Genomic DNA, 70,926 nt, shown 5'->3' on the forward strand with positions numbered 1-70,926 from the left:
CCAGCGGGTTACAGCAGTGTGAGTCCACAGTGTGTCTCTGTCTCCACCTTGTTACGGCCTGTTCATGAAAGGCACCGTGACTCTACACGCTTGCTGCTGTCATGTGTAGCCTTGGCTGGTCAGGCGGGGCGGAGGAGAAGCCACGACCGACTTGGTGGAGACGCTCTCCATGACATTACGGCTCCATCCTCTGAAGACAGGTGCTGCTCCCTCAGGTGAATGGGCGTCCGTGTTTGATTCTGAGCGAGGTCACGTGACTCTGGGACTTGGTTTGGATTTGTTTCTGAAGCTTTGAATGGTCTGGCTTTCACCGGTGGTACACTTAAGGTCAGCTGACCCGCTGAGAAGACGGGGCTGACTCAGCCTGTGGAAGCCTCCTCCCCAATAAAAACACTTCTTCTTCTTCTTTGGCTTGTATCCTGGCTCGCAGCTGATCTTGTTAGTCATTTGATCTGGGCGGCTTTCAAGTCGCTGCAGCCGAGTGTGAAGCGGCCGGCGTGAGGATCAGCACCTCCAAGTCTGAGGCCATGGTTCTCGACCGGAACAAGGTGGTTTGCTCTCTCTGGGTCGGTGGAGAGTTCTTGCCCCAAGTGGTGGAGTTTAAGTATCTCGGGGTCTTGTTCTCGAGTGAGGGAAAAGGGCAGCGTGAGATTGATAGACGGGTTGGTGCAGCGGCAGCAGTGATGCGGTCGCTGTATCGGAAGCTCTGGATTTACTGATGGATCTACGTTCCCACCCTCACCTGTGGTCACCAGCTTTGGGTCATGACCGAAAGGATGAGATCGCGGATACAAGCGGCTGAGATGAGTTTCCTCCGCAGGGTGGCTGGGCGCACCCTTAGAGATAGGGTGAGGAGTTGGGTCATCCGGGAGGAGCTCGGGGTGGAGCTGCTGCTCCTCCACATCCAGAGGAACCAGCTGAGGTGGCTCGGGCATCTGATCCGGATGCCCCCTGGACGCCTCCCTGGGGAGGTGTTCCGGGCATGTCCTCCCGGGAGGAGACCCCGGGGAAGACCCAGGACTGGCTGGAGAGATGATGTCTCCGCTCTGGCCTGGGAACACCTCGGGATCCCCCGGGAGGAGCTGGAGGAGGTTTGTGTGGACCGGGAAGTTTGGGCTTCCCTGCTCTGAATGCTGCCTCCACGACCCGACCCCGGATAAGTGGCAGAAGAAGGTGAAGGTGAGGGGAGGAGTCACCGTCGTCAATGTGCAGAAGAAAGTAAAAAAATCACGACAACCGGCAGGACACACAATAATAAAGGTCTAATAAAGGTTCTTGACAGGGAACATTTATCAGCCTGATTCAGCTCCTTATGTCCGTTCGCAGCGTACTGACCTGTACATCATCATTACAGAGCATTGGCTAGTGTCCTGCGAAGACTGACTGGATTTGACCTTGGGAGAGTCAGCGAGAGGTCACTCGAAACAACACCATAATTACCCCGTAATAACAGTAAATAAGCGTGTTATTAGTCATTATTGGGTTATGTTTCCCCCAATCTGAATCTTGAACTGTTGAAGTGAAGTGGGTGAATAATTCACGTTTTTATGTCTTAAATGTCTTTGATGTCATGTTGTTTTAAAATGGCAAATGTTGGCGATACAGTTCTTCCATGTTTCAGCTGTGTTTTACGTCACCACAGTTATTCTTTTCTCAGCTCTCGAAAATCAGCTGTAGCAATAAAAGCAGTTGGCAGATGCCTGAACAGGTTCATTTGAATGTGTCCATCCCTGTCCCCCTCCCCTCTCGTGCATTGGTGAATTCTATTTGGTTTTACTTAATTCCATTTCAAGCTATGTGGCTGACTATGGATTTTGTACATTACACTAGAAAGTCTATTTGTGCTTTGTTTGTTGCTATAATAATAATAATAATAATAATAATAATCAATATTCCGGGTGTTTTTGTTCATTCACACGGAGTGGTTGTTGAGCGCCCTCTTTTGGCTGGAACTGAATATTGTGACTTGACTCGACTCATCCGGCACAAAAATTTGGTTTGAATAAAAGCAATGAAGGAATAGACGAGCAATCAATGGCGGGAGTGTCTCCTGTTGTTACGTCAAGAAAGTCAAATATACTGAAGACGTTCGGCTCACCGGCCTGATGGATGGAGGTACAACAGGGTCAAGAGTTCTGAGTCTGAAAAGGCTTTGAGTCCTAGTGTTTGAAATTGGAAATAAATGCATAATAATAATGTTTTGAAAGCGGAAAAATGTGAAGTGGAATTGAATGAGTCATGGATTTTAGTTTTAAATCTAAAAAATATAGACAAAGGAAAACAGAAAAGAAGTTTCAAATGGAGAGAAAAAAATGTTTTTTTATTAAATAAGGTTTCCTGTATTTTTATGTCTAAATATAATCTTTTTTTTCAGTCATGATCAAACCAGCATTTGTCTTTTGTTGCAGTTATTTTATTGACATGGAAGAAACATTTGTGAGACAAAAGCTTTGACTTCAATCCTCTTCATACTCTCATGTGACAGTTGTAAACAAACAGCAGATACTGTGTCCAGACGTGTTTGAGTCACATGAAAATGCATAAATATGTGAAGGGCCACATCAATGTTTCAAGAAAAGCAGAGCAAGTCAGTCAAATCACATGTGAACCTGTCACAGGGACCTGGCAGAACTTCATTCTCAGAGCTCAGCAGGGGGCGCCCATCCCGGCTCTGTGGTCCAGAGTTCAGTAGAAGCGCAGGATCTGCGGGCCCCTCAAGCACCTGAAGGCCCGGGAGTCCAGCCGGCCCATGTGGCTGAGGTTGTGCTCCAGCCGGACCTGGAGCAGGCCGCTCAGAGCCACCTGGCCCCAGCAGAAGGCGTCGGGGGACACGCTGTGGATCCGGTTGTGGGTGAGCGCCAGTGAGCGCAGGCCGGGAGGCAGCTGCCGAGGAACCTGCCGCAGGTGGTTGTGGCACAGCTCCAGCTGATGCAGGGCGGAGAGAGACCTGAAGGCGCCCGGCGCAACCTTCACCATCCTGTTCCTCGACAGACTCAAGTGCTCCAGCTGCGTCAGGCGGCTGAGAGACCTTCTGCCCACGGACCAGATGAGGTTTCCCTCCAGGTTCAGGCTCTCCAGGTGGGTGGCGTTGAGGAGCGCCTCCCTTGGCAGACCTTTGTTGGTCAGCCTGTTGGAGCTCAGGTCCAGCAAGACCAGCTGGGAAACCCCCCCGAAGACGCCGTCCCGGAACTCCCGTATCAGGTTTGAATTTTACAAAATAGTAAACAAAAAGAGAGCTACAGGTTTTAGTTTTATTTTAGTTTTATTTACAAGTTTTATTTTCAAAGAAACTTTAAATCTGAAAATAAATTCATATTTAAATGTAAATAAATATGTAAATGTAGAAAAGTTTAAAATCTGAAAAAACATCAACAACAACAAAAAAAATCAAAACTAAAACTAAGATTTAATGCTGTTGTAGATGTTTATCTACAACAGCATTAAATCTTACTTTAAGTTACCAGCACAAAAAAAATGAATCTGAAGAAAAAAAACCTTAAATCATTCAGCGTCAAGGATGAAACGTGAGTGATGGTGCTTTCAGTGTCTGAGACAGCGGTGGGAATTTCAGCATGCAGTTTGTGGCTCACACACCGTGAGATCATGGAGTTCTTTTCTACCCTGGTGGATCCAGGACGGAGGGTTCATGTGAGCAGAGTGAGGTGCAGGAGCAACATCCCGTCTTACCGTCCGTAGCAGGAGCAGTCGGGGGGGCAGTCGTCGTCTGAGAAGAAGGGGAAAGGGGCCTCTGTGGTCCGCTGGATGCTGTGGTCCGTCTGGGGCCTGCTGACCTGGACCTTCTGCCTCTGACTCCCGTCTTCTGCTCCGGTTGAGGAAGGTCGACCGACCGAGTGGTTGGAGCGCTGGGCTGCCGTTGGCTCCTCAGCCTCAGGTTGAGCCACAGTTTCAGAGGTCTGAGGTGCTGCTGTGGTCCAGGGGGCGTGTCCCGTCTGCTTCTCCACTCCCGGGTCTTCCAGGTGCTCCGGCCTGAGGAGCAGCTCTGGAAGCAGATCTTCAATGGGCTTTAATTCGGTGACTGGTGGAGTGACCTTGGCAGAGCGAGAGGTCGAGCCTCCAGGGAGGGGCGTGGCCATCACTCTCCCGGGTGCTGACAGGTCCTGCAGGTGAAGTCCAGCCACCAGCCTCCTCTGCCTCTCCTCCTGCTCTGGAGCTGCCCTCCTCTTCCTCTCCTTCTCAGGATGGACCTCCAAGTAGCTTCTCGCCTCTGGATCCCAGCTGCCCACCTTCCTCTGGAGCGCCCTCTCTGCTCCAGCTGTGGACCACGGTGAGGTCCATCATCTGCTGCCCTCTGAAGCCAGTGGCCTCCACTGCAGCGAAGTCGCTCTCCTTCCGTCCTGGAGGCTGAAGAACAGAGTTCCCTCCCACGTCCCTCACAGCTTCACGTCCTGCTGCGGCGCCTTTCTCTGCTCAGTTGGAGACCAAGGTTGCCATCGGACCAGAACACTGAGGGTCCAGACCCGGGCTGACTCCAGAGGGTTTCATCAAGAGAAGCTCATTTTTGTTCCCCGCAGGAGCAAAAACAGTCCTGAGTATGGAACATCTTCCTGTGTTCCCACAGCTCTAGTGACAGACCGGGTCAGAACCAGGTTGAAGCCGTGTCCAGGTGATGCATCATGGAGGTCAGTGAGGCCAAAACCATCTCACCTGCTGCACCTTCAGTGTCGAATCTACACTGTCTGGCCAAACATGTGGAACATAAAACTGATGCTCTGATCTCAGTCTCGAGCTTTATTTTCACTTACCACAACTCCTGTATAAAAAAAAAAACCTTGAAAATACAACAACAAAAAAAGGATAAATCTGGAGTAAAACAAAGTTTGATGATGTTAAGCAATTTGAATTCACTGTTCAGATATCATTGGATACATTTAATGTAAAAATGGAAATGGTTGATAAAAAAATCGCCACAATAAAAACACATTATTACTATTATTATTATTATTATTAGTAGTAGTAGTAGTAATAGTAGTATTTATTATTGTACTCACTCACTCATAATTATTATTGTTGTTGTTAATAATTAATAAACATTGAGACTGAGAAGGGGGAAATAAAGACTGTTTAAATGTTATTTTATCATATATATATATATTTTTTTAATTTAGTCAAACATTTATTGTGATTATTATTTAGTGCTGTGTTTAAAAAATCGATTTTCCGATTCTGAATCGATTCGTACATCAATTCCATAAGATCGATTCGTAGGTCCAAAGATCGGATTAATTAATTTACGTTTTAACATATTCCCCGGGTGAAGTGCGCATGCGCACACCTTGGACACCAAAGTCAAAACAACATGCCTCCTCACAGTGGCAACACGAGCAACGTTCAGACGCGACCAAACCAAAAATGCGCTCGACAAAAGTATAGCAATTAGCATGTTATGCCTAATGGAGGTACTGGAAGTGTTGCAGTATTGCGGAAATACGACCCACCTCACGAGTCACGTGACGCGACATCACCCAGCGCTCCTGTCCAAGCCATCCACCGGGCCACAACAAATGAAACTCGAGCGAACTTTACCACTAGCGGGTAATTCTGCACGCTCTGTCAAAATAACTGAAGCGATTGCGGGCTTCATTTGCTCGCAAACGTCTGTTATCCCAAACATGCAGCAGTCAGTCAAAGAAAAGGTGAAAAGTAAGCTTCAGTCAGCAGTCAGGGTGGGCATTACAAGTGATGCGTGGACATCTGCGCAATCTTACGCAAGTCTGACAACTCACTATATTGATGAGGAGTGGGACCTCTTCTCACACGTACTACAGACCACATAGAACTGTTCACATACTGAGCAATGACCGTCAGGTTGCTGTGAAGTCAGTAACCAGCACTCTGTTTACATTTTCAGTGGCTGAGAATATCTTTTTTTCATTTTGGTAATAAAATAAAAATGCATTAGTATTAAACGGCAGCATCTTTTGGGTGAATTTTTAATGTCATATTTCTAATAATGCACCAGTCCCATGAGCAGTCACATCTGGATCTTTATTATCATTTACTATCAATCCTTCATTCTTTTCCTGTTGAATGTCAATATGATACTAGTATTAATACGTTGTGTAACTTGTCATGTGATCATGCCAACAGCTCAGAAAATGGTTTAAATACTAACCTGAATCGAGATCGGATCGAATCGAATCGTGATAATCGATTCTAAGTCATGAGAATCGGAATCGAATCGATTCTTGAAATTAGAATCGATACCCAGCCCTACTACAGACATAGAAATTCTGTCAAAGAAACAGTCGAAGAAAGAATCTATTTTTGAACAAAAATCATTGAGATCCAATGTTGCTGTGTGTGTGTGTCCATCGTATCCACGTCTTCTCAAACACCATTATAGCATTGGCCCCATCTATGTCTTATGTTGTTGATGACAATCCCACTGAAAGCTTTGGGGAACTTAAGTTCATGCTTCAACCCCCAGCGCTACAGTTATCTGCGAGACGCTGGGAGAGCGCCGCGGGTTTGCGTCAGCCAAGATGGCGTCACTCCGAGCTGCAGCGTCCTGCCCAGGCTCTGCTGGATCTCCTGCATCCTGACACCGTAGATCAGTTCTACGAATATGTGCGGAGCCCTGTACGTGGCTGGCCAGCAGGCCTGTCTTCGGCGGCTGAGCTCCAAAGAGGCTGAGCAGCGGAAGATGAGGGGTGTCATACACTCTAGGCGCTGCCTTCCTGGGCAGAAGTCTCAGGCCGTTAGAGGGCTCCGCACACATTCATAGAACTGCGGTTACATGAGGTAACCAGGACCTCTACAGCTGCATCCATTCCGTGCTCATATGAAGGATGCGCTTCATGATGGATTTGTGCTACATTCATGTGACGAAGCTGCGCCACGTCATGTCCGGTTTTCACCTGCGTGGAGGAGAACATGGCGCACTTGCTGTTCCTTTAAACCATCGAGTCTCGTGCACAACGGATTCTTTTATTGTCATAGGCCTGATTGATTTTGTTTTTCATGTGTATTTTTGTTGCATGTATCATATCGTGAGTGTTTCTCTCAATGAGTAATGGATGTGTCATCCTCTTATCTGACTTCCTGTTGTGTTCACTTGCTCGCCCTCATCACTGCGCGGATGCCAGAGAGGGACAGTTGCAGCGTCTGGTCTCTGTCAAACATCCCTGTCATTTATTGCTTGAGTTTCCAATGTGGCGTGTGTGTTGTGTGTCCAGCGTGTTGTCAGTGCTGTATCTTGTCGGCGATGTGGAGTGTAATGTGTCAGTGATGTGTGTGTGGGTGCGGTGTCCTGTGTCCGGACTTGACTCGCTTCATTCCCATTGTTGTTACTTTGGCAGGTGACTTTTCACGCCCGACTCTTATTGCTGTCACCTGAAAGGAAGAGTGTGCGACTGAGGACAGGGAAGCACAGCAGCACTTCTGCAGTGGGTTTCCAACCGCCTTGTGTCTGTGCTTGTGACGCAGCAGTCAGCCAGAATGAATGAATGGCCTGTGAACAGCTCCAGCCTGGACCTCTCTCCTCATGACGTGTCAGGGGGAGCTGATGGCTCTTGGCTCTCAGTGAGTCCATTTGATTCATCTGCTTCCAAGTGGGTCACTGTCAGGTCACCTGACCACCCTCCCACTCTCCTTCGGTGTCTGACAGTCAGGCAGCGCCCCCAGAGCATCTTCAGCGTCATCACAACTGTCCAGTGGCTTGTTCTGCCGCAGCCTCCACTGAACCAACAGGACACCGTCCTTTCTTCACCAGACATGGGACGAGGTGCAGTGTGTTCCTGCAGACGTTCACTCTTCTGACAGGCTCTGTTCACTCTTCTGTCCATGAACTCTGACCTGGACAGGACCGTGTGCTGTGAGGCTGCAGTGACCTTGATGTCTGATGTTTTGACCTTGTAGAGCTCAGAACAGGGATCCACCATCCGTCGGTTTCTCCTCCACAAACCTCTGCAAATTCCTGTGGAGTTTCCATCCTGATGCTAAAACTGCTGTGTCATGGGTTTTCTTCTTTTCCTGTGCGTTTTCAGGAAAATGGACAAACCTGTTGGTCTCAGCGTCTGAACTCCGCTCCACCACTGGATGTTGTCATCCTTGATCAAATGTGTCTTTATTGTGTCGTGCTTCAAACCAATCCTCAGCGCTGAATCGTGCGTTTTACACGCTGGAATTGAAATCTTCAGGTTTCCAAATGACGACTTGAGGCTTGTGACGATGACGATGACGACGGCGACCACACACATGATATACAGATATACATGTCAGGAGACAAAGGGACGAGGGAGCTAAAGCCACGTATAGAGGACGTGGTGTAGGACCCAAGTGCGAGTGGTTATAGGCACAGGAGGCAGGAGGGAATTATAAATAACATTTAATAATAAAACAAAACAACTGAAAGCGTCACCGAACCGGGAGAAACAAAACTCAAATCACAGGAAACTAGAGGAGATGAAAAGCACCATGAACCGAGAGTAAATAACAAAAGAAACCAGAGAAGCACACGGAAACAGGGAGAAACTAAACACTAAACTCAGAGCACCAGGGTTTTACAAAGAAAAATCCAAAAAGCTAGCAAACAAAACAGGAGACCGAAACAATGAGAACCAGGAGTTAAATGAGCTAGCTAGCACACAAAAGAAGAAGCTGAACAGAGAGGGAGAGACACAAGAACCAGCTAGTTACCAAGGGAAACGAGAAGTCCAAAAAGCACAGGAGCGAGTGGACACATCACCGGGAGCATGGAAAACAAAGAACAACACTGGGAACAAACCATGGGAATAAATAGAACGGTCTGGCACACGTTGCTGGAGCCCAGGTGTTTTTGAAGTCAAGTCATCAGGTTAATCGGCTCCAGCCGTGTGCCAAAGGAACGGAGGGGAAAAAAGCAAAACCAGGACACTAATCCAGGAAGCGGAGTCATGACACTATATCTATATAACTATATATAGTGTATCTGCCGATATACAGGATCCCAGAGGCCGGAACAAGGGAGCAGCTCATACATCTGTGCTGAGTCAACGTCTGCAATTCACTGAAATCCTTCTTCTGTCAGAGCTTCTGTCTGCAGAGGCCAACAGCTGCTTCGTTCTGGAGGCAATGGCAATTGAATACACATTTATTTACTGTATGACAAAAAGAAATCCCTCCATCTCCTCCTCTCCCTCCTCTTCCTCCCTCCATCTCCCCTCACCATCCCTTCCTCTCTGCTCCACTCCTTCCTACCATCTCTTCCTGTCTTCTAAACCTCCACTCCCTCCTCCTCCTCTCCCTCCTCCTCTCCCTCATCTGCCTCCCTCCTTCTCTCCCTCCCTCTCTCCTCTCCTCTCCTCCTCCTCTCCTTTCCTCATCTCTTCCTTTGTCCTCCTGCTCTCTGTCCTCTCTCCCTCCTCACTCCTCCTACTCCTCCACTCCCTCCCCATCTCTTCCTCTATCCTCCTCTCCCTCACTTCTGCCTCCCTCCATCTCTCCCTCCTCTCTCCTCACTCCTCCTTCTCTCCCTCCCTCTCTCTTCTTCCTCCTCCTCCTCTCCCTTCCTCATCTCTTTCTCTGTCCTCCTGCTCTCTCTCCTCTCTCCCTCCATTTCTTTCTCCTCCTCTGCTTCCCTCATCTCATCCTCTCTCTTCTTCCTCCTCCTCCTCTCCCTCCCTCCATCTCTTCCTCTCTCCTCCTCCATACATGACTGTAAACTGAACAAAAGAAAAGTGACATTTGTAGTTTTGAAAAAAGACCTTGAATGTTCCATGTCAACAACCAACGGTTCACTGAAACCTACAACAATGTAACAGTAAACAGTAGATGTTTGTCATCAACTGAATATATTCAACTCAATCTGAATCTGATCCAAAAAATAAAAACAATGCGCAGCACTTCTTGTTTGGCCAAAGAAAGAGTGAAAATGAATCCAAAGTGCGTCACCGACCTTCAGCTCAAACAAGGTCAACAGTGTGCGCCTCTTACTCTCAGCTCAAAGTGACAACAGAAACAGTGTGTGAGAGTCGTAGTGCACAGGTGAGAAGAATGCAAAACATGCACTAACATGGAGCTCTGACAAACAACTCAAACCACTGAATAAAAGAAAGATTAAAATGTGATTCATTCATTGCAAAAGCCGTCATTATTTTGGTTAAAATCTTGGAGTCTGCAAATGTGTAGTTTGATGCACAGATGTGCGACTGGACTTGCAAGTCAGCAGCTTCACCTCCATGAATGTGAGACATGTGAATAAAGAGTCCGTGTGTTGGTCTGATGCTGCGGTGCTGCCTCCGCTCTTCACACCTGATCAAGCGAACAGGAAGTGTTCCTCTCGTCACATCCTGCTGATGGTGTTGAGATAGAGAGGATGAAGCAGCCGTCGCAGCAGAGTGTCTCACAGACGACACCATGGCTGCACTGCTGCTGCTGCTGCTGCTCTGCTCCAACATCCAGGCTCAGGTCATCACAGAAGCAGGGTGGAAACATCTCTTCCCCCTGGACGGCACCGCTGACTTCTGCTCCGTCTCCAGATGGACCACTGAGGGGACGCAGCTCCTGTTCAACTCTTCAGCCTCCTATTATGAGATACGCCGTGTGTATCCTTCCCACTCGGGTCAGTACCAGGTGCAGTGCTGGACTCGGGGCAGGGTGACCCTGGACAGGAACTCCACGCTCCTCGTGTGTGACACACAGAAGATGATACGTCATGAGACTGTGGTCCTGACTGTTGGAGAGACAGTGGAGCTGAGCTGTGACGGGGTGGGACCAAACCAGAGTGTTCAGTGGGCCTATTGGACACACCATGGATTAGTCTCAGTAGAGGACAGAACACCTCACAGGCACCAACTCCAGCTGCTGCAGAACAAAGCTTCCCTCCTGGTCACTGCTGACAGACCTATTGTTTACGCCATGACCTACTTCTGTCTGGAGAAGCAGCAGCTCAGGTGCCACCTTCACAGTTGTTTCCCTGTTCGAGTCTCACCAGACTATATCCTGCGCTGGGTGGGAGAGAGTCTGGAGCTGAACTGTTCTGATGGCAGCAGGGACCAAACACACAGGTGGATGATGTTAAATTCACTGTGGTCTTGGAGATTCAGTCTCAACTTCACTCTGATGTTTCCATCTCTGACACTGGGCCACACAGGTGAATACACCTGCTTCCTCAGTGATGTTGGTCATGAGAGATATGTCCTGTACGTGTGTCCTGAGCCTGAGCCTCCTGCTGTGCAGCTCTTCACTGAGGGGGAGGAGCTCACTCTCCACTGTGGGAACTGGAGTCAGACTGATGAGGTTCACTGGTTCATGAGGTCCAACAGAACCAGAGGACAGGTCTCTTATGTTCAGGAGGATCATCGACCAGACAACGTGCATCGCTCCGGCAGCAGCCTGGTGATGAGGAACGTCTCTCTGCAGGACAGTGGACAGGTCTGGTGTGTGGTTTGGAGAGACCCTCTCTGTGTGTTCAGCTCTGAGACCCTGGTGAAGCTGAGAGAGCCAGAGGTGGATCACCTCCTGCTGAGGTCCGTGCTGCTCAGTGCTGTGGTGCTGGTGCTGATGCTGTGTGTGGGGGTGGTGGTGGGGGGGCTGGTGTGGAGGGGCAGGAGGAGAGAGCAGCTCCCAGCAGCTGTGGAGGAGATGGAGATGTCCCAGCTGTCTCCAGAGTCAGACGCGCAGGAGGAGACTCCAGTCTGAGCCGCCGCGATGCTTGTAAATAACCGCTGACCTTTGACCTCTCTGATGAGGAAAGTGTGCTCTTGATCAGCTTCAATAAACGTGACATGCTTCTGACACAACCTCTGTCTGTGTGACTCACTCACTCACACTCACACACGCGCACGAGCTCCAGGAAACTCTCCGTCCAGTCGACGTGGCAGGTCACGTGATCAACCCGTGCGTGGTTAAGGTGCGCACTGAGGAGTGGAACGGGAGTTGGTTTTTCCTGTTCTGGAAGAAAAGGACTGCTTGCTTTCCTAATCCTGACCTCTGTGTCGCTACAAGACCAACTTGGTCCAACACCTTCCACGTGTCCTCGGAGCAGGCGCTTCAGGCTTCGGAGTCACGCGCATGAATGAAGCACGCGAGAACGGAAAATAACGATATAAAACATGACAATCAAAACTGCTGAAGCCGAAATATCAGGCCTCACATGGCGACAACCGCTCGTCTGGTCTCCTCACTGCGACTGTAGCTTGATCCCAGCGGGTTACAGCAGTGTGAGTCCACAGTGTGTCTCTGTCTCCACCTTGTTACGGCCTGTTCATGAAAGGCACCGTGACTCTACACGCTTGCTGCTGTCATGTGTAGCCTTGGCTGGTCAGGCGGGGCGGAGGAGAAGCCACGACCGACTTGGTGGAGACGCTCTCCATGACATTACGGCTCCATCCTCTGAAGACAGGTGCTGCTCCCTCAGGTGAATGGGCGTCCGTGTTTGATTCTGAGCGAGGTCACGTGACTCTGGGACTTGGTTTGGATTTGTTTCTGAAGCTTTGAATGGTCTGGCTTTCACCGGTGGTACACTTAAGGTCAGCTGACCCGCTGAGAAGACGGGGCTGACTCAGCCTGTGGAAGCCTCCTCCCCAATAAAAACACTTCTTCTTCTTCTTTGGCTTGTATCCTGGCTCGCAGCTGATCTTGTTAGTCATTTGATCTGGGCGGCTTTCAAGTCGCTGCAGCCGAGTGTGAAGCGGCCGGCGTGAGGATCAGCACCTCCAAGTCTGAGGCCATGGTTCTCGACCGGAACAAGGTGGTTTGCTCTCTCTGGGTCGGTGGAGAGTTCTTGCCCCAAGTGGTGGAGTTTAAGTATCTCGGGGTCTTGTTCTCGAGTGAGGGAAAAGGGCAGCGTGAGATTGATAGACGGGTTGGTGCAGCGGCAGCAGTGATGCGGTCGCTGTATCGGACCGTCGTGATGAAGAGGGAGCTGAGTCACAAGACGAAGCTCTGGATTTACTGATGGATCTACGTTCCCACCCTCACCTGTGGTCACCAGCTTTGGGTCATGACCGAAAGGATGAGATCGCGGATACAAGCGGCTGAGATGAGTTTCCTCCGCAGGGTGGCTGGGCGCACCCTTAGAGATAGGGTGAGGAGTTGGGTCATCCGGGAGGAGCTCGGGGTGGAGCTGCTGCTCCTCCACATCCAGAGGAACCAGCTGAGGTGGCTCGGGCATCTGATCCGGATGCCCCCTGGACGCCTCCCTGGGGAGGTGTTCCGGGCATGTCCTCCCGGGAGGAGACCCCGGGGAAGACCCAGGACTGGCTGGAGAGATGATGTCTCCGCTCTGGCCTGGGAACACCTCGGGATCCCCCGGGAGGAGCTGGAGGAGGTTTGTGTGGACCGGGAAGTTTGGGCTTCCCTGCTCTGAATGCTGCCTCCACGACCCGACCCCGGATAAGTGGCAGAAGAAGGTGAAGGTGAGGGGAGGAGTCACCGTCGTCAATGTGCAGAAGAAAGTAAAAAAATCACGACAACCGGCAGGACACACAATAATAAAGGTCTAATAAAGGTTCTTGACAGGGAACATTTATCAGCCTGATTCAGCTCCTTATGTCCGTTCGCAGCGTACTGACCTGTACATCATCATTACAGAGCATTGGCTAGTGTCCTGCGAAGACTGACTGGATTTGACCTTGGGAGAGTCAGCGAGAGGTCACTCGAAACAACACCATAATTACCCCGTAATAACAGTAAATAAGCGTGTTATTAGTCATTATTGGGTTATGTTTCCCCCAATCTGAATCTTGAACTGTTGAAGTGAAGTGGGTGAATAATTCACGTTTTTATGTCTTAAATGTCTTTGATGTCATGTTGTTTTAAAATGGCAAATGTTGGCGATACAGTTCTTCCATGTTTCAGCTGTGTTTTACGTCACCACAGTTATTCTTTTCTCAGCTCTCGAAAATCAGCTGTAGCAATAAAAGCAGTTGGCAGATGCCTGAACAGGTTCATTTGAATGTGTCCATCCCTGTCCCCCTCCCCTCTCGTGCATTGGTGAATTCTATTTGGTTTTACTTAATTCCATTTCAAGCTATGTGGCTGACTATGGATTTTGTACATTACACTAGAAAGTCTATTTGTGCTTTGTTTGTTGCTATAATAATAATAATAATAATAATAATAATCAATATTCCGGGTGTTTTTGTTCATTCACACGGAGTGGTTGTTGAGCGCTCTTTTGGCTGGAACTGAATATTGTGACTTGACTCGACTCATCCGGCACAAAAATTTGGTTTGAATAAAAGCAATGAAGGAATAGACGAGCAATCAATGGCGGGAGTGTCTCCTGTTGTTACGTCAAGAAAGTCAAATATACTGAAGACGTTCGGCTCACCGGCCTGATGGATGGAGGTACAACAGGGTCAAGAGTTCTGAGTCTGAAAAGGCTTTGAGTCCTAGTGTTTGAAATTGGAAATAAATGCATAATAATAATGTTTTGAAAGCGGAAAAATGTGAAGTGGAATTGAATGAGTCATGGATTTTAGTTTTAAATCTAAAAAATATAGACAAAGGAAAACAGAAAAGAAGTTTCAAATGGAGAGAAAAAAATGTTTTTTTATTAAATAAGGTTTCCTGTATTTTTATGTCTAAATATAATCTTTTTTTTCAGTCATGATCAAACCAGCATTTGTCTTTTGTTGCAGTTATTTTATTGACATGGAAGAAACATTTGTGAGACAAAAGCTTTGACTTCAATCCTCTTCATACTCTCATGTGACAGTTGTAAACAAACAGCAGATACTGTGTCCAGACGTGTTTGAGTCACATGAAAATGCATAAATATGTGAAGGGCCACATCAATGTTTCAAGAAAAGCAGAGCAAGTCAGTCAAATCACATGTGAACCTGTCACAGGGACCTGGCAGAACTTCATTCTCAGAGCTCAGCAGGGGGCGCCCATCCCGGCTCTGTGGTCCAGAGTTCAGTAGAAGCGCAGGATCTGCGGGCCCCTCAAGCACCTGAAGGCCCGGGAGTCCAGCCGGCCCATGTGGCTGAGGTTGTGCTCCAGCCGGACCTGGAGCAGGCCGCTCAGAGCCACCTGGCCCCAGCAGAAGGCGTCGGGGGACACGCTGTGGATCCGGTTGTGGGTGAGCGCCAGTGAGCGCAGGCCGGGAGGCAGCTGCCGAGGAACCTGCCGCAGGTGGTTGTGGCACAGCTCCAGCTGATGCAGGGCGGAGAGAGACCTGAAGGCGCCCGGCGCAACCTTCACCATCCTGTTCCTCGACAGACTCAAGTGCTCCAGCTGCGTCAGGCGGCTGAGAGACCTTCTGCCCACGGACCAGATGAGGTTTCCCTCCAGGTTCAGGCTCTCCAGGTGGGTGGCGTTGAGGAGCGCCTCCCTTGGCAGACCTTTGTTGGTCAGCCTGTTGGAGCTCAGGTCCAGCAAGACCAGCTGGGAAACCCCCCCGAAGACGCCGTCCCGGAACTCCCGTATCAGGTTTGAATTTTACAAAATAGTAAACAAAAAGAGAGCTACAGGTTTTAGTTTTATTTTAGTTTTATTTACAAGTTTTATTTTCAAAGAAACTTTAAATCTGAAAATAAATTCATATTTAAATGTAAATAAATATGTAAATGTAGAAAAGTTTAAAATCTGAAAAAACATCAACAACAACAAAAAAAATCAAAACTAAAACTAAGATTTAATGCTGTTGTAGATGTTTATCTACAACAGCATTAAATCTTACTTTAAGTTACCAGCACAAAAAAAATGAATCTGAAGAAAAAAAACCTTAAATCATTCAGCGTCAAGGATGAAACGTGAGTGATGGTGCTTTCAGTGTCTGAGACAGCGGTGGGAATTTCAGCATGCAGTTTGTGGCTCACACACCGTGAGATCATGGAGTTCTTTTCTACCCTGGTGGATCCAGGACGGAGGGTTCATGTGAGCAGAGTGAGGTGCAGGAGCAACATCCCGTCTTACCGTCCGTAGCAGGAGCAGTCGGGGGGGCAGTCGTCGTCTGAGAAGAAGGGGAAAGGGGCCTCTGTGGTCCGCTGGATGCTGTGGTCCGTCTGGGGCCTGCTGACCTGGACCTTCTGCCTCTGACTCCCGTCTTCTGCTCCGGTTGAGGAAGGTCGACCGACCGAGTGGTTGGAGCGCTGGGCTGCCGTTGGCTCCTCAGCCTCAGGTTGAGCCACAGTTTCAGAGGTCTGAGGTGCTGCTGTGGTCCAGGGGGCGTGTCCCGTCTGCTTCTCCACTCCCGGGTCTTCCAGGTGCTCCGGCCTGAGGAGCAGCTCTGGAAGCAGATCTTCAATGGGCTTTAATTCGGTGACTGGTGGAGTGACCTTGGCAGAGCGAGAGGTCGAGCCTCCAGGGAGGGGCGTGGCCATCACTCTCCCGGGTGCTGACAGGTCCTGCAGGTGAAGTCCAGCCACCAGCCTCCTCTGCCTCTCCTCCTGCTCTGGAGCTGCCCTCCTCTTCCTCTCCTTCTCAGGATGGACCTCCAAGTAGCTTCTCGCCTCTGGATCCCAGCTGCCCACCTTCCTCTGGAGCGCCCTCTCTGCTCCAGCTGTGGACCACGGTGAGGTCCATCATCTGCTGCCCTCTGAAGCCAGTGGCCTCCACTGCAGCGAAGTCGCTCTCCTTCCGTCCTGGAGGCTGAAGAACAGAGTTCCCTCCCACGTCCCTCACAGCTTCACGTCCTGCTGCGGCGCCTTTCTCTGCTCAGTTGGAGACCAAGGTTGCCATCGGACCAGAACACTGAGGGTCCAGACCCGGGCTGACTCCAGAGGGTTTCATCAAGAGAAGCTCATTTTTGTTCCCCGCAGGAGCAAAAACAGTCCTGAGTATGGAACATCTTCCTGTGTTCCCACAGCTCTAGTGACAGACCGGGTCAGAACCAGGTTGAAGCCGTGTCCAGGTGATGCATCATGGAGGTCAGTGAGGCCAAAACCATCTCACCTGCTGCACCTTCAGTGTCGAATCTACACTGTCTGGCCAAACATGTGGAACATAAAACTGATGCTCTGATCTCAGTCTCGAGCTTTATTTTCACTTACCACAACTCCTGTATAAAAAAAAAAACCTTGAAAATACAACAACAAAAAAAGGATAAATCTGGAGTAAAACAAAGTTTGATGATGTTAAGCAATTTGAATTCACTGTTCAGATATCATTGGATACATTTAATGTAAAAATGGAAATGGTTGATAAAAAAATCGCCACAATAAAAACACATTATTACTATTATTATTATTATTATTAGTAGTAGTAGTAGTAATAGTAGTATTTATTATTGTACTCACTCACTCATAATTATTATTGTTGTTGTTAATAATTAATAAACATTGAGACTGAGAAGGGGGAAATAAAGACTGTTTAAATGTTATTTTATCATATATATATATATTTTTTTAATTTAGTCAAACATTTATTGTGATTATTATTTAGTGCTGTGTTTAAAAAATCGATTTTCCGATTCTGAATCGATTCGTACATCAATTCCATAAGATCGATTCGTAGGTCCAAAGATCGGATTAATTAATTTACGTTTTAACATATTCCCCGGGTGAAGTGCGCATGCGCACACCTTGGACACCAAAGTCAAAACAACATGCCTCCTCACAGTGGCAACACGAGCAACGTTCAGACGCGACCAAACCAAAAATGCGCTCGACAAAAGTATAGCAATTAGCATGTTATGCCTAATGGAGGTACTGGAAGTGTTGCAGTATTGCGGAAATACGACCCACCTCACGAGTCACGTGACGCGACATCACCCAGCGCTCCTGTCCAAGCCATCCACCGGGCCGCAACAAATGAAACTCGAGCGAACTTTACCACTAGCGGGTAATTCTGCACGCTCTGTCAAAATAACTGAAGCGATTGCGGGCTTCATTTGCTCGCAAACGTCTGTTATCCCAAACATGCAGCAGTCAGTCAAAGAAAAGGTGAAAAGTAAGCTTCAGTCAGCAGTCAGGGTGGGCATTACAAGTGATGCGTGGACATCTGCGCAATCTTACGCAAGTCTGACAACTCACTATATTGATGAGGAGTGGGACCTCTTCTCACACGTACTACAGACCACATAGAACTGTTCACATACTGAGCAATGACCGTCAGGTTGCTGTGAAGTCAGTAACCAGCACTCTGTTTACATTTTCAGTGGCTGAGAATATCTTTTTTTCATTTTGGTAATAAAATAAAAATGCATTAGTATTAAACGGCAGCATCTTTTGGGTGAATTTTTAATGTCATATTTCTAATAATGCACCAGTCCCATGAGCAGTCACATCTGGATCTTTATTATCATTGACTATCAATCCTTCATTCTTTTCCTGTTGAATGTCAATATGATACTAGTATTAATACGTTGTGTAACTTGTCATGTGATCATGCCAACAGTTCAGAAAATGGTTTAAATACTAACCTGAATCGAGATCGGATCGAATCGAATCGGATCGAATCGTGATAATCGATTCTAAGTCATGAGAATCGGAATCGAATCGATTCTTGAAATTAGAATCGATACCCAGCCCTACTACATATGATAATCAAGTTACTAACCTTCACACACTTAACTTCTGATTAAGCAATATGCCTCCTCATTCAGAATACGTCTTCATTTGAACTGCAGTTTATAATACTCTTTATAATTCTTGTGAAAACACGTTCTATTACAAACTCAATACACACACTATCTACTAATAACAGGACTTAACAGTCAGTTCTTTATCTATTCAACAGTAAAACCTTTGCAAATTGTTCTGAAAAGGATACAGTAGCGATCTTGAAGAGTGGTCTGGGTTCCCCAACTGTTGTCTCACACTGACCGGATAGACCCGCAGAGGCCTCGATGTCGGATGACCAAGACGATCATATGTGTAAACTTGTCTTGGCTTTCTGACTCTCGCTGGTCTATGTCTGGGTGTTTCCAAATCACCATCCTCTTCAGATTCAACCCCACTCTCATCAGCAACAGATCCCACGTCAATGTTCACTTCAGGAGGATCGACTTCCTGGTTTTCTTGATACACAGGTGCCTCTACTTGAGCATCTCCCATTTGATTGCGAGGATGAAACTCTTCTGCTTCTGCATCTAGTAAACTCTCAGCGTGTCTTGGTGAGGTCCACAATGAAAAGTCAGGAACACAAGAACTGTCCGAATCAGAGGAGTTATCACTCATTCTTTCTCGACACTCTCTTATGTTTTGACTTGGCTGTCTTCGTTCTGAATCCTCTTCCCTTCCGCTTCTGTTTTTTCCTTTAGTAGACTCTTTGTCAACCAGATACGGACATGGCAAGAGCAAGTTACGGTGTAAGACTCGTTTTCTTCCTGGACCATGTAGCGGTTCGACAACATAAACAGGGCTATCTGGCCCTCTCCTTTTACTGACTACATATATGGAGTCTTCCCAGTAGCTGCGTAGCTTTCCAGGTCCTCCCCTTGGGGTAAGATTTCTGACCAGTACATGGTCACCTGGTTCAAGTGAGCAACTCCATGTCAGCTGATTATAGTTTCTTTGTCCCCTCTTTGCACATTTTCTCATGTTTTGCATTGCGATTTCGTATGCTTGATGCATTGCGTCTCTCCATTTTTCTGCATAATCTACAGGTGATTGTTTCTGGTCTTCTCTTCTTGGGAAGAGTAAATCAACAGGCAACATTGGCTCGCGTCCAAAAAGTAAAAAGAAGGGGGAGAAACCAGTGGCATCGCTCACAGTTGAGTTGTATGCATGGACGACCTTATTAAGATGTTCCTTCCACCTTGATTTCTGAGTCTCCTCCAGTGTACGTAACATCCCCAAAAGTGTTCGATTGAACCGCTCTGCTGAGTTACCTTGAGGGTGGTATGGTGTTGTTCGAGAGTGCTGGATACCACTGTAACTCTGGAGTTTTCGAAAGAGATGGTTCTCAAACTCTTTTCCCTGATCATGGTGGATTTTTGATGGGAAACCAAAACGTGGAATGTAATCATCAAACAGCTTCTTTGCTGCAGTTTTTCCCGATTTGTCTTTTGTTGCGTACGCCTGGGCATATTTAGTAAAATGATCCACCACTACAAGAATATACTCTTCTCCTCCACTACTCTTTTCAAGGTGTACATAGTCGATGCAGATCATTTCAAACGGTGCAGAAGTCTCAATACTCTGTATAGGTGTCCTTGTGGCTCTGTTAGGTTTTTTCCTCTTCATGCAGCAACAGACTTGTGTTACATGATGTTCTATTTCCTGTCTCATTTTCGGCCAAAAGAAACGTTGTCTGGCAAGAGAAACCACACGATCAGCACCCAAGTGCCCCGTCTCCTCATGAAGCAACTTGTAAATTGTCGGTTTCAGAGAATTTGGGATTACTAATTGTGACCTAGATGTTGTTTCTCTCCTCAGGATTCCATCTTCATTCATTTGTAACCGAGGCCACTCTCTGAGGAGCTGTCGGACTGGTTCATTCTCTGCCATCTTATCCTTGTGTGTTAGATGTGGCTCAGTTCTTTTTAATGTCAAGACTCTGCTGATGGTCGGATCACTGTTCTGTGCAGTCTTAATTTCATCAGCTGTTAGAGCTTTAATCGGACTAGAAATTCTGCTCATTTCTGGGAATGCGTCCACGTTGCAGGTGACAGCCGAGATCCAATTGAGTTGTCCTTTGCTTTCTTTTTCCAGTGCCACTCCAATGGCTTCAACATCTTCCTGTCTGTACTGCTCAGTACACTCATGCATTATTTCCTCCATTGGTTTTGGTCTGCGGGAAAGAAAATCTGCATCTCGGTTCGCTGGTCCTGGTCTATACTTGATGGCAAATCTGTAGTCTGCTAACTCTGCAATCCAGCGATGTCCAGTAGCATTAAGTTTTGCAGACTTGGTGACATAAGTTAATGGGTTGTTATCACTGTACACAGTGAAATGGGGTGCGTGAAACAAGTAATCACGAAAGCGTTCTGTGACGGCCCATTTTAGTGCCAGAAACTCTAATTTCCCAGAGTGCAGTTTATAGTTTTTCTCTGCTGCAGTCAATGTTCTAGAGCCATAGGATATCACTCTGAGAGATCCATCCTGTCGTTGATACAAGACTGCCCCCAAGCCTTGTTCTGATGCATCCACATGGAGAATGAATGGCTTCTCAACTTCCATCACTGTGTTCTTTTCTATTACGACAGGCTGTCTGCTTAACCTTACAACCTGTGGTTCGCTTTGTCAGCACTGATAAAACAGCTCTGGCAGTTTTGTGTCCCACTTCAAGGGCTGAAGAAAGTCTCTGTACCATGTGACGTCGAGGATGACAGCCTTCAGTACTATCATTTGCTGGCGCTAGTTCTTCTATCACATTAAAGCCAATGACAGGGCATGAGAACTCACTGCTGGCCACAAGAATTGGGACTATGACAGGGCTGTCGTGCATTCCTGACATGGCATTTTTAGACAGCGAAAAGTCCAGACACATCCAACCTTCGTATGGAATTATTGTCCCATTTGCTGCAGACAATTCAAGCCCACCTTCTTCAAGCAGCTCCTTCACTGATCTCAACTCAACGTCAGGCAAATGTTCTCTCTTCCAGTCTTTTCCCACAATAGACACTTGTGAGCCTGTGTCCCACAGCACTGTGGTATTGACACCACCTAAAGTAGCTTGAATTAAGCATTTCTTTCCTACCAGCTTGGCAGTTTGCTGTTGTTTACCGCTGACTGGTACTCCACAGTTGAACTGGTTCATTTTCAACACCATGTCTTCAAAGGTTTGCTTATTTTCAATCTTATTCATTGTAACTGTTATGTTTTGGCGACGACAGCCTACAGCCCAATGTTCGGAGCTTCCACATTTATAGCAGTGGTTACACCTTCCGTCTGGATTAGCTGTTTGACACTGTTGACACCTTCTCTGTTCTGACACTCTGGGTCGTCTTGGGTATTTCCCGTCTCCTTGGTTGCGCTTTTTTGTCTGAGAGCCTGTAGTGTCAGGTCAGCACGACTTTCCAGGTAACTTCTTAATTTCAGTGCAGGGACAATTGCTTGAATGACAGCATCAATGACTTCTCCTTCATCATATCCCTTCTTGATTGCTTTTTGGATTTGCCTTTCCAAACTTGCATATCCTAGTTTGTCTTTCTGATGAGGTTCTCCAATTTGTCCAATTATTTTTAGCTCTCTTCTGTACAAATGGTGGACCAAAGTATTTTGAGGGGGGATATTTGAAAATTCCCTTTTATTTGTGTCATTTACTTCCTTTTCGTCTCGAACGCCTCTCGTTGTAGTACCACTCTCAACCACTTGGGGGTGCTCGGATGCCGATTGTTTCGACGTAGAGCCTTGACTCCTTTCGCTCTTTAACACATCGATTCGATCATTAAGTTCCAGCAAAAGAGACATTCCTCCGTCTTCAAGTGACATGACATCATCCCCTTCTAGTTTCTGAATGACTTGTCTCCTTAACTTGCGAGGTTTGTCCTTGTCACCCTCATCCACGATCAGACCGAGTGCATCACATACGTCATTCAGCTGCAACGCCGACAGTGTCGGTAACTTTTCTTCTATTTCTTCAAGAATACATTCCCACGCCGGTGATATTTGACGGGCCTCAGACATCATGGACACGTTTTACACTCTCTGACTGTTGATTGTGTATGGTTTACGGATGACTTACGTGGCTTCGCTGACGTGTGTCTTCGACCGATAGCAGCACAATCCTCGACCATCCGGAAATCCAATCAGTGTAGGACCGGGTGGAAACACCAATTTTATGTTGCCCCCTCGAAACACGAGCCTTAATCCAGTTTCGGCAACTTTATTCGTCCCGGTTCTGTGTTTTATTTCTTTCCGTTGGACAGAGTGAGGCACAAAGTCAGGTTCAACCACATGTATACACCACACCGCTCGCGCGCCTCTTCTCGCCCCTTTGATGACGTCATCCACACTCGACAAACAGAAATACATCACCCCAACACCATACCCGAGACACCACAGCAAGACAAAACAAAACTAGATCAAAAGAAAATACTTCAAATCTCCAGGTCGCTACAATAGCTGACAGAAATGTGACTCCATGTTCATGTGCAGCAGGTCTTCTCCTCCATGTCTGCACAGTTTCATGTCACGTCAGCAGCGCAGCTTGCAGTGAAGCTCTGAGTGTGTGTCAGTGTCATGAGGGCTGTTTTTGCAATGTGATATTACAATTCAGACATAGACTGAGATCCAAAATGGGTACAAGCAACACAAACCGCCTCAGTGTTTGTGGCACCAAAAAATAAAAACAATGCGCAGCACTTCTTGTTTGGCCAAAGAAAGAGTGAAAATGAATCCAAAGTGCGTCACTGACCTTCAGCTCAAACAAGGTCAACAGTGTGCGCCTCTTACTCTCAGCTCAAAGTGACAACAGAAACAGTGTGTGAGAGTCGTAGTGCACAGGTGAGAAGAATGCAAAACATGCACTAACATGGAGCTCTGACAAACAACTCAAACCACTGAATAAAAGAAAGATTAAAATGTGATTCATTCATTGCAAAAGCCGTCATTATTTTGGTTAAAATCTTGGAGTCTGCAAATGTGTAGTTTGATGCACAGATGTGCGAATGGACTTGCAAGTCAGCAGCTTCACCTCCATGAATGTGAGACATGTGAATAAAGAGTCCGTGTGTTGGTCTGATGGTGCGGTGCTGCCTCCGCTCTTCACACCTGATCAAGCCAACAGGAAGTGTTCCTCTCGTCACGTCCTGCTGATGGTGTTGAGATAGAGAGGATGAAGCAGCCGTCGCAGCAGAGTGTCTCACAGACGACACCATGGCTGCACTGCTGCTGCTGCTGCTGCTCTGCTCCAACATCCAGGCTCAGGTCATCACAGACAGAGTCTGGAGCTGAACTGTTCTGACGGCAGCAGGGACCAAACACACAGCTGGATGATGGGGAATTCACTGTGGTCTGAGAGAGAGAGTCTCAACTCCACTCTGATGTTTCCATCTCTGACACTGGGCCACTCAGGTGTATACACCTGTTACCTCAGTGATGCTGGTCGTGAGAGTTATTTCCTCTACGTGTGTCCTGAGCCTGAGCCTCCTGCTGTGCAGCTCTTCACTGAGGGGGAGAAGCTCACTCTCCACTGTGGGAACTGGAGTCAGACTGGTGGGGTTCAATGGTTCATGAGGTCCAACAGAACCGGAGGACAGGTCTCTTATGTTCATGAGCGTCATCGACCAGACAACGTGCATCTCTCCGACAGCAGCCTGGTGATGAGGAACGTCTCTCTGCAGGACAGTGGACAGGTCTGGTGTGTGGTTAGGAGAGACCTTCTCTGTGTGTTCATGTCTGAGACCCTGCTGAAGCTGAGAGAGCCAGAGGAGGATCACCTCCTGCTGAGGTCCGTGCTGGTCAGTGCTGTGGTGCTGGTGCTGATGCTGTGTGTGGGGGGGTGGTGGGGGGGCTGGTGTGGAGGGGCAGGAGGAGAGAGCAACTCCCAGCAGCTGTGGAGGAGATGGAGATGTCCCAGCTGTCTCCAGAGTCAGACGCGCAGGAGGAGACTCCGGTCTGAGCCGCCGCGATGCTTGTAAATAACCGCTGACCTTTGACCTCTCTGATGAGGAAAGTGTGCTCTTGATCAGCTTCAATAAACGTGACATGCTTATGACACAACCTCTGTCTGTGTGACTCACTCACTCACACTCACACACACGCGCACGAGCTCCAGGAAACTCTCCGTCCAGTCGACGTGGCAGGTCACGTGATCAACCCGTGCGTGGTTAAGGTGCGCACTGAGGAGTGGAACGGGAGTTGGTTTTTCCTGTTCTGGAAGAAAAGGACTGCTCGCTTTCCTAATCCTGACCCCTGTGTCGCTACAAGACCAACTTGGTCCAACACCTTCCACGTGTCCTCGGAGCAGGCGCTTAAGGCTTCGGAGTCACGCGCATGAATGAAGCACGCGAGAACGGAAAATAACGATATAAAACATGACAATCAAAACTGCTGAAGCCGAAATATCAGGCCTCACATGGCGACAACAGCTCGTCTGGTCTCCTCACTGCGACTGTAGCTTGATCCCAGCGGGTTACAGCAGTGTGAGTCCACAGTGTGTCTCTGTCTCCACCTTGTTACGGCCTGTTCATGAAAGGCACCGTGACTCTACACGCTTGCTGCTGTCATGTGTAGCCTTGGCTGGTCAGGCGGGGCGGAGGAGAAGCCACGACCGACTTGGTGGAGACGCTCTCCATGACATTACGGCTCCATCCTCTGAAGACAGGTGCTGCTCCCTCAGGTGAATGGGCGTCCGTGTTTGATTCTGAGCGAGGTCACGTGACTCTGGGACTTGGTTTGGATTTGTTTCTGAAGCTTTGAATGGTCTGGCTTTCACAGGTGGTACACTTAAGGTCAGCTGACCCGCTGAGAAGACGGGGCTGACTCAGCCTGTGGAAGCCTCCTCCCCAATAAAAACACTTCTGAAAACACTTCTTCTTCTTCTTTGGCTTGTATCCTGGCTCGCAGCTGATCTTGTTAGTCATTTGATCTGGGCGGCTTTCAAGTCGCTGCAGCCGAGTGTGAAGCGGCCGGTGTGAGGATCAGCACCTCCAAGTCTGAGGCCATGGTTCTCGACCGGAGGGGGGAGGAGTCACCGTCGTCAATGTGCAGAAGAAAGTAAAAAAATCACGACAACCGACAGGACACACAATAATAAAGGTCTAATGAAGGTTCTTGACAGGGAACATTTATCAGCCTGATTCAGCTCCTTATGTCCGTTCGCAGCGTACTGACCTGTACATCATCATTACAGAGCATTGGCTAGTGTCCTGCGAAGACTGACTGGATTTGACCTTGGGAGAGTCAGCGAGAGGTCACTCGAAACAACACCATAATTACCCCGTAATAACAATAAATAAGCGTGTTATTAGTTATTATTGGGTTATGTTTCCCCCAATCTGAATCTTGAACTGTTGAAGTGAAGTGGGTGAATAATTCACGTTTTTATGTTTTAAATGTCTTTGATGTCATGTTGTTTTAAAATGGCAAATGTTGGCGATACAGTTCTTCCATGTTTCAGCTGTGTTTTACGTCACCACAGTTATTCTTTTCTCGGCTCTCGAAAATCAGCTGTAGCAATAAAAACAGTTGGCAGATGCCTGAACAGGTTCATTTGAATGTGTCCATCCCTGTCCCCCTCCCCTCTCGTGCATTGGTGAATTCTATTTGGTTTTACTTAATTCCATTTCAAGCTATGTGGCTGACTATGGATTTTGTACATTACACTAGAAAGTCTATTTGTGCTTTGTTCGTTGCGTTAATAATGATAATAATAATAATCATCATCATCAATATTCCGGGTATTTTTGTTCATTCACACGGAGTGGTTGTTGAGCGCCCTCTTTTGGCTGGAACTGAATATTGTGACTTGACTCGACTCATCCGGCACAAAAATTTGGTTTGAATAAAAACAATGAAGGAATAGACGAGCAATCAAAGGCGGGAGTGTCTCCTGTTGTTACGTCAAGAAAGTCAAATATACTGAAGACGTTCGGCTCACCGGCCTGATGGATGGAGGTACAACAGGGTCAAGAGTTCTGAGTCTGAAAAGGCTTTGAGTCCTAGTGGTTGAAATTGGAAATAAATACATAATAATAATGTTTTGAAAGCGGAAAAATGTGAAGTGGAATTGAATGAGTCATGGATTTTAGTTTTTAATCTAAAAAATATAGACAAAGGAAAACAGAAAAGAAGTTTCAAATGGAGAGAAAAAAATGTTTTTTTATTAAATAAGGTTTCCTGTATTTTTATGTCTAAATATAATCTTTTTTTTTTCAGTCATGATCAAACCAGCATTTGTCTTTTGTTGCAGTTATTTTATTGACATGGAAGAAACATTTGTGAGACAAAAGCTTTGACTTCAATCCTCTTCATACTCTCATGTGACAGTTGTAAACAAACAGCAGATACTGTGTCCAGACGTGTTTGAGTCACATGAAAATGCATAAATATGTGAAGGGCCACATCAATGTTTCAAGAAAAGCAGAGAAAGTCAGTCAAATCACATGTGAACCTGTCACAGGGACCTGGCAGAACTTCATTCTCAGAGCTCAGCAGGGGGCGCCCATCCCGGCTCTGTGGTCCAGAGTTCAGTAGAAGCGCAGGATCTGCGGGCCCCTCAAGCACCTGAAGGCCCGGGAGTCCAGCCGGCCCATGTGGCTGAGGTTGTGCTCCAGCCGGACCTGGAGCAGGCCGCTCAGAGCCACCTGGCCCCAGCAGAAGGCGTCGGGGGACACGCTGTGGATCCGGTTGTGGGTGAGCGCCAGTGAGCGCAGGCCGGGAGGCAGCTGCCGAGGAACCTGCCGCAGGCGGTTGTGGCACAGCTCCAGCTGCGTCAGGCGGCTGAGAGACCTTCTGCCCACGGACCAGATGAGGTTTCCCTCCAGGTTCAAGGTCTTCAGGGACTGCGGGAGGTGTGGCGGGACCTGCTTGAGCCGGTTTCCCTCCAGGTTCAGGCTCTCCAGGTGGGTGGCGTTGAGGAGCGCCTCCCTTGGCAGACCTTTGTTGGTCAGCCTGTTGGAGCTCAGGTCCAGCAAGACCAGCTGGGAAACCCCCCCGAAGACGCCGTCCCGGAACTCCCGTATCAGGTTTGAATTTTACAAAATAGTAAACAAAAAGAGAGCTACAGGTTTTAGTTTTATTTTAGTTTTATTTACAAGTTTTATTTTCAAAGAAACTTTAAATCTGAAAATAAATTAATATTTAAATGTAAATAAATATGTAAATGTAGAAAAGTTTAAAATCTGAAAAAACATCAACAACAACAAAAAAAATCAAAACTAAAACTAAGATTTAATGCTTTTGTAGATGTTTATCTACAACAGCATTAAATCTTACTTTAAGTTACCAGCACAAAAAAAACGAATCTGAAGAAAAAAAACCTTAAATCATTCAGCGTCAAGGATGAAACGTGAGTGATGGTGCTTTCAGTGTCTGAGACAGCGGTGGGAATTTCAGCATGCAGTTTGTGGCTCACACACCGTGAGATCATGGAGTTCTTTTCTACCCTGGTGGATCCAGGACGGAGGGTTCATGTGAGCAGAGTGAGGTGCAGGAGCAACATCCCGTCTTACCGTCCGCAGCAGGAGCAGTCGGGGGGGCAGTCGTCGTCTGAGAAGAAGGGGAAAGGGGCCTCTGTGGTCCGCTGGATGCTGTGGTCCGTCTGGGGCCTGCTGACCTGGACCTTCTGCCTCTGACTCCCGTCTTCTGCTCCGGCTGAGGAAGGTCGACCGACCGAGTGGTTGGAGCGCTGGGCTGCCGTTGGCTCCTCAGCCTCAGGTTGAGCCACAGTTTCAGAGGTCTGAGGTGCTGCTGTGGTCCAGTGGGCGTGTCCCGTCCGCTTCTCCACTCCCGGGTCTTCCAGGTGCTCCGGCCTGAGGAGCAGCTCTGGAAGCAGATCTTCAATGGGCTTTAATTCGGTGACTGGTGGAGTGACCTTGGCAGAGCGAGAGGTCGAGCCTCCAGGGAGGGGCGTGGCCATCACTCTCCCGGGTGCTGACAGGTCCTGCAGGTGAAGTCCAGCCACCAGCCTCCTCTGCCTCTCCTCCTGCTCTGGAGCTGCCCTGCTCTTCCTCTCCTTCTCAGGCTGGACCTCCGAGTAGCTTCTCGCTTCTGGATCCCTGCCGCCCACCTTCCTCTGGAGCGCCCTCTCTGCTCCGGCTGTGGACCATGGTGAGGTCCATCATCTGCTGTACTCTGAAACCGGTGGCCTCCACTGCAGCGAAGTCGCTCTCCTTCCGTCCTGGAGGCCGAAGAACAGAGTTACTGACCCACGTCCCTCACAGCCACGTGTGAAGTGGCTGAAGGAACCTGTCAGGAGCTTCGCGTCCTGCTGCGGCGCCTTTCTCTGCTCAGTTGGAGACCAAGGCTGCCATCGGACCAGAACACTGAGGGTCCAGACCCGGGCCGACTCCAGAGGGTTTCATCAAGAGAAGCTCATTTTTGTTCCCCGCAGGAGCAAAAACAGTCCTGAGTATGGAACATCTTCCTGTGTTCCCACAGCTCTAGTGACAGACCGGGTCAGAACCAGGTTGAAGCCGTGTCCAGGTGATGCATCATGGAGGTCAGTGAGGCCAAAACCATCTCACCTGCTGCACCTTCAGTGTCGAACCTACACTGTCTGGCCAAACATGTGGAACATAAAACTGATGCTCTGATCTCAGTCTCGAGCTTTATTTTCACTTACCACAACTCCTGAATAAAAAAAAAAAACCTTGAAAATACAACAACAAAAAAAGGATAAATCTGGAGTAAAACAAAGTTTGATGATGTTAAGCAATTTGAATTCACTGTTCAGACATCATTGGATACATTTAATGTAAAAATGGAAATGGTTGATAAAAAAATCGCCACAATAAAAACACATTATTATTATTATTATTATTATTATTATTATTATTATTAGTAGTAGTAGTAGTAGTAGTAGTAATAGTAGTATTTATTATTGTACTCACTCACTCATAATTATTATTGTTGTTGTTAATAATAATAATTATTATTATTAATAATAATAATAATAATAATAAAAATCGGACTCAGAAAAAAGCAGACTATAAAAAGGTGAAAAATAAATAACATAATAATTTAATAATTTACTTAATGACATTGAGACTGAGAAGGGGGAAATAAAGACTGTTTAAATGTTATTTTATCATATATATATATTTTTTTAATTTAGTCAAACATTTATTGTGATTATTATTATTATTATTATTTAGTGCTGTGTTTAAAAAATCGATTTTCCGATTCTGAATCGATTCGTACATAAATTCCACCCACCTCACGAGTCACGTGACGCGACATCACCCAGCGCTCCTGTCCAAGCCATCCACCGGGCCGCAACAAATACCGGGTAATTCTGCACGCTCTGTCAAAATAACTGAAGCGATTGCTGGCTTCATTTGCTCGCAAACGTCTGTTATCCCAAACATGCAGCAGTCAGTCAAAGAAAACGTGAAGAGTAAGCTTCAGTCAGCAGTCAGGGTGGGCATTACAAGTGATGCGTGGACATCTGCGCAATCTTACACGAGTCTGACAACTCACTATATTGATGAGGAGTGGGACCTCTTCTCACACGTACTACAGACCACATAGAACTGTTCACATACTGAGCAATGACCGTCAGGTTGCTGTGAAGTCAGCAACCAGCACTCTGTTTACATTTTCAGTGGCTGAGAATATCTTTTTTTCATTTTGATAATAAAATAAAAACGCATTAGTATTAAACGGCAGCATCTTTTGGGTGAATTTTTCATGTCATATTTCTAATAATGCACCAGTCCCATGAGCAGTCACATCTGGATCTTTATTATCATTGACTATCAATCCTTCATTCTTTTCCTGTTGAATGTCAATATGATACTAGTATTAATACGTTGTGTAACTTGTCATGTGATCATGCCAACAGTTCAGAAAATGGTTTAAATACTAACCTGAATCGAGATCGGATCGGATCGAATCGAATCGAATCGAATCGTGATAATCGATTCTAAGTCATGAGAATCGGAATCGAATCGATTCTTGAAATTAGAATCGATACCCAGCCCTAGTCAACTTGTTCTTTCTTTCCACCTCCAAGCTATAGGCAGCTGTCATTTTCTCCAAAAGAAGTTCGTCTTTTACGTTGGCATCCTGCAAGTAGGCTTTCATGTCTGCTCGAATCGAATCATCCTGAAGACCGGTCAAGATTGTTTGTAGAAACTGATTTTGTATTAGTTCTGAGCTGTATTTCAATCCAGAATCAACTCTCTCTGATGCAAACAACACTTGCTGTCTTAAGTCCATGGCTCTGACAAGAAATTGTATCGGCGTTTCTCTTTGTTCTTGGCCTGCTCGCGTGAGGGAGTGATACAACTCTGTGGCATCCTTCTCAATATAATGTGTTCTTAATATTTGTCTGAGAGCCTGTAGTGTCAGGTCAGCACGACTTTCCAGGTAACTTCTTAATTTCAGCATGACAGCATCAATGACTTCTCCTTCATCATATCCCTTCTTGATTGCTTTTTGGATTTGCCTTTCCAAACTTGCATATCCTAGTTTGTCTTTCTGATGAGGTTCTCCAATTTGTCCAATTATTTTTAGCTCTCTTCTGTACAAATGGTGGACCAAAGTATTTTGAGGGGGGATATTTGAAAATTCCCTTTTATTTGTGTCATTTACTTCCTTTTCGTCTCGAACGCCTCTCGTTGTAGTACCACTCTCAACCACTTGGGGGTGCTCGGATGCCGATTGTTTCGACGTAGAGCCTTGACTCCTTTCGCTCTTTAACACATCGATTCGATCATTAAGTTCCAGCAAAAGAGACATTCCTCCGTCTTCAAGTGACATGACATCATCCCCTTCTAGTTTCTGAATGACTTGTCTCCTTAACTTGCGAGGTTTGTCCTTGTCACCCTCATCCACGATCAGACCGAGTGCATCACATACGTCATTCAGCTGCAACGCCGACAGTGTCGGTAACTTTTCTTCTATTTCTTCAAGAATACATTCCCACGCCGGTGATATTTGACGGGCCTCAGACATCATGGACACGTTTTACACTCTCTGACTGTTGATTGTGTATGGTTTACGGATGACTTACGTGGCTTCGCTGACGTGTGTCTTCGACCGATAGCAGCACAATCCTCGACCATCCGGAAATCCAATCAGTGTAGGACCGGGTGGAAACACCAATTTTATGTTGCCCCCTCGAAACACGAGCCTTAATCCAGTTTCGGCAACTTTATTCGTCCCGGTTCTGTGTTTTTTTTCTTTCCGTTGGACAGTGTGAGGCACAAAGTCAGGTTCAACCACATGTATACACCACACCGCTCGCGCGCCTCTTCTCGCCCCTTTTATGACGTCATCCACACTCGACAAACAGAAATACATGACAGGGACTGCAGCCCACCGCGATCTCACGTGGACTTCAGGAGTAGTCGAGGCGCTTGCGTCTTACGTCACACACGAAACCCCAGCGCTCCTTCCTCTTCAAGGACGTGTGGACTTGTCGACGCAGTGCTGCCACCCGCCGTCCAAATGTTGAATTACACCTTTGAATTAGATTCGATTAGACGGCGAACTATTGGAGCAGAACAACGGTAAGTTTTTACCTGGTTCTTTAGTGGCACATTTGATGAGCCTTTTGTTCTCAATAACGACGGTCCGTGTAGAATATTTACTCCTTTGATACGCGGCAGTGTCTGTCTTTTAAGGCCCATTAATGCAGAAATAGCATGGTGTTTTCCACGTGTGAGCTAGTCATTGTATCAATGTATTCCTATCTCTCTATCTGACTCTCCACAGGAAAACACAAGGTGGACCTTCACCTTCTTCTGCCGGGTCGGGTCGTGGAGGCAGCATTCAGAGCAGGGAAGCCCAAACTTCCCGGTCCACACAAACCTCCTCCAGCTCCTCCCGGGGGATCCCGAGGTGTTCCCAGGCCAGAGCGGAGACATCATCTCTCCAGCCAGTCCTGGGTCTTCCCCGGGGTCTGCTCCCGGTAGGACATGCCCGGAACACCTCCCCAGGGAGGCGTCCAGGGGGCATCCGGATCAGATGCCCGAGCCACCTCAGCTGGTTCCTCTGGATGTGGAGGAGCAGCGGCTCCACCCTGAGCTCCTCCCGGATGACCCAACTCTCTAAGGGTGACGCCCAGCCACCCTGCGGAGGAAACTCATCTCAGCCGATCTCATCCTGTCGGTCATGACCCAAAGCTGGTGACCATAGGTGAGAGTGGGAGTGATGGGTAAATCCAGAGCTTCGTCTTGTGACTCAGCTCCCTCTTCACCACGACGGTCCGATACAGCGACCGCATCACTGGTGCCGCTGCACCAACCCGTCTATCAATCTCACGGTCCCCTTTTCCCTCACTCGAGAACAAGACCCCGAGATACTTAAACTCCACCACTCGGGGCGAGAACTCTCCACCAACCTGGAGAGAGCAAACCACCTTGTTCCGGTGGAGAACCATGGCCTCAGACTTGGAGGTGCTTATCCCCATCCTGGCCGCTTCACACTCGGTTGCAAACCACCCCAGCGCATGCTGTAGGTCCCGGTCCGATGAGGCCAGCAGAACAACATTGTCCGCAAATAGCAGAGATGAAATTCTGTGGTTCCCGAGCCGGATCCCCTCCGACCCCTGGCTGCGCCTAGAAATTCTGTCCATAAAAGTGATGAACAGAACCGGTGACAAAGGGCAGCCCTGGCGCAGACCAACATGCACCGGGAACAGGTCTGATTTACTGCCGGCAATGCGAACCATGCTCCTGCTCCGGTCATACAAGGAGCGGACAGCCTCTAGCAGAGGGCCCCGCACCCCATATTCCCAAAGCACCCCCCACAGGACATCGCGAGGGACACGGTTGAACGCCTTCTCCAAATCCACAAAGCACATGTGGACTGGTTGGGCGAACTCCCATGAACCCTCGAGCATCCGATGGAGGGTATAGAGCTGGTCCAGTGTTCCACGACCGGGCTGAAAGCCACACTGTTGCTCCTGGATCTGAGGTTCGACTGTTGGTCCAAGTCTCCTCTCTGGTACCCTGGAATAGACCTTTACAGGGAGGCTGAGGAGAGTGATCCCCCTGTAGTCGGAACACACCCTCCGGTCCCCCTTCTTAAACAGGGGGACCACCACCCCGGTCTGCCGGGGGCGCCGTGCCCGCCTGCCATGCGATGCTGCAGAGATGTGTGGACCTCATTCGCTAAATGCTTCCTTCTTCATGAGTCAGGAGATTAGGATCTAGGCAGATTAGGAGCCTCTCGATGAGGATTGTGGCTTCCACACAAGTAAATACTGCTCACCTGAACAGAGTAAACGCACCGCTCCTCACTGCTTGGTTGAAGTAGATTGGAGAAGAGTCTTGAACAAGAGACCATGACGTGCAGCAGCTGGTTATCACATGCTTTGCCTCCCCCTAGTGGACCGGAACGGAAGTGCAGCAGCGACCCGGAAATGGTCCTTTTTCATGTTCGGGATTTAGAGGTTGATCTGTTTTCCAGGACCAACTAAGCCAGATGGGTTTGAGGGAGGGGTGTCACCGTTCACCCTTTCATTCCCTCCCTCACCTGCGTGTGCAGGGAAAGTCAAGTGCTTCACCAACTTCATGGATTTCTTTTTCAACTTTCCCAAAAGGACTTTTGTAAATAATGATTTGGGCCGCTTCAGTTTGTCTGGCCTCAGATCATCGACATCTGTCAATGGCAGCAGCTTGTGGGCCGTGAGCGGGCGACCAAGGCTTCACCCTCCCGATGGAGCCTTGGAATTCCCAAGGATGACCTCATTCTGCACCTCGTGCTTCCCTGGCAAGCCCTGAGTGAGTCAGCCTTGATATACTTCGTGCTGCAGGTTAACAGTAACGCAAACCACCAGGCTGAAGTGAATTACAGCGCTTGCTTCCCTGACCACAGGGAGGCAGCTGAGGGACACATCTGGATGATGCTCAGGGACCGTGTGGGTCTCAGGTCACACACCTTCACCCAGAGTCAGCAGCCGCCTGTGATCTGAAACTCAGGAGCTTTTTCATCTCAAAGGCTCGGTTCCAGCTCCTGCTTTGATTCACTTAGAACTGGATTCACACTTCTGTAGAACAGAACCACCTGCGTAGACGATGCAAGCTCATTCATACATTGTTCCTGAGAGGTGTCAGGAAATACTGAAAACATCAGCAAATATTCATCTTGCTTCAACACACAAACAGGCGGCTGCTGACCCTGGGTGAAGGTGTCTGACCTGACCAGAACCAGGTGGAGCCAGGTGAAAGAATGAGGGACCAGTGGCAACCATCTGTGTTTGGCTGAACGTTTGCCTCAAACCAGCGTAAACACGCCACGATAGCAAGCTATCAACACAGCAGAGAAGCTCTGAGGAACATGGGTGAGGAGGCCTCAACACTGGACCCAGTCAGTGCCACTGTCGATGTTCTGTCCTGCTGAGCCTCCTGAAGAGACTCGGACCTTCCAGTGACATGAGCCTCCAGTGTTGTTCGGTTCTATTGAATGAAAACCCAGGACCTCCTCTGTCTAATAGTGCATTGGTTGATGGCTTTAAGGATGTTACACAAACGTACTCGCATTTTAATCTTTTCATTGAATTGTTTGTCTCGTTGAAAAGTCAAGAATCTTCTTGTTAATGCAGACGGTGTCCCTGGTAAAGACGCGTCTCCGCCACAGGACCGCGCGGATAGAAGCGCAGCGCGCTCATCATTCCGCCGCGCAGGGCGGCGCGTGAACGAGTGGATGGGAGAAAGTGGAATTCCCAGGAGCGGCCCACCGCGCATCTGCTCTGAAACAGTCGCCAAGTGCAGAGGCAGACGAAGGCAGCTGCCCGAGCCGCTTCATCCTCCCGTCTGGCTCGATTTACCGGCGGAATACTGGGGTTCTCCTCGGCCACGGTGGGGTTCGGCGGGACCTGGACAGCTCGTCACCTCGGACTGTGGTGAGTTCCACATCACTGGAACACGACTCAACTCATGCCGACATTCATTCCACTTCACTTGTCTTCGAAAGAGCTCGACGTTTACGCGATGCGTTCGCTCTACGCTGCGTTCACGGACGCGAGGTGAAAGCAACTTATGAGCTTCTCTTGTCCACATTGTTCACCGTAAACCAGCTACATAATAGGAATGAAAGACGAGTGAAAACACTGGCCAGATCTCAGCGCATAATGACGGGGTATCTGGACGCCACGAGTCAGAGAGACGGCGTTTTATTGCGTGTAAATGAGTGGCACGGGCGCCGCGCTACTCTTCACGCGAATCAATCTCATTCTATGTTGATCTTTTAATGTCATTCGACGTTTTTCTGACTCCCTCTCGGTTTCCCTTTCTATTGCGCAATGCACTGGCTCGGATATGCACTAACGGCAGCGAACGCACCACGCGTGTCGTTTCCTGTTTTTTTTCCCCAGCTGAACTTTATTGAACAATTTTGCAAGCGCACAAAACGCCACACTAACGTGGAATTATGCTCCGTTCTGTAGCGTGCGACGTCCAAAAATGGAAGTGATTGATTTGTGTGACGATCATTAGATTTGTTGCCAATAGTTTTGCCCCCGCAGCTAAAAGGTCACGGGTTCAAATCCAGCTGGAGGAAGCTCTAGGTTTGGTTTCTTTTTGCCTGTCCCATCCCCCAGACTCATCCAGAGGTGAAGCTATAAGTGTGAGTAGATTTGTGTGTGGATGTCGCCAAACAGGCTGTGATGAGTGAGTAAGCACGACTGAACCCTTGCTTCCGCCCCGTGCAGTTCCTGGAGCCATGATTCCGCCTGTGCTCAAGCTCTACTTCTTTGGGACGGCGCTGACCGTTTTTGCACTCTTCTATTCACTGGTGGACTCCATCGGCGGTCACATGTTTGCTCAGGACCACGGCCACCCGGAGGGACTGCGGCAACAGACGGGACTGTCCGAGACAAGTCACAGCGTGGAGCTGCGAAGGAACTCTGTGGAGTGATGGTCAAGATGACATGGACACAGAGAGTTGAGCACTGATGTTCCCCCCTTGATGGCCACTTGGTCAGTCCAGGGCAGCTGACTTTTTATGAATCTGCACTTCACACTTTGAACACTGTGACATTGTTTCTCTGTAATGTGGCATTAAATGGTACTTTTGGTACTTGGAAGTTTGAATGTGTTATTATTATTATTATTATAAGAAAAAAAAATATACTAATGGTGGACTGGTGGGAGAAATATACATTTCACCATTAGATAACAATAAATGAGATAATAAATAACAATGATCAAAACGATATATTTTTTTCTTTTCTTCATATTAAGTTGTTTTCTTCCCAGTCGATCTTTTGGATCCACACTGTCATGATGTGTTTCAGAGTTTAGAACTGACAAATGGAAACCGTGAGGCCTGAACTCTTCCTGGGAATCTCCAGATTATACAGTGTAGCATTTATGGAGTTTACAGAAGTATTAGCGTAATATTGCTTTGTTGAACCTAAATAAAAGTTCAGATGTGATTTATTAGGATTATCTATAAGGAATTTTAAAGGGCATTGTATGTTATGAGGAGACTATGAGAGGCTGTTTTTTTCCCGTTGATTTATCGATCCAAATATTGCGCAGTGAGGGCTTCATTAAATACTTTAAACGGGACACCATTTGGATCAGAAGAAGGGAACGTCACTTTGCGCGCGCTTGGATTTGACGCGCGCTGGTTTTGGCGCCGGTTTTATTGCGCTTGAAAAGGTCCGTAATTCGACTTTCTCCGGCGGTGTGTGTTGTCTCAAGGTGTGTTTCCATCCAGTCCAGCTGAAACTGGAGCGTCCAGGCGGCGGGCGGGTGAGATGCGGGTAGAAACACCTGGTGGGTGGACGCGCCTCCTCACGCAGCACTTTTTCACTTCCCACACCTGCGATCCGCTCCACACACCTTCGCCTCGCACCTCGGATATGATCTGGAGGCTCGTGGTCCTCACTCCTCTCATCCTCCTTCTGCGATGCGCTGACGGGAGCACGACCTTCCGCCGGACGCATCGCCATGCCAGTCGAAGCAGGAGAGACGTCGGCAGCAGCTCAAAGGTCCCCCGTGGACCCCCCTTCTCCTCTTGCCTGGTCCCACTCACACCTGAGGAGCACAGAGTTCTGGACCGCAGCACGCACGAGGTGAGGCGCGCTTCCTTTGGAGCTTAAAGAGAACGTGTGAACCATATTTTAATGTGTATTTTTGTGCACACAGACAGGTTTCCACGGTGATGATGGCTCCTATGTGATCCTCACATGGGTAGGCGATGAGACCGGAGTGAGTATGACTGAGTCAATAACACGTTACAGCTAGAATATGGATTTATTTCTTTGTTATGTCCCTGAAACATGGAACACCTGAGCACCACGGTGCTTCTGTTCTGTTCGGAGGGTCAGTGAAGGCCACACCAAGCTACACACTGGCTCAGAAACTCAACTCATGATTATTTCCACAAGTCACCGTCTACCTAAACGATTTGTTGACTAGTCTGCAAATGACATGTAGACTAACCCGCCAACTTATCTGATTTTGTTGTGAATAGTCATTAAATATAAAAAGACAATGTGTGTACATCATTGTAAACACTTGTATGGTGTTCAACGCTGTTTTGAAAACTTCATATTTGAAATGTATTTGGCCAAAATGCTGTGTTAAGGGACGTGTCCTTTGATGTGTCGTCTGTGGTCCAGCACCTGCCATGTTTTGGGTCAAAATGGTCCTGTAGTCTTTGCTTACTGTGCAGAGAGTGATGACTCGTCGTCTCTTGAGAGTCGATTTTAATCGTCTCAGCCGACCTGAAAGTGTTTGGAGGAAAACCATCTGAGCCGCTGAAAAGTTTTCATCGCAGGTCAAAAAGTCACTGTTAGGTGGCACAAAACACTGCTGACTTTTTCGATGTTCTGAAGAGAAAATAGTGTTTAAAAAGAAGTCAGCATTTCTTGCTGAGTTTTCTCATGAGGAGACTGAGTGATGTTGTGTCTCACGTGGCAGGTGGTGCTGGTCCTCTCGACTATCAGCGCCCCGATCGACTCTTTCTTGTCTGGAGGCTCCTCGCGACTCTACCGCAGGTGAGTCAGTTGCTCCTCAGCAAGCGAGCACGGGACACATCCTGCCTCTCACCGCTGCTTCCTTCCCCTCAGCACTGACTATGGGAAGTCCTTTCACGACATCTCGCAGCGCATCAACCACACTTTCATCAAGGAGGAGTTCGGTGTCAGTGTGGGGCCCGGGAGTTCCGTGAGTCGCACCTTCTTGTGTCAGAAATGCACGGCGGTATTGTTTACGTCGGTCACACGTTGTTTTCTAGTCCTCGACAGAGCCGCGCTCTATTGTCCCGATCGTGAATACGCCTTTGTCTGCCCGTCATGCTGTTGACAGATGGCCTGCTTCGATGACCTTTTTGTGCTGAAGTGATTCTTCCAAGAATCTGGAAGCAGCTAACAGCCCCCCGGGGAGCAGAGCATTTGTGTATCTGCCCATCTGACAGACAGAGGATGGTGACTCAGTTTCTCAGACGTCTCGCTGTGGTGGGTCATGAAAGACTACATCTCCGGAGTCAGTGGGCTTGAGCACTTGAGTGTTTATCTCTCTGCGTGTCTATAAAGTGCGATATTCTGTGGCCCTTGACCTGGCCAAGGGGCCAAACCAATTCATTCATGTGGCCCCCATTAAATACGGCCTGTCTAGAGTGAGGCTCCTGGAGACATGGGGGCTGTCTGCAGGTGACCACCACAGCTAGTCACTTCCAAACTGGGTTCCCTACTTTTGAGGGTGATCTCAAAAAATCAAAAAGAATCTGCCAACTTCCAAAAAGTTGAGTTGCAGCTGGAGGAGAATGTAATGACCGACGCAGTTTCAGGATGAGCCGCGGGGAAGGAGAACCCTTCAGTCGCGCTGAACATTTTCCCGCTCTTTCATTTTGCCACGTTCCTCTGGTTGACCTTGAGAGTCATTGCTGGGTGGAGCCATCTTTTCCGTCTCAGGCTCCCTTTGTTTTCCCATTTCGTTTTGACATCCTTGTTTCCAGATTGTTTCAGTCCATTTTGTGATGAACTGAGTTTCTCCAAACTCTCTCTCGTCCCCGTCACAAATGAGACCTGCGTTTCTAGGACTTTGTTGGCATCTATTGATAAACCTGATCTAGTTCAGAGGCTCTGGCTATTTGTGATCATCTCATCTGGGGCCAAAATCCATCCCTGTGTTTCCATGGAGCGCTGACGTTTGCTGACGTCACACGCGACAGGCACGTTTTTCGTCCCTCTAAATCAGTCAAATGCCTGTTATCACACGGCTGTTTTATAAATGTGTCGATTCCCTGCGATTGGTACAAGTGGAACAATCCAGCAACCACTTCCGGATCACCGCCGTAATCCGTTCCCTCCCTTTCCGTATGATTCTTTGGAAGATTTGTGTACACTGGAAACACATTACAAACTCTGAAGACACATTTACAAACTTGGATATACACTTACAAACTCTGGAAAAAAAATGTTTGTAAATTTGTTTGAAATGTTAACGTGTTTAGCTATTTGTAAATTTGTTCCAAAACTTTTGTTTATAAAAATAACCAACAACATCTTAACGGGGCCCAAAACAGAGTCATTTTCAGGCTACTAAAATAATAGGAAAATAAGAAGCGCTAAGCTATACCCATATATGCGCTATGTTGTGATGTGAACCAGCAGAAATACATTTGAAATAGTACATCAACAACTCAGTTTTGTTCTTTGTTCCAGCTTTTGCCTTTAATATTTTTAATCATTAGCATTTTGTTAAATTAGCATTGCTTAAGAAGAAGAAAAGGAACCAACTCGGCCGTCTTTTCACTGATGCTTTGTCACTCTTTAGTGAAAGAAGAAAACCGACCTGAGTGACTTGCGTTTGTAGTACTCTGACTTGAGTGCAGTCTGGTTGTGTTGTGGGAAACGACGGTGTGCGTTGGCACACTGGTGCATCTGTGTGAAGCTCTGAGGTGTGCGGCGTGCAGCTGAGTCAGCAGTAATCTAATACCACGTTGGTGCAGTGCCAACGTCAGAGGCGACACGTATGGAGAGAGCAGGGATGCTGCGGAGGAGCAGGGATTCTCACGAGCTCGGTGTCTGTGGTGACAGGTGATCCTGACCGCCGACACTCCGGTGGTGGACCACCCCGGCGGGATCATCTTCACCTCCACGGACGCCGGCGCCACCTTCAAATTCATCCAGCTGCCGTTTCACCTGGCGGAACCCATCACGTACCACTTCCTCAACCCGGATTACCTGGTGGCGCTCAGCATCGACGTGAGTCCCGTTCGTCCCAGCCCACGCGCCGCACCTTGACACCAAGCAAACAGCCCTTGTTTCCTGACTCGCAGGGAAGTCTGTGGCTCTCCCTGGACTTTGGTGCCAAGTGGACCAAAGTCCATGATGGAGTGCATTCTTTCTCCTGGTGAGAATAAACACGCGTGTCAGGGAGGGCGGGGAAGGCGCTTTAATTCTTTTGTTTCCTTGTTCATGTGACCAGGGGGGGCGGAGTCAACCTGTTCTTCAGCTGCAGTAAAGTGGACACGGGTAAGAGCTTGGCGCTGCCACCACAAACACGATCCTGGCCCCAGAATGAGCGGGAGGCAGGGGGAGGGGTGAAGGTGCGGGGGTGAGGTCAGTCACAGCGGGACAGGTGGCTGTGAGGAGCGGAGCTCTGGAGGCGTGTCAGGCCTGTCAAAGTTGCTCCACAGGAAACACTTTTATTCTTCTTTCACTCCAAGATTAGAATCACACATTGATGCAGAAATAAGGTTGTTGTGTTTAAATATAAACAATAGTTTTACAGGTTAGTGGTTGAAGGACACACCAACGCACAGAGGAACTGGAATAAATGACAAAAAACACCATGTAACATTTGAGACTTTCAGCTCAAGAATAAGCTGTTTGTTCCAGTCGAGGTCTGATGTTTCACTCTGACCTCATTAAAAATGGCGGAGGGCTGTGATCGAGGCCGTTCACTTGGGCCAGAAAATGTCTGGCATTTTTATTAACTGTTCTCTGTCGGCTGGATGGCTGGACGTGTTGACCGAAGACCGTCTGGATAAACTGATGAATGGACGGATGGTTTTCTGGATAATGATGGGTGACTCGTGATGAATTCAGGTGAAATGTTTGTGTGTGTGTAACTCTGACGCTGCTGTGTGCAGTGGAGGCAGATGAAAGAGGAGATCTCCGGCTCAAGAGGACCAACAATCTGGGTAAAACCTTCACCACCATCCACGAAGACATCTACAGCTTTGGATACATCGGAACCTTTCTCTTCTTCTCCGTCATGGAGGACCCGGTGAGAGCTCGCAGACGGAGCGTGAAAACCAACGCTCCGGTGGGAAGAGAAGGAAACAAACAGCCTGAGTCGGCTGGAAACTGAAGTGACTGGAGGCTCGTAACTTCCTTTTGAACAAAGAGGTTTCTTCTTGAAATCTCATAAACTGATCAGAGTTTTGTTGCTGGGCCCAAACTTGAGGTTTACACTGTGAGCGAGGCTGTTTTTATCATCTTGAAACTTTGCTGATGTCTGCGTTGATGTGTCTTTTCAATGTTGTCACCAGCGATCTCCTCGTGTCATGTACTTCTCATCAGACCAGGGAGACACGTTCAGCAAAGCTCTTCTGCCCTCTGCCTCCACTGAACAGGTAACATCAGCCACATTTCTCAGTCAAAATAAGCTGCTGTTGTTTGACGCAAACTCCCATATTCACAGCTGATCCACAATGTAACCTTTTAGAGAGTCAAAATAACATGAATTCATCATAATGTATGATGAATAATATGCGCTCAGGTAACAGAGATCCAAGTCGAACCAACCCACTTGGGACAGTCCAGTCACTCATCTTATTTGTGGATACATTTGCACCGTGCTTATTAATAACCACCCTTGCCACACGTCCCCACCACACCAACGACATGCTTCACCCTCGGGACCTTTGACCTGCTGGTGGCGCTCCTTTAGAGGGGTGTGCTTCACCTCATTTGACCTCCTCATGCTTCCTCATCACTGGATGACCCACTCTGTCACGGCGATAAGTCGCGGCGTCAGCAGGTCTCCTGGGGCTCCCCTGAACCTCTGGCCTTCTCCCCAGTTTTACTCCATCCTGGACGGAGATGAGGACATGCTCTTCATGCACGTGGACCTTCCTGGAGGTAGGACAGACACACACTTCAAATGCCTCACTCAGCCTCTTTTGTTGTGATGGAAACTGTGAACGGCGGGGACTGAACTGGTTCCACCAGCTTTCGGAGCTGCTGACGCGTGTTTCTTCCCATCCTCCCTCCTTTGTTCTCACACGCCGTCCTCTTCCTGTTTATTTCAGAATGGTGCCGTAAATGCGCGCGGGGTTGCAGAGCTGGGGTTTTATCTGTGCGGGTGACTCAGCGGAGGCCGACCGGCTTATCTGGCCATCAGGGTGTCGCGCAGCAGCAGACGCTGGAGCACATGTCAACCAGCATCTTCTTCACTTGAGCTCGTCCTTCATGAGCTCATTCAAGTAGTGCTGTGTCAGCAACTGCTGTTGAGAATATGTTGTGTTTGGATGTATTATCGGGGAGCCATGGCAACCGTTAAGGACCTGTTTACTCTGCCACTGAGACACTGCAATACTACGCAGATGTTTTCCTGTGGGAGAGAAAATGCTGACTTAACTGTCCAAGGCCTGAACTGTGCATAAGGCCGTGGACACCTGGAGCAGACGGGGGGGTGGGAACATAGCCCGAGGGCCACATGTGGGCCTTGTGAGGTCAGAGCTAAAGCACAATTGTGGTTTGAATTCTAAACATAACTCTTTTTTTGTTATTGTTTTCCCTTTCTCAATTCAATTATTTTAGTGAGTAATGCTAATTTTGACAACATTTTTGTCCCTCAAACTAAAGGAAACCTATTGAAGGAGGCACCTGGTCATGAAGTGCCTTCTTAAAATACTTTTACCCAGAGCTGCGCTGCCAAGATGTGAAAAAGATCATCCATTTATATGAGGAATCTTTCCATAAAATGAAGTACATGTGATCAAATTCTGTAGCTTAATTTAAGCATCTGCTGCTGTGTTTCACACAGAATATCGTGGAACCGATAAACTGTGTGTTTAGGGAAACTTGCTGGGTGGGAAGTTACTCGAGAGAACTGGACCCTCTGTTTACACAGAGTGGGGGACGCTCGCGGTTTTGGTGCTGCTGTGGTCCTCTGTGCGCCGTCATCCTCGCAGAGAGAGTCATGGAGACTCACCAGTCTCTAGTCTGAAGTGACTTTGGCATGGCGTTCAAAGTGCCGGGCTGGTGTAAATGCACTGTGTTTACAGTGTCACCTCAATGTAACGTTGGATGCAGTTCAGTTGTGCGCGATAAGAGACGTAAAAAATAAGATTCCCGCAGCGGGGAGGACACATTTTTGGTACCGGTTTCCCAGAGAGACACGTATCGGAACACTTCCGTCTCACTCACTGCAGCGTCTCTTTCCACGTTTGCTTTGCTCTACGAGACTTAAGAAAGAGGTCAGATGGTGTGGACAGCAGCCTGGACTCACTGGGCTGCTGAGGTGGATAAAACCAGCTCCCCCGTGAGCCGTCATGATTCTGTCAACTGTGGAGGTTTCGTCTCTTAACCAGCTCAAGCAGAGTGATGAAATGCTTGAAAGGTGGAACGACGTCTCACGACTAGGATCCTCTTCCCTCCAGACACCTACTTTGGAACCATGTACACCTCTGACGACAGGGGGATCCTGTTTTCCAAGTCGCTAGAGCGCCATCTATTCGACGGGCAGAGGAAGAGTGACTTTACCAACGTGACGTCTCTGAGGGGGGTGTACCTCACCAACAAGCTGGACAGAGGTAGCCGCACATCCACACTGGCATCTGCAGGACGGTGAGAGTTTGCTTTCTCCCTCAGACGGCCGCATCAGAAGCGTCATCTCCTTCAACCGAGGAGGCACGTGGCACCAGCTCAGCAAGCCTGACAACGTGGACTGCGCCGTGGACGTGAAGCATGTGAGCGTCGAGCACAGCTGTGGTGAGGGACGCTTGTAACGGGGCTGGTGTCTTCCATCAGTGCCACCTTCACGTCCATGGAGAGCACAGCCGCAACAACCAGGTGGTGCCCATGCTTCCCCTGACCGAGCCCAGCGCCGTCGGCCTGGTCCTCGCCCACGGTGGGTCCGTCCCAGTCGCAGGCCGCGGGCTCGGAGCTAAGCCGCTCTCTTCTCCTGACAGGAAGCGTGGGCGACGCTCTGTCCTCAACGCAGCACCCGGATGTCTTCGTCTCGTCGGACGGAGGGTACACGTGGAGGGGGACGCTCAGGGGGCCCCACCACTACAGCATCCTGGACTCTGGAGGGCTGATTGTGGCCGTGGAAGCTCAGAGAGAAGGACAAGTCAAGACCATCAAGTATGAACTCACTGACCCCGGGATCTTCCCGCTGAGTCTTACGTGTTGCCCTGTTCAGGTTCTCCACGGATGAAGGCCAGTGCTGGAAGTCCTACAACTTCACCGAGCAGCCATTCTTCTTCGCCGGTCTGTCATCTGAGCCCGGCACCAAGGCCATGAACGTCAGCGTTTGGGGCTTCAGGCCGGAAGATGACGGGCAGCCCATGTGGGTGGCCGTCACCATCGACTTCCAGAGTCTCATCACCAGAGAGTGTGAGTCTGCGGACGACACCGACCGGTACATTCCTGGGCCCGGCGTCCAAATGGGTTTCACTGGATCAAAACTGTTTTAATGTCATTGTGAAACTTCCTAGGAACATGCTCAGTTTCTCCATGTTGGGAAAGTGTTTTCGCACCTAACAGTCTGAGTCGTTTCCCAGTGAAGGAGGTGTGCTCTATAGTCATATAGCACTTTCTAGACTGCCGTTCACAAAGTGCTTTACACTTGTTCGATCGGCACTTCAGTGGAGCAGAACTAAGTAAAAGTTTGGGGGATATTCCATAAATAGAAGCCAGTGAGGGTGAGGTTTTAGCAGGGATCTAAAGGTGGCGCTGCATGTTGGGTTTGTTTCTCCTCTGATGTGATCCTCTGTCTCACTCTCATATACACTATCGTTTGAAGACTGAAGAAACCACATAAATGAACTAAAAAATGCCTTTTGGGGACATTTTTGTGGGAACATTTTACGTCAGGAGCACAGATACGAGCTGGTGAAAAGAGACCTGGATCCTGATGAAATGGATCCTCCATTTTTTTTCGTAGAGTGACCCTCTCGATAGCTTTTTCTGACACACTTGTTTACGAAACAAAACCTTAAACTGAAACACAGTGAGAAACGCCATCCGTTCTTCTCGTACAGGAAGGGAAGCTTCTGAGAAACCTGGGTTTTGGGTTGCAGGTGGCGAGCAGGACTACGACGAGTGGCTGGCCCACTCCACCAACGGGGGGACCTCAGAAGATGACGGTTGTGTTCTGGGGGTGAAGGAGACGTACAGGAGGCTGAAGAAGCGCTCCGTGTGCCGGAACGGTCGCGGCTACACGGTGGTGAAGAAGAGGAGCTCCTGCCCCTGCACCAGAGAAGACTTCCTCTGGTTGGTCCCACCCGAGCCCAAGCTCCAGGCTTGATGGCGTTAACTTTACTCTGGTCTCGCAGCGACTATGGCTACCATCGCCACGTGAACACGTCGGAGTGCGTGAGGGAGAGCAGCGTGAACAAGACCCTGGAGGCGTGTCTGGAGGGGGAGGAGGATGAGCTTCTGACGGCGGGGTAACGCTCACAGGTCCGGAGCGACGGCGCAGAACTCCGGTGCTCAGCCCTCTCACTGCGTTCCAGGTACCGGAAGGTTCCCAGCGACCAGTGCGAGGGGGGGTTCTCTCCCCAGCTCGCTGTCCAGACAGTGATACATCCTTGTGGAGTCAAGCCCAGTCCTGATCCAGCTGCCGGGTCCGACTCTGCTGTGACTCACTTTGACACACCGGTGAGCAAAGAGTGGGGTCAAGCCTCATCGGACGGGAGTTTGCTCTTCAGATGTTTTTCATTGGCTGGATGCTAGAATGGTCTTTGATTTCGTGACCACCGTTGTGACCTTGGACAGCAAATTCCTAACTAGCAGTCCGACTAGTTAAGTGTGGACCAGTACTAGCCCAGCGCCACCTCTCACTTCAGAGACAGAAGCCTGCCTAGACGTTGCTCTGCAGAAGACAGTGTCGTAACATACCCGAGCTCCCTTCCATCTGGTCCTGACTCACGAATGCTCGGAAGCAGGGTTGCATAACCTTGTTCCTTAATCAGGACTTGGCTTCCTGCGATTGAAAGGAGGATGACAGTCCTGGTCTTGCTGGTTCCGCATGGTGTTGGACCAGAATATCTGAGCTCGGCCTCACGTCAACACCACAGCTCTTTGGTTTTGGGAGCTCAGACTGGAGTGGAAGTTCTGGACCGGATGGTGATCTCTGTGGTGACCAGGACTACAACCTCCGAGGCTCCTCAGTGGGGCGGATCCCCTTCTGCCGAACCCCTGAATCGAGACGGAGGTGACGACAGAGCTGAGCGAAAAGATGCAGCTCGGCTGGTCGACCTGCTCTCTCCTGTGGTCAGGAGCTCTGGGTAGTGACCGAGAGAACACGATCGCAAGATAGAAGAAAGCAGGTCAGTCATCTGGAGGAGATTCATGCCTCTCTAGCATCGAGCAATTGGGAGGAAGCCTCAGGGCAGACCCACTTGTGTCTCAGTCAAGCTGGGAACGCCCTCAGTGGAGGGGAGACTGGGGTGAGGTCTCAGCCTTCACCACTGGGGGAGCTGTTCTGCTGAATGAATGGTGGTTAGCAAAGCTGAGATGCCCGGCACAGAGTCTTGACAGTGATGGGAGTAAACAAACCCTGGTAAACATCGCTTGATCTTGTAATGAGCCACAAGGTCACCTAATTGTGACTGAAAAGTGCCTTTGTTTTTGAATATTATGAGTTGAGTTGTCATTATAGAAGCACTTTACTTGCTCTTCTATCGTAGTACATTTACTAGAAATCCTAATGCATTCTCCCAGGACCCTGTGTCACCACCACCGGTTCTGTAATCTAAAATCACCATGTATAACAGATGATAGATGAGATTGCTCTCATTGCTGAGCTTCCACAACAATAATAAAATAATAAGACGGTTATTACCTTTTGTCGCGGGCTGCTCCCTTGCTCTGCGTGGGCCTTATGTTGGTGACCCCTGCTGTCGATGGTGTCATGATAGTACTGTAGCAACTCATAGCAACGTTTCTGACGTATTATACAGTGCACAATGTGAGTGTGTTGTGCTTCTGGGTTCCCGAGTCTTAAGTCCACGGTTTATGACACGATTATGAACATTCTCGTGTCTCCTATGAAGCCTTATGAGAGCATTACGATGTGGTTTGGATGCACCAATATGCATTAGTGTCAAGTGCTTGTTTGGATTAGCTATTGCTAATATTGCAGGTTTGTAAACCTGTTTTGTTTGAGTTTTTTTGTTTTGAACGGAGTGGTGTTGAAATGTGCGGAGCGGCGCGTGTCATGTGTCACTCCCGTCACCTAGTGATCAGTCGTCTCTCATGAGGAGCACCACTCCTCCACATGAGGAGATTTCATGTAGCGGCAGCTCAGGAAACCTGTTTCTCCACTGGAGCAATGGTGATGTCTGTGTGGTTTGACGTCTCTAATGCCAGAGAAAAAATGCTGGATTCTGTGTTTGAGTTTCCCTTTTTTGGAGACCCTGGGTTCAAAGACGTTCTGTGGCCCGGCGGCGGGTCATTGAGTGTCACTCTTGTGTTTCAGCGAGAGCGGCTGGTGTTGATCCTGGTGTGTGCAGGGGCCGGAGTCATCGTCCTCATCGCCGTCGTCTCCTCTGTCTTGGCTGTGAGGAAAGTGATGCACCGGAACAGGTGAGGCACGACTCCTGCTGCGCCCGAGACCCAGCAGGCTCTGACTCTCTTCTCCGCAGGATCCCGGCGTATCGCTTCTCCAACCTGCAGCTGCAGGACGACCACCACAGCTGCGCGGCTGAGCACGAGAGTGGCAACGGCACCGCCTGCCTCATGACCCTGTCCTGACCACACCTCCACCGGGAGCCTTTGAGTGCCACAATTCCCTGCTTTTGTAGTTTTGACATTTGTTATTTATTCATCTCTCCCACCCCCACTTTCATCCACTCTTCAGTTTGTACAGTTTTTTTTTTTATTTAATAGTGTCACGTGTTTTAAATGTGAAGTAAATGTGCACTTAAAGCGACAGAAACAACGTTATTGTTATTTTCATGACTGTTTTGTTCAAAAGCTGTGACATTCCAGCCTCCATTGTGTTGACCGAGAAATTAAAGCCACTACAGATGCCCGAAAATAAATATACATTTCCTGCTTTGCTATACCGGTGCACCTGTTTTCCTATTTCAAAACCCCAAGTTTATTCTTCCCCTGCGTCCATCCATCCATCGTCGCCGCTTATCCGTTGCCGGGTCGCAGGGGCAGCAGCTTCAGGAGGTCACGCCAAACGCCCTACTCCCGAGCGACATCCACCAGCTCCGACTGGGGGATCCTGAGATGCTGATGCAGATGCCAGTGAAGAGATCTGATCCCTCCACCTGGTCCTGGGTCGACCCCTCGGTCTCCTACCAGCTGGACGTGTCTGGAACACCTCCAAAGGGAGGCGTCCAGAGGGCATCCTGATGAGATGCCTGAACCACCTCAGCTGACTCCTCTCAATGTGGAGAAGCAACGGCTCTACTCCGAGCCTCTCCCGAGTGACAGAACTCCTCACCCTCTCTCTAAGGGAGACGCCTGCCACCCTTCGGAGAAAACCCATTACAGCCGCTTGTATCCGGACCTTGGTCTCCTGGTCATGACCCAAAGCTCATGACCGTAGGTGAGGGTCGCTCACCTGCCTTCTGGCTCAGCTCTCTCAGTGCTCTTTATTCTTCCCACAATGAGGAAAAGACGTTAAAGGCAACTTAATTTGAATGCACTGTCCTACATACATATTTTCTACTGTAAAGCTGCGTGTTTGTAATGTAAGTTAGGCCTCACTCTAATGATGCGTTGTTACCTTTGGGCGGCAGGAGGCGCTGTGGCCCCACCGCGTCATTGTACCGCTCAAATTGACCCACAAAGTAATCGTACGGCTTTGAAGTGGTGTCTCACTCCGACACAATAAATCGTCTCTGTAGTTCACAATCAAACCGAGCAGTCACAATGTAGAACCAAACCACTATTCATAAACCGTCGCTGCTAGATGACGTGGGTAGTAACTTTAACGAAATGAAGACGTTTTAAAGCGAACAGTTTGTGTTTTCTTTATAAAAGACATATAGTTTAAGAACCAACAGTTGACGGTAACTGCGCTATATTGTGTTGGTGTTCACCACTATAGTGATGGGTGTGAACGAGCGGACGACAGCGTCACTGAAGCGCAGCAGTTGCGTGTTTCGCCGTCAGAGTGACGCCTCCTGTCCGAGCCGCACCGCCCGGACTCCCGCCGCCTGCTCCGGTGCAGCTGCTGCCGTCTCGCTCCTCCAGGTAAGCGACCTGTGCTCTCGACACCGCGGGTAAAAGTGCTTCTCTTGACTCTGAAACACTTGTCCTATCGCTCCGTCTCCCGGGGAGCGGAGGCACTTTCTCCCTGGACAGAACTAGCGCTGTTGTCGAATGCTAAAGTTTCACAACTCGTTAGCCCACAAGTCCTCGATGTTGACTTCGTTTAACCCGCAGCGGACGCCTCCACTCGTAGCTCGAGTCAAACCACTCGAAGGCGAGTGGCTTGTCGAGGTGGAACGAGCATGTTCGCTCCGCGGACAGATGTTAGCAACAAGCTGTCATTGAGCGCTTCTCGTGTCGTGTCTCCACTTCCTGTCTCATTCGAGTGTCTGTTCTTGCTCCGCCAGGTCGGAAACTGTGTGTCGCAGCGGCCAAAGATGTTCCGGGCCAGTGGTGAGAACACTTTTGGACTCTTTCTCACAAGTGTCCCGTCCGACTGTGGCGGTCTTATTCGTCAACCATAGGAGGCTGCTGCTGCTGCTGCTGCTGTGTTGTCTCACGAGTCTCACTGTAGTGCGCTCAGTGTCTCGCGTTAGAGGGAAACTTTCTCGTCTGTACTTTGTTGGAAGCATCTACAAGGATGGCGGAAGTGACATTTCACATGTGGACAAATGTATTGGAATGAAAAAAGTGAGATTTTTCCCTTTTAGTGTGAAAATAAATCACTTGCTGTTGAGTGTCTCAGCCACAGTGGGTGAGAGGTGTAGACAGAGGCCCTCAGCTGAGAGCGGGGCCGCACCACACGGCACCTGTGAGGTGTAGACAGAGGCCCTCAGCTGAGAGCGGGACCCACCACACGGCACCTGTGGTGTGGGGCCGTCAGCAGGTCCTCTTCCATTTCATCTCACTAAAGTACTGCAAATCAGGAAGAAAAAGACTCTTTAAATGTCTTTCTTTTTGGAGTGTTGTTTGCCTTGGTATCATTTCACATTGTACATATTTGATTCAGCATTCTTGATGTCATGGGAGGATGTAGGTGGTGGATGCCTTGTCAATGTGGGTTAAACATTTACCTGTGATTTAAAGGTTAAATGTCTTTTATTGCCCTATTGTGAGGGACAAGAAACATTGTGAAAATGGCTATTGCTTTATGTAAAGAATATCGCTTACGGTAACGTTTCATTATGACGAGGAATAGTTCAGAAAAAACCTGCATAAATTACTGTTTACCTTGAAAACTAGTCATCACTAGTCAGAGGCTAGTGTGGACCGTGTCCCCCGTTGATTTTCAAAAGGCAGATCTGGTCACATGACCTGCTCCGGGTTAAAAGTGACATCTTGACTAAAAAAACGCATCACATAGTTGTTATAATTCAACTGTCATGTAACTATCGTGAATTTGCCTTGTTCATGATGTTCTTCTTCTTCTTCTTCACTGAATAGGTGTTTTGTAGCAGACTGCCACCTGCTGTCCATTTGTGCTCAATGCAGTTTAACATGGAATATATGGATCAAGTGCATGCAGGACCGTGAATGTGATGCTGTTGTTGTCTAAAACGTCATATTTTGGGTTTCACTACACTGATGCTGGAGAGATGTTGCAACTCATCTTGAAATGGTACCTTAAATGATCAGGATAGTGAACTGTTCATGAAAAAAATTATGAAATTGGTCTTCAGAGTAACATCCGGCTGGATGGGTTCTTGTTTCCTTTCATGTATTTATCTCCATATCTATGGTTTGACCTTCAGTTCAATCTTTTTTCAAACCTAATGTTGTGCTTCTTCTCTGCTCTGTCTGGCAGGCGTGTTAAAGATCGGCGCTCTGGTCTCTGCCTTCTTCCTGGTTCTGTTTCTGGCGTTCCAAATGCTGGAGATCAACATGGACTTCAAGATCGGGGGTGGGATGGGTGAGACACACATCACACACACACACACATCACACACACACACACACACACACACACACACACACACACACACACACACACACACACACACACACACACACACACACACACACACGTAGTCTGCATGAAAGTCACGCAGCTCTTGTTCTGTGTGTTCTCCAGCCAGAGCTGCAGAGGACAGACACCGTGAGTACGCCGTGTCCATCTCTCTGTCCCGGGTCACCTGTCTTTGATAGCCACAACTCTGGAACTGTCGTGGTGGTTGTGTTCTGCAGGTTTATGAACCCACAGTTGTGGTCAGGCCTTTAGCTAGGATTTTGCCCCTAACCCCAACCCCTCCTGAGGGAGCGCCAAATATTCCTCCCATTCGAAATCAGTGAGTTAGCTTTGTGAACTTATCTGCGTGTTCCGAATGAGCGTCAGATATCCCATCAACAGAACGCTTCCATGCCAAGAGTGTCGTGACTCATGAGATCACCGTGAGATTACGGCGGTAAACAAATATGGCGACCGCAATGGCCAAAATACGGTAGTGAGAGGTTTCAAGAATCTGCGAATTTGGATCATATTCAGCGAAATTATCAGGCGGAAACACAATTTAATGTAAAGCAGTGAGATGACACTCAGAGTTGGGCATTGTACAGGCACTAATAATACATTTAAGGCGTCCTGCTGAGGAAACAGGGCGTCCAGTTTGTCCATGTTTTGCAGTTTAGACGCCCTCTAGCTAAAGGCCTGGTTGTGGCACAGTTGTGTGTCTGTGACGTTGTACACAAACTGCCTGACCTCGCAGGGGATTCAGTGTTTGTCTCTTGTCTTTCTCTGCTCGAGCAATGCTGTGTGGAGCCTTGCTGAGGATGAGCTCGGGGTTTTTAACCTTCCTGCTCGTGTGGTCCGTGTGTTCCTCTGCAGCCACCCTCACTCGCCGGCAGAAGTGCGACCTCTCCAAGGCGTGTCCCGCCGGTCACTTCTCCTTCAAGATGGCCAGTGGAGCCGCCAGCGTGGTCGGGCCGCGCATGTGCCTGGAGGACAAACTGTACGGAACCCTGGTCCAGGTCGGGTGGGAGCTGCGTGGTTCGGCTCGGGTTGATGTTCGACCTGTCTTGTTTCAGAGTGATGAGCAGCGTGAAGAACAACGTGGGCAGAGGGATTAACGTCGCTCTGGTGGATGGTGAGTGACAAACATCAAAGGAAACCCGCGTCAGTCTGAGCTGAGCTCCACCCACACCAACTGTTCAGCGTGGAAAGAAAACATCACACACATTACACACACACACTCGTGTTTCAGTCCTTGTCAAGATGTTTCTCCTGACCATTCCCCTTTCCCCTGCCTCTAACCATCCAAAACTCATGGCTAACCCATGGAACCCAGTTATTTGACAGAGAGAGACAGCGTGCGGTGATCCGCTGCTGCTCACTCTGCTCCAACCTTCAGTGCCACCCATGTGAGATGCCTGATAACACAGGAAGTTGCCTCACCACTCGCTGAATTTTTTCTGTCAGGGAGGAGTCGCAGCGCAGCTGCTGCGGTGTTTGTGGTCAGGTTCATGAGCTTGTACAAAGGTGGAGACGATACTTCCACTTTTAAAGCTGCGTCACTGTCACGTCTCCTGCACTATTGTGAGGCGAGGTGCCATGTTCCTCATGGTCCTCTCTTCCACTGTCCCAGCGACATGAATCATCTGTCCATAATGTGCAAGATGTTCTGCTGTCCTGCTCTCTCACACAAGTGTACCGCGTGATCCAGCTTCTCCTCAACATTTGACCCCCAGGCGTAGTTTCCCTCCGTTGTGAGGTCGTCCACGGTGCTTTACTGTTGTTCTAGCTGTCGACTCGGTGTCTTTCCTGACTAACAACGAAAGGAGAGAACTTCCTTATTGTTGCCAAAACCACTGAAGCTGACGAGGCCACCATCCGAGCTGTTGAAAGATTGTTCAGCCTGAAGCTCTCACCGAGGACTCTGCTCGAGAGTCTTCATGTTTATGACTCTGTGAGAGCAGCAGTTTAGTTTGCAGAAACCAATGACGTATTCGCATGGATCAGCCGTGTAAACAAAACATGAGTCACAGTCCCTGATCGACCACTTCACCTGAGAAGGACACACAGGATCAAAGGCTTGACCAAAGCTTGTACTGATAGAATGGAACACACTGGAAAATCGTTTGAATGTGTTACTGAATCAACATGTACATTGTGTTCCTGTTGCCATGACAACTGTCTTGTCGCGCCAAGTTTCACGCTGACGTTTAAAGTGTTTTCTTTACATTATTGCGCTCTTTAAACTGTTTAAACATCCCAGAGAAACTCAGTAGGAGAAGACACTGCTTTATTTTCATACGTAATCCTGCGACACATTTTCAGAATCTCAATATTCTAGCTCATATCAAAAGGGTGTGGAGCAGAGTTTGAAGTGAGCTGAGGGGAGAGACCTCCACCACTAGAACACGTCTCTAGACCCCCTACAACGAACAGGGCAACATTGGAATATTAAAAATGACTTCTGCAAACTCCTCAGTCTAAGAGATAAAGTCAGGATATGGGTCATAGCTGTGGTTCACACACGTTACGTCTTCAGCATTCAAAATACATGGCAGTTCAGAGAAATCCGCTCGGAGGTCAAAGGTCACGTCAGCCACTACAGTACACAGGTGTGACGCCGCTACACAGCGATCAGCTGTTAAAGCAAGATGGCCAACCCGGGAAGGGAGGAGTCGCTCCACGCTCCATCTCGTCCAGGAGACCAGGAACAATAGGAACACTGGGAGTGGAGCATCACCGTGTGTGAAGGGAGCGCTGCGGCGTGTCACATGACCCAACACTTCCTGTCCCCTGTGTTGCAGGTGTGACCGGCGAGCTGAACCGGACGGACAGCTTTGATATGTGGGCAGGAGGTGAGTCGCTCCTCGCTGCAGAGAACTGTCAAAAGCCAGAGGTCGTGTGACTGGACTTCCATATTCGCACAGTCATGGCGTTTGTCAGACACACTATGTATATTTTTATGAATGTTTTCTCTCATGTCTTCTTCTGTTTAAGCTGCCGCTGCAGCCGTGTTCAATCCTCCGTTACCTTGCTACGTTTCACCTTCAATTCCAGTTGCTCTCAGTTGCTTTTCTCGACTGCATGGTGGCGCTGAGTCAGACTGCTGTGCTCCGCAGACGTCACTCCGTTGATCAAGTTCCTGAAGGGGATCCCAGACGGGACCATCGTGATGATGGCGTCGTTCGACGACCCCGCCACCAAGTAGGCGCCGTCGCCCCGGGTCAGGTGACTCGGCCGCTGCTGAGGCTCAGGCGTGATGGTGTGTGCTTCCACAGGCTGAACGACGAGGCCCGGAAGCTGATCTCCGATCTGGGCAGCACGGCCATCAACAACCTGGCTTTCCGGGACAACTGGATCTTCGTGGGAGGGAAGGGAATAAAGACCAAGAGCCCGTTCGAGCAGGTAGTGGGTCCTGTGGCGCCGAGGCTTCATCCCTCCCAGAACAGGCTCCTGGGTCTCTCACACGCCTGGTGTCTCCCCCGCAGCACATCAGGAACAGCGCCGACACCAACAAGTTCGAAGGCTGGCCCGGGGTCCTGGAGATGGAGGGCTGCATCCCCCGAAGGCAGTAGTGACCCCCGACCCACTGGGACGCTCCAAGTCCCATTGTTACTTCCTGAAGAAATGCGCTGCCCATCGATGAGAAGTGTTGCCTTTACCACTCCGTGTTGCTTTCAAGGTCAGTTTTCCCAGCTCACTCCGCTGATCCCAACTACACCACTCACTGTGAACTGTGTAAATACTTGTTAGACCGGCTCCAGAGACTGTTATTTAATAATGAATTGCATTTTAAAACTAATATAATTTTTTAAATCGTCGGTCAAGTGTGTGGACACTGAAAATATTTCTGTCGAATTTCCATCCTCACCATTAAAGTACTTTTACTGGACGATGGTTTTACGTTTTGCTTCCTGCTGTTTCTCGTTCTATAGTGGAAACTGTTTTTCCCACAGCAGCTGTTGCAGCTCTGTGTTCTTCTTGTGTCCCTCTTTTTCATCAAGGCCATTTTTCTGAGGAACCATTTCTTCTCTCTACACCAGTGTGTTTCACCCATTGAAGTGAAGGGTGAGTGTGAGCGACCAATCCTAGAACTACTGAGCATTCTCCACAGGCAGGGGGCGCTGCAGGCCTGCTCTTCTGAAGCTCTCGCGCCATCAGCTCTATCGTTGTCCTCTCAGCAGAAACATTAACCGCCTTCTGCTCCCTTTAACTCACATTTCCCGGGTCTTGTGTTTGAAAGGTTCATCTGTCAGTCATCAGATGTAACCACGGCAACCGTGTCATGTGAGGAAGCGTCATCACAGCGATGATGTCATCGTGAGGCTGTTAATAGGCAGCAGGTGAAGAGTCAGAGTCAGGGCCGTCATCTCCAGAGGAGCGAAGCGAGGAAGCTCTTCCCCGCTGTGTTTATTTACGCTGCTGTGGAAGGAAGAGAGGAGAGATAAACGTTTGTTCTGACAGTTCATTTCTGCTCAGAAACCACACGAGTGTTGCTGAACTCTCTCAGTACCAGGTGTCCAGAGATTCGGTGCTGCGAGTCCTGCTCTGCTGCAGGGCAGCGCCGTCAAACTCTGACTCCCCGGAGCCCAAGCATGAACTGCTCCAGTCTTAACGTCTGAACTGGTTTCATCCAAAGATGGAGGGGAATTCACCAACAGCCAAGTTGGTGGATGTGTTTGTGTCGGAGTGAAGCGCAGGGATGGGGTCTGGTTTGGTCCTGACCCCATTGCAGGGACCCAGGTGATGCTGTTGCGGCTCCCAGCTGGGGGAAGGGGGCGCTGCTGCTGGGCGCTTCTGGGACCCTCTGTGCACTCTGTGGGTTGTGTCCATGTGCGTTGCCCCGACTGAGTCTTTTGGCTCAGCTCTTTTCCCTGCAAACATGAGTGCTGCAAGCTTTTTAACTCTGGTCAGATATTCAGAGTTTGAAAGTAAAATATGTTCATGACAACAACAAAACATTTATTTTCTCTGACTTGGATTGGAAAACAGACAAATGGAACACACAAATGAGTTCAGTGGCTCAGCAGGTGGCAGTGGTGAGTCTGGTTGCTAGGCATGGGTGATTTGGACAAAAAAGTTATCATGATAAATGTTGTCATGATAATGATCAGCATGGATCCATGTTCCTTCTCTTCCATGTGTTGGACACTACAGTCTCTCTTCAAACTGTTTGATGATGAAACTTATGAGTGGAGTTTGTCTCCAACATCATGGTTTGTTGATGTCTCAATAGAACAGTGAACTCAGTGCAGAGATGAGAAACTCAATGTTTCAGGTCTCTGGTAGAAGCCGCTGGTGTCTGACAGGCTGCTCTGCCAGCTTTATTTAGGGGTTAAATGGAGCCGTCTGTCTGTCTGTCTGCTGTGTCTCATGTCTCTGAACAGTTGACTTGAACTATGGAGCAGTCTGGACACAGTTCCTAGATGCTACTGAAGAGACATTAGAAACCATCAGGTGAAGAAATGATCATGGAGTCAGAGTCTATTCTCCAGATCATGATCCAAACTGTCAGTCCTTTGTCTTGTGTGGTGAAAAACCTCTTCACAATTCTCTCTCCTAAAATGCTTGTTCTCCATGGCTTTATTGAAGATGTCACTCAGACTTTGAGGCTTTAGAATTTGTTGATGGTCCCTAACTGATGGCGGCTCCTAGCATTAGCGCTGCCTGTGAGAGTGTGTCCTCCGTCAGTGAAGCTTAATGGGGACGTGGAAGAGGACGCCGCCGCCAATATCCAAGTGTTGTCACCTTGGCAGCAGGAGAGCTGCATGTGTTGATGTGAACCAAGGCAGATGAGCGCCTCAGAGAACCTATGAGGACCACTCCATCTCATCAAAGAAACAGGGATCCAGACACTCCGAGTCGACCAGTGTTATGGTCAAAGGTTCCCTGGATTCAACATCACTTTCAAACTACCATGGTGAACCACCACACTCTCCACAACTGTCACAGCGGCGCTCTCCAGCTCCGCGGTGTCACCGTCTCCTCATGTTCACGTGTGCAGGTCCAGTGCAGCAAGTGAGCCGCGTGTTGATGGAGTTTAGCGTGAGATGCAGAATTGTCATGGTGGAGTCTGTGTTTGGCGGGATATGGTGTACGATGAGTTATCGCCCATCCTTACTGGCCACACAACACGCAGGAGAAGCAAAGAAGAAGGAGGAGGGTCCAGATGGTAAAGCCAACCTTCTTCTGTTCTTCGTCCTGATGTGAACATTCCCTGGAATCTGTTTAGCTTCTGTAGCTCTGGAGCTCACGTCTAATTAGCCAGGAGGGTCATGTGACCTCCTGCTCCACACAAAGGCTCTGGCTCCACCCCCCACCACGTCATCTGGATCCGGTGACCTCTGACCTCTGGACCAAAACAAGCCTGCTAACTTCTGCCGCTCTCGTGAGTCCACTCCGAGTGGGTTCACTGTTTACTGCACACACCTGCCACCGCGTCCCGCCTTCACCTCTGACCCCTCGGCCCCGACCCCAGCACATGAGCGCCGACCTTCCCAGAAGACAACGCGCCTTTTGTTGTTTCAGTCGGTCGGAAATAGCTGCCGCTCGGTCGCCATGGCGACGCCTCCCCAGCCTGTAGCCGTCCTTACAGTCAGGAGGAATGTTTGATGTGGAGTCGCCGACCTTGATTCCCACGTCCCTGAACGCACATTTCCACATGGCTGCTGTGTTCTTACAGTGCTGCTCCCTCCCAGGCCTGACCTCTGACCTCTGTGGCCCCTCCCATAATCAGCCTCTAATCTGATAACTGAACCCAAACACCCCTCCCCTCCCCCGCTGGAGTTTCCTGACGGCGTCTCACGTCGCCCAGCAGCCATCCCATAATGACACACGCTCTGTAACCCAGCTGTGTTTACACTGCGCGGCGCTGGGAGAACTTCCTGCTGACCTCAGCACCCGCTCACAGGCCCAGACTCGATCCATGCCTGGTCACATGACCTCTGTGAGCCTGTGGACGCACGCGGGCCGACCTGTCACTCAAAAGCCTGTGTTGGGGGCGGAGCTTTGTTGTGTGGAACACGTCAGGAAGTTCGACAACTGTCAAACTGGACACGGCAACACTGACCACACGAGCGGCACACACACACACAGAGCGGTTCAAACCGACTCAGCCGACCCTCGCCAGAGTCTGACTCGCCATCCGAGCCGCGGAGTCCACGTGCAGCGCTTGGCCACTCAGGTGAGTCAGCGGCAGGAAGCTCTGCTCATAACAGGAAGTCACAGACAATAGTCCAACAGGAAGTTGGGCCGCACCATGACAGCAAGGCCTGCGGAGCCTTGCTCCTTCAAATCCTGATCCCTGAGTCTGGTCCTGCTCTCTGATCTCTTCCTGACATGGGACCTGGGCTCTGAGCCCACCTCTGACTGGAGAGGCCTCACTTTCAGTGCAGGGCCCGGGAGAGACCAGGCTGGACCTGATCCGGCAACATCCCCTAACTGAGACCCGGCCAACACCATGACCGGAGCCAACCAAGGCTTTATAGGGGCGAGACTGTGACCAAGTCCTAGATGTTGAGGGGGTTAGCACAGCTTTGGGGGACCAAGACTCTGAGACACCAAGTCAGAGTCAAGATCAAGACTTTGAGGCTCCGACACAGAGTCAAGACCAGGACTTTGATACTCCAACACAGAGTCAAGACCAGGACTTTGAGACTCCAATACAGAGTCAAGACCAAGACTTTGAGACTCCTACACAGAGTCAAGACCAGGACTTTGATACTCCAACACAGAGTCAAGACCAGGACTTTGAGACTCCAATACAGAGTCAAGACCAGGACTTTGAGACTCCTACACAGAGTCAAGACCAAGACTCTGAGACTCCAATACAGAGTCAAGACCAGGACTTTGAGACTCCAACACAGAGTCAAGACCAAGACTCTGAGACTCCAATACAGAGTCAAGACCAGGACTCTGAGACTCCAACACAGAGTCAAGACCAGGACTCTGAGACTCCAATACAGAGTCAAGACCAGGACTTTGAGACTCCAACACAGAGTCAAGACCAAGACTTTGAGACTCCGACACAGAGTCAAGACCAAGACTCTGAGACTCCAATACAGAGTCAAGACCAGGACTTTGAGACTCCAACACAGAGTCAAGACCAAGACTTCGAGGGCCTGACACCAAGTTGAGACCAAGACTTGAGGGAATACAGCAGGTCTTGGCTCTAGTCTGGACTTGGTCTCAGGTTAGGTGGTCTCCACTCCGGTCTCTGGAGCTGTGTCGGGTGGTTCACAGAGTGAACATGGGTCAGGATCTAAAGATCCTGCAAAAGCATCTGGTGCAGCCGACAGGAACCTGCCTGAGTCCAGTGCTCCACTCCCGGAGGACTAGGCCTGAAAGTGGAGTGCAGCCCGTCTCATCATGGCATGAGTGAGCCGGCGAGTGTTTGCTCACTGGTGTGTTCATGTGCCGCGACGCCTTGACCTCTGCTTCTCAGGCTTGTGTGTGTGTGTGTGTGTGTGTGTGTGTGTGTGTGTGTGTGTGTGTGTGTGTGTGTGTGTGTGTGTGTGTGTGTGTGTGTGTGTGTGTGTGTGTGTGTGTGTGTGTGTGTGTGTGTGTGTGTGTGTGTGTGTGTGTGTGTGTGTGTGTGTGTGTGTGTGTGTGTGTGTGTGTGTGTGTGTGTGTGTGTGTGTGTGTCAGTCAGGTGAGGGTATTTCACAGCTCTGCACGAGCGCCTCACTGTCTCCTGGCTGGTTTGGCCTCCACCAGGACGAAGCAGGTGTGTGGCAGGGACCCGGGCTCCACACTCTCTCACACACGGGTGAGAGCCAGAAGAGCTGCAGCCAGACGTGAGACTGGATCCTGAAATAATGCCAGGGATGTGAGAGTTTCCAGGAGACAGGACCCGTGAATGGCCCGATTCATGACGCTCTGGTGCACGCGGCTCAGACACTAGGAGGCGCTCTCCTGCGGCCGCGCGCTCAGGCTGAGGCTGAGGTGTTAGCGTGCGAGTTAGCCACCACTGAGAGTGAGTTTTTTTTTCTTTATAAAAGCATCAGTGCTCTTCCAAGTCTAATTCACTGTCATGTTTCTATTGTTTGACTTCCTGTCTCTGCTGGCTCTAATAAAGCCAGAGTGTATCTCACATCCATGTGCTGTGTGAGCAGTAGAACGAGGACACAGGGTCGTTGAACTCTCAGGGGGCGTGGCATCGCTGCCGCTCACGCAGCCAATCAGGACGCCCCACCGTCGGCCGACAACAGACCGGGGGCGGAGCCAAGTGCTGTTTGTTTTCCTCCTAATGTGTGTCAGGAGGCGTGGTGCCTTCAGGTGCCCCGGCTCGAAACTGTCGCTTTCATAACCTGGAAAATATTTCTGCGCTGATGGAGACCTGTCTGTGACAGGTGAAGCTATTGTTCCCAGATCATAAAGCAGCACGTTAGTACAGCCAGTCTGCTGTGGTGAAAGATGCTTTTCACCGAAAAGTGCATATATATATATATATATATATATATATATATATATACATACATACATATATACAGTCGTGCCATGGTAGAAAAGGTGGAAAAACCATCACGTGCGCGGACCGATCGGCTGACCGACGACGCGCTCTGTTATTGGGTATAACGCAGCCTCTGTACGCAGACGTGTCCCGTTAGCTCCATTGACTGACTGTTTCTTCTTCATATTGAGGTGTGAAACCTTTCCTGTCTCCACACTGGACCGTGGTAGAGTGTCACAGGGGAGGTGCTGGAGCGCTCACTCCAGGGTTTGATGTCCTGTTGTGGGCTGGAGCTGGGACAGGGATGAGGCCAGTCTGGGACAGAGCCTGACTTGGTTTATGACTTGGTCACAGCCAAACTGCACAGAAGCGCACATTCAGAGCTGGACACGCACCTGGCACCTCTTCACTTCTGGAGAGACGTCACTCACTCGGCAACCCCTCCCACATGCAGCGGCCACACACACAGAGGAACAGCCACCTGCAGCAGACACTCCACATTCACTCCTACAAAAGACCGTTTTAAGGCTTGGAACGCATCAGTTCTTTTTCCATTCATTGTAATGGGAAACATCGATTCAGATTTTGAACAATTTGCTTCTCTAATGGCCGTCAGGAACGGATTGTGGTCGGGAACCGAGGCACCACTGTCTATACATAAGTGATTTTTTTGTTTTTCAGAAAATTAAAATGCTAACATTTCCCAAAACTCGTGTAGAAAGCTGTTGATATTTTCTTGCAGTAACTTTGTGATGGGTGGGTAAACAACATGGCCGCCTGACTCAGTCGCGTCTCTCGCCCTCACAAGTGATTTCACACCCGAACACGTTCACAACTGCAGCTTCCTCGTGCAGCAAATGGCCGTCTGAGTCACTTGACGCCGGCGGGTCCTGGCTCAGACCTGGCTGCAGGACCTGGTCCATCATCATGAACAGCAGCGGCGTCCCTGCCCTCAGGAGGACCTCCAAATGAAACCACTCTCTTCCATTGTTTTCTGCCACGTATCGAGTCATTTCCACTCAGGAGGAGTGTCCCCGCTGTCTCACCAACCCCGTCTCTTTCTGGCTTGTCCTTTGTCTCAGCCACTGAAGTCCGAAACCCTCTCCTGACCCCCGAGGGTCTGAGGTGGGTCGGGTGTCGAGTGAAACCTGGGACTCAAACTTTTCCTTCCATCGCTAGGGTCAAAGGACCCGTGCGAGACCCTAACACCGAGACCCTGACCAAGGAACGAGCCCTCACCCTGATCCAGGTCGAGTCACTGGCTCACCAGGCCCCGGCCAGGACTCTGGTGCACCTCCTGAAGCCGAGCCATATTCAGGTCCCATCCCAGAGAATGGTCATGGACACGGTGGTGGAACAGGGAGCACCCAAGCACCGACCCAACTGGCACCGACTCTGGTAAGACTCTGCTGGTCCCCAGGAGGGACCGTCTCCTGTAACATCTACTGGAGCCAGAGCCAGAGTCCCACCATGACCCAGACCCTAACCGTGAGATGGTTCTGACCATCCAGTCTGGTTCAGAGTCCTGGTTAGGTTTTGGAGGAGAGGTCCTCACAAGGATGGAGACACAAGCATGAGATAGCACTGCCCACAAACCTCTCATCTTCTCCTGATGACTGGAACCTACCCATAAACTTTGGATGCTAAAGCAACTGAAAAAGCTTCTTTATGTCACAGATCAGTTTTCCTGCTTCATGCTCATTTTATATCTCACCTTTAGAACATGTCTGACCTTTGACCCCAGGGGTTGGGCGTAAACACGGCCCTGCCTGGGTGATCAATGTCCCTCTAGTGTTCCTCAACTGTTGACTTGTTCAGCAAACACACGGAGGAGCGTGCTCAACAGCTCCTCTTGTCAAGTGCTGCGCAGGCTTCATCTCCCTCCAGGCCTCCAGGGTCGGACCACACCAGCTGGAGTCCTGGACCTCCTGAGTCAGACAGCGACAGTTAGAGGTCCAGCAGGGGGCCGAGACTCCACAGATGCTTCGGTTCCGGTCCTTGTTGTTTCCCCAGCGAAGACAGGAGACTTTGATTCTGGACCTCATGAACATTCCCTGGTCACTCAGGGGCACCTGACCCTGTGAAACTAGCCATGAGTCCAACACGTACTTTGCCTGCAACAGAAGGACTTGAAGGTTAGAGACAACATCCACTGTCCACGCTGCAGCCTCTTCTGTTGAATGGTGGACTAGTCCCTGTCACTGTCCTTTGATCCAGACAAGTTTCCCAGCGTGCCACATCAAAGGAGCTGGGCAGAGTTTGGACCTCGATCCTCAGGTTGGGCCCATCCAAACCTTGGGAAAGTTGAGAGCTACTGTCTGGCAGCTCGTGTTTCCGTCTTTCAGTGGGCGGTTTCTGTCTTGGTTCCTCACGTTCCTCCAGCTGTCACTGCAGCAGTGACTGGTCTGGATGCCAGCTGCACCTGCGCTGAGCACAAGGGTCCCCCATTATCCCAGCCACAGCCTCGGTCCCCCTGAGCCTCCTGAGCCTCTCTTGCTCCTGTCTGACTGGTGAAGAAGAGCAGCCTCTGCATATGCATCAGCCGTTTCCTTCATGAAGCTTGGACTCTGAAGCCACTGTCGCAATGGGAACATCTGAGGCTGAGGAGGGGGATTTGGATACCGAAACCCAGGGTCCACGACTCGTGGCTTTCATGTAACTCTGACTCACTTCCAGGCCCTGGCTGACCTCTGTGACGCCTCAAACCCCCGGCCCTGGGGCCACATCAGGCCGGCCAAGCCTCTACACCAGGACGGTACATGGAGTCAGCTCCAAATCAAATCCAGATTCCAAGTGCAGATCAGAGGAACCTCCTGGTCTCGGACTCTCAGTGAGAAACCATCCTGGTCCTGGCCACCGAGGGGCGACGTTTGACTCGTGTCCTGCACGACAGCACTGGAGTCAAAAGCCTCTTTGTTCCTTCATGTTCCTTTCATGTACTGGCTCGGGAGGGTTTGTCCTGCGTGGGTTTTATCTCCCACACCTTATTCCTCCAGCCTGCCTCGGAGCCACGTCTCTCTTCGTGCCCCTCGCTCCTCGCGCCTTCCTTTTCCTACTGAGAAACAGGACTCTCCTCTGTTTTCCTCCTCCGTCACGGATGACGCTGGATCAGGAGTCCAAACGTGACTCCGGCATTAAAGCGGCTCCATTGTGAATGAGCTTCCCTTCAGTAATCCATCCAGAAGCTCGGCATCAACCCATCTATCCCAACGTTACGGGAGGATCCGGATCCGGACGGAAACGCCTGTCTGACTGTGGCGACCGTGACAAGACCCAGACCATGGAAAAGGTGGTCTGGAGAACTACATGAAATCACGATGTTTATTCTGAGCCTTTCCAACCTTTGAATCACATCTTTGTTCTCAGTCCAGTTCGGTGCTTCCTTTCTTTCCCCAGTGATGCTCTGCCAGAGTAGCTTCCATGTGCTTCCTGAGATGTTTAACTCCACAGTCCAAAACACAACAGCCAGACGACCCTGAACTGTCTGTCGGTGAGAAGGTTCGTGGTCACCCACCCCCCCAGCTCCTGCCCCGCATGACAGATGCTGCTCCCACAGGAGGAGATCACGGAGGTGTGTTCTGATCTATGTCAAAGTCCTTGGAGCAGGGAGAGGGCGTGTTTCGCTGAGATCAGAACCAGGTTGCCAGAGAGATGTGGGGGGCGTGGGATGGATGGACGGTGTGATGCGGGTGGAAATGTGAGTCCTCACCTTGGTGGTGGCGCTCCAAGATCCAAACACGAGTGTGACAGCTGTGGAGGAGCTGAGATTCAGACCCAGATATCTTCAGAGGATCCTTCATGGAGCTTCAGCTGGAGACGCTGAGCAGGACGCTCACTCATCAGGCCGCGAGCAGCGCCATCACAATCGGCCTGGTCGGGTTGTCGTCTCGCGGGGACCGAGATGAGAGGCAGAGCTGGAGCAGGAATGTTGGAGGTGAAGACCACCAGCCAGGGTCATGGTGAAGATGAAAGTGCAGGACCTCCGCAGATGGAAGCTGTTGACAGACATGAGGCGTGATGAAGACGGGGGCGACCAGTAAGGCTCATGATGAAGGTGTGAGGAAGCAAGGAGGAGGAGGAGGATGCCGAGAGCTCCAGTGAAGGTCCTGTCTGGAGCAACCTTCTCTGTGGCTGCTTCCTTCCAGACAGAGCTGCACACTGAATCACTTGAAGTCCAGGAGGGAGACGCACCTCGAGCACTGTTCAGGTCTCTGTGATCCGTGACGACATCGGTCTCACTCTTCTGAAGTTGCACTGTCACCGTGGAGCACTTCACTCAGCACCGTCTAGTGACGTCACTGAGGGACCAAACACCGGCGCCATCTAGTGACGTCACTGAGGCACCAAACACCGGCGCCATCTAGTGACGTCACTGAGGTACCAAACACCGGCGCCATCTAGTGACGTCACTGAGGGACCAAACACCGGCGCCATCTAGTGACGTCACTGGAGCAGTGAAGGGTGGAAGCAGCATCAATATCAGCCAGTACTGTGGGTTTGTCCAGGGTTTCTGAGGAAGAAGAGCAGCTTCATGTGAAGCGAGGACTGAGTGCAGTGAGGGTCTGTGTGTGTCCACAGCGCGTCACGTGACACTGGGAGGTCAGCGGGTTTCTTCCTGCTCCTCAGAGGAGACGTGCAGAAGGTGTCACACCTCATTCAGCCGAATGACATGTGGAGCGCGGCGCTGGCTCAGTCTCCTTGACCACAGAGACTCGCTCATGAATACATGAATCCCAAACACGGACACACAGGGAGCAGGCGCGTCCCACCAGGAGGGGGAGCGAAGAGAACAGAGAGGGGCGAGGGAGCCGGAGGTCACATGACCAGCGGAGAGCCAGTTGATGTGGACATGTGGATCCAGAACCTCCAGTTCTCCTCGCCATCCAAAGCACTTTCCAGATGCCACATACAGGCGCACGTGAAGGATGGACCCTCGAGATGCTGAGCCCAGCTGTGGTCCTCTCAGGGCTCCTCTGACTTAACCCTGTGTCCTCCCATGGTGAGTCGCTTCACTGTCGCAGATGTTCATCTGATCCACTGGAGACCCTCATCCTCATCTCTGATCTTCTGGTCCACACCTTCCCTCCCTCCACCTCAGTCTTGTGACCAGAACCTGGGTCCACTTGGCTCCTGTGATGCTCCTGCTGTGCTAAGTTCCTTCACACACTCTTCCTCTCCTCGCTGTCTGTCTGACACGGAAAACTCAGGTCTGTGACGCCTTGAGTCTGTATCTTCAAAATCACCTGAAATAACTTCAGACCTTCGTGTGAGGGAGAACGTTCCCCACAGTTTCCCAGGGGAGGGACTTGGCTTCTGGCTGATGACATCATTGGAGATGCTGTGGATCGCTGACCGCGGTCACATGACACCCAGGAAACTGAATTACTGTGTCAAGTTCTGACTTTTAAAATGCGTGTAAACAGCTTAGTCCGACTCCTGGAGAGAAACTGGAATGTCTTTGTGGGACGCCTTGACCTGGATAATCTGGTTAGCAGCGTGACTAAGCTACCATGTCGCCAGCAGCTAGCATGTCGCCAGCAGATAGACTAAGCTAGCATGTAGATAGTAACTAGACTAAGCTAGCATGTAGCCAGTAGCTGGACTAAGCTAGCATGTAGCCAGTAGCTGGACTAAGCTAGCATGTAGATTGTAACTAGACTAAGCTAGCATGTAGATTGTAACTAGACTAAGCTAGCATGTAACCAGTAGCTGGACTAAGCTAGCATGTAGATAGTAGCTGGACTCAGCTAGCATGTAGCCAGTATCTGGACTAAGCTAGCATGTAGCCAGTATCTGGACTAAGCTAGCGTGTAGCCAGTAGCTGGACTAAGCTAGTGTGTAGCCAGTAGCTGGACTAAGCTAGCATGTAGCCAGCAGCTGGACTAAGCTAGCGTGTAGGAACTGGAAGGACTGAAGAGCTCACAGCGCCACCCCTTGTCACGGAAGGGAACTCATTGCTGCGTATAAACAGGAGAACATCAGACTCGTCTGCTTCATCGAGCTGTTGTCTTAGTCGAGCAACGCTCGGCACCAACCACAGTCAGTGAGAGGAAATCAGAGTTCAGCTGTTGAGAGCAAAGGTTCGACTCTTGCTTGAGGAGGAGCAGCGGCCCGCGGTCACATGACCAGAGTGTCCAGGAAGCTCCAGTTTCACGCGTGTTCCAGACACTCTGGGGGCCATGAGCTCACTGGACTGGTCTCCTCCTGATGGTGAGCTCTTTGTTACGGGGCGAGGCGGCGCCCGCCGACCTCCCGTGAGACGAGACTGGAACACACGCCGCCCGCCCGCGTGCCACCTCCGTCCACTCTGCGGCTAATTCACTTAACCTTTGGCCTGAGCGAGCCGTAAGTGATTGGCCGGTGTGGACTCCATCAGAGTATTGAAGGCTGGAGATGAGTCCTCCTCCTCGGGAGGCTCCTGCGGTGGGATCGATCCGAGGGGTGACATCATCCACTCGGGGGGGAGATCTGGTGTCACGGTCGGGGGTGGGAGCTTCACCTGCTCGTCTGATTCTGAGGGAAGCTGAGATGCCACATGAGAGAGCCAGAGAGGGAGGAGGGTGAGAGCGGAGAGTCAGTTCCCGCTGCCAGAGGCTTCACCTGATTCATCCAACCATGATACATGAGATGTGAGCGCTCTCTGCACCTCTGACCCCTGAGCAGGAGCGCTGGTGTGTCTGGGAAAACTCATCATCCTGTCATCATCTGAGTCCAGAACAACCCGACCTGAGGATCGGACTCTCCTCCTCCTCAGGTGTGGGGTGAAGACGGGTGTTTTCTGATGGTCTGGTTCACACTGGACGTCAGAAAACAACAACACGGAGGATGCTGGAGGTGTGGAGCAGTTGTGTTCCTCTGCAGTGCTTGTGAGACGGGGTGACTCATTCTCTCTGGTCACATGATCCTCTCTCTCTCTCTCTCTCTCTCTCTCTCTCACACTCACCAGGAACACATCCCAGAATACTACAGTCCCCTCGGCATGGTTCTGTGTCTGCTGCCTTCCATGATCCCCTGAGGAGGTGCTTGAGGGATAGAGGGATGGATGGGTGGGTGAATAGATGGATGGATGGATAGATGGAGGGATGGATGGAGGGATGGAGGGATGGATGGATGGAGGGATAGGTGGATGATAGATGGAGGGATGGAGGGATGGATGGATGGGTGGGTGAATAGATGGATGGAGGGATGGGTGGATGATAGATGGAGGGATGGAGGGATGGATGGGTGGGTGAATAGATGGATGGATAGGTGGATGGATAGATGGAGGGATGGATGGAGGGAGGGATGGAGGGATGGAGGGATAGGTGGATGATAGATGGAGGGATGGAGGGATGGATGGATGGGTGGGTGAATAGATGGATGGATAGGTGGATGGATAGATGGAGGGATGGATGGAGGGATGGAGGGATGGATGGATGGAGGAATGGAGGGATGGATGGATGGAGGGATGGATGGATGGATGGATGGAGGAATGGAGGGATGGATGGAGGGATGGATGGAGGAATGGAGGGATGGAGGGATGGATGGATGGATGGATGGAGGGATGGGTGGATGGATGGATGGAGGAATGGAGGGATGGATGGAGGAATGGAGGGATGGAGGGATGGATGGAGGGATGGATGGAGGAATGGATGGATGGAGGGATGGGTGGAGGGATGGAGGGATGGATGGAGGGAGGGATGGATGGATGGAGGGAGGGATGGATGGATAGATGGATGGATGAATGGAGGGATGGATGGGTCGAGGGATGGATAGATAGATGGATAGATGGAGGGATGATAGATGGAGGGATGGGTGGATGGATGGATGGATGTAAAACAGTGTAATCCATCCTTGTTTTGCTGCTCATTCTGAAGCAGCCTTCACCCATGTGTGTCTCCTCCCTCCGTGTGTCCCATAGTGCAGTGCAGCAGTGGAAGCTCCAGTGAAAGATGCTGCTCCTGTCGTGTGCTGGTGGCACGACAGTTCCATCCGCGCTCTGGAGCTGAGGAATCTTCCGGTCGAGCGGCTCTCGTCTCCTGACACGTCAAGTGTGTGACACTTCATGCCAGCTGGATGAGGAGCTCTGCGAGGACCATGGCGCTGGTGAGACGTGGTGTCGCCTCCATGCCTGCAGAATTCACACGCAGAGACGGAGGAGCAGGTCTTTGTCTGACTCCCGGCCTCGCTGGTAACCAGAAGATGGGCTCCTCGTCCCTCACTCTCCAACCCTCCTCCAAACTAGGTCACTGCTTGGCTTCCTGGCTCCTCCGTGTTATTCATGTCTGAAGCAGGATGGGGGAAGGAGGAGACTGCGTCAGGCTCATCTCCAGGAGCTTGCTGTGGACCTCCATCATTCTCTCCACCGGGCGAGTCCTGGTGGTGCTGAAGCTGTGCTGTGTTCTCCTGTCTCCACGGTGTCAGGGGAACTGGACCCACCACCCTGTGCTTCTGCTGGAGGCACCAACAAGTTCAGCTCAGCTCCGTCCAGGAAGGTGGCCACCTTGACTCCACCGTCACTGTCCACTCCATCTCGTGGCTGACCCCAGGGTGGGACATACACGTGCAGTGAGGGTGAGCAGATCTGTCCCTGTGAACACAGACGGCTCTTGACATAAAAAACAAAGTGTGATCAAATGATCAAAGGGACAGAGCTGCTGCCACAAACTGATGACAAAAGGTCATGTTGACCGAGGTCATCACGAGTCGTGCGTCATGCAAGTGCGGCGTGCGTCTGACAAGTGGTGCGAGGTGTTCCAGCCCTCCATTACTGGATCCACTAAGAGTCAGGTGTGTCCACCTGCTGGTCTTGTGGCTCCACGCTGGCTTCTGCTGCCGTCACATGCTTCCATCAGCCGAGCCGAGCCGAGCGCTGTCAAGCTGCCGACTCCTCACCGCACTAGGAGGGGCGCCGCCCCCTGGAGCACCTGGTGCTGTACCTGCCGCCAACAGTTAGCATCTGCAACGGTTAGCATCTGCAACAGTGAGCATCTGTGACGGTTTGCATCTGTGACGGTTAGCATCTGCAATGGTTAGCGTCTGTGACGGTTTGCATCTGTGACGTTTAGCATTTGCAACAGTTAGCATCTGCAACGGTTAGCATCTGCAACAGTGAGCATCTGTGACGGTTTGCATCTGTGACGGTTAGCATCTGCAACGGTTAGCGTCTGTGACAGTTTGCATCTGTGACGGTTAGCATCTGCAATGGTTAGCATCTGCAACGGTTAGCGTCTGTGACGGTTTGCATCTGTGACGTTAGCATTTGCAACAGTTAGCATCTGCAACGGTTAGCATCGGCAATGGTGTAGCATCTGCAACAGTTAGCATCTGCTACAGTGAGCATCTGCAACAGTTAGCATCTGCAACATTTCACATTTGCAATGTTTAGCATCTGTGCGGCTCTGCTTTGGTGCCTTCACTGTCATGTCAGCGCGTTTTCAGCTGAGGATGGCTGAACATGTGTGAAGTCTCTCCTGCGCCGCCCTCGCCTGACTAGAACAGCGCCTCTCCTCCCCCGAGTTCCTCACCTCCACTGACTTCCCTGGCTTGATGGACGTCTCCTCTCATGTCTCTCCCACGTGTGACCTTGAGGTTTCGCTGCCTCCTTCGCTGACTCTCCTCACACACACCTGGATCTCTGGATGCTCACGTGCCACTCGCCTGTCAGGACGCGGGTGCGATGAGGTCACGCCGTCCTGTGGGGGGAGGAGCTTCTTCACCGACAGCTCGAGATCCAACAGACTCTGGACACCAGGTGCTCTTTTCAAGTTTCCCTTCATTGACACCCAGAACCTCCCGT

General features: G+C 49.7%; 2 protein-coding genes across 2 annotated transcripts; both read left to right on the plus strand.

Annotated features, from left to right (window-relative positions):
- The first annotated feature begins 37,248 nt into the window (after window positions 1–37,248).
- si:dkey-159a18.1 (sortilin) lies at window positions 37,249–48,782 on the plus strand. Its single transcript, XM_053864111.1, has 20 exons — window positions 37,249–37,470; window positions 37,544–37,606; window positions 38,321–38,397; window positions 38,470–38,566; window positions 40,441–40,608; window positions 40,683–40,756; window positions 40,832–40,878; window positions 41,499–41,635; window positions 41,901–41,984; window positions 42,432–42,492; window positions 44,016–44,168; window positions 44,227–44,324; window positions 44,386–44,485; window positions 44,547–44,721; window positions 44,780–44,973; window positions 45,660–45,852; window positions 45,915–46,028; window positions 46,095–46,239; window positions 48,062–48,168; window positions 48,228–48,782. The coding sequence occupies exons 1-20, from the start codon at window positions 37,258–37,260 to the stop codon at window positions 48,334–48,336; spliced, it is 2,409 nt and encodes an 802-aa protein (XP_053720086.1). The 5' UTR covers window positions 37,249–37,257; the 3' UTR covers window positions 48,337–48,782.
- A 681-nt stretch (window positions 48,783–49,463) lies between these two features.
- On the plus strand, window positions 49,464–55,605 carry fam3c (FAM3 metabolism regulating signaling molecule C). Its single transcript, XM_053864113.1, has 10 exons — window positions 49,464–49,794; window positions 50,160–50,205; window positions 51,557–51,661; window positions 51,824–51,847; window positions 52,574–52,697; window positions 52,774–52,832; window positions 54,502–54,552; window positions 54,817–54,901; window positions 54,976–55,102; window positions 55,186–55,605. Exons 1-10 carry the CDS (start codon window positions 49,651–49,653, stop codon window positions 55,270–55,272), a joined length of 852 nt encoding a protein of 283 aa, XP_053720088.1. The 5' UTR covers window positions 49,464–49,650; the 3' UTR covers window positions 55,273–55,605.
- The last annotated feature ends 15,321 nt before the right edge of the window (window positions 55,606–70,926 follow it).

The sequence above is a fragment of the Synchiropus splendidus genome, chromosome 4, assembly GCF_027744825.2.
Source record: "Synchiropus splendidus isolate RoL2022-P1 chromosome 4, RoL_Sspl_1.0, whole genome shotgun sequence".
NCBI classification, from domain to species: Eukaryota; Metazoa; Chordata; class Actinopteri; order Syngnathiformes; family Callionymidae; genus Synchiropus; species Synchiropus splendidus.

Bases quoted from the DNA above. Each gene is read 5' to 3' on its own strand.
- si:dkey-159a18.1 (XM_053864111.1), top strand. From the start codon at position 37,258: ATGATCTGGAGGCTCGTGGTCCTCACTCCTCTCATCCTCCTTCTGCGA. The intron at 37,471-37,543 runs GTGAGGCGCGCT...TTGTGCACACAG, and splicing joins TGGACCGCAGCACGCACGAG to ACAGGTTTCCACGGTGATGA. The intron at 44,974-45,659 runs GTGAGTCTGCGG...TTTGGGTTGCAG, and splicing joins GAGTCTCATCACCAGAGAGT to GTGGCGAGCAGGACTACGAC.
- fam3c (XM_053864113.1), top strand. From the start codon at position 49,651: ATGGGTGTGAACGAGCGGACGACAGCGTCACTGAAGCGCAGCAGTTGC. The intron at 51,662-51,823 runs GTGAGACACACA...TGTGTTCTCCAG, and splicing joins CAAGATCGGGGGTGGGATGG to CCAGAGCTGCAGAGGACAGA. The intron at 51,848-52,573 runs GTGAGTACGCCG...GTTCCTCTGCAG, and splicing joins AGCTGCAGAGGACAGACACC to CCACCCTCACTCGCCGGCAG.